Source organism: Ahaetulla prasina, chromosome 2 (genome assembly GCF_028640845.1).
Source record: "Ahaetulla prasina isolate Xishuangbanna chromosome 2, ASM2864084v1, whole genome shotgun sequence".
Taxonomy (NCBI): domain Eukaryota; kingdom Metazoa; phylum Chordata; class Lepidosauria; order Squamata; family Colubridae; genus Ahaetulla; species Ahaetulla prasina.
In genome coordinates this window covers 253093845-253165933 of record NC_080540.1, presented here as the reverse complement: position 1 = coordinate 253165933, position 72089 = coordinate 253093845, and positions in this window count along the sequence as shown.

Genomic DNA, 72089 nt, shown 5'->3' with positions numbered 1-72089 from the left:
GTGGCAGCATCTGGCTGAATCAAGGTCAAAATCTGATATCTCTACTTAATAGGTGGGGAGGGTACACATCTGGATCCATCTTTGACACCAGAGGTACAAGGGATTTCTGTGATGCTGAATGCCAACTATGCCCCCTTGGTCAAATATAGCCTTGCAACAATAACCCATGGCACAATGAACGTCTTGTTTAGATTGTTGCTATCCTTAACACATTTCACTTACTACAAAATTCTGTGGCAAAGGCACTGACTAGAACTTTTATACTATTTTCTTTTGATATTCACTGCCTCTCTTTTTATCTCTGGTGCCAATTCAAGATTTTAACTGGTAAGTTCTTCATGGCCTGGGATCATAATATCTAAAATAATGTTTCTTCCTGTATCTTCCTAGCCATATTTCCATAATATCTTTGGTGTTGTTTATGTCTATGCATCTATTGATGGCCAATTTGTCACAGTACTCGGCTTCTGGGAATTTTCTAGCATTTTTGGACCTGGCTTGGTCTCAGATGGTCACAATTTCCCAGTTGAAATGATGGTTAAATCTGCCATATTTTAACTGGGAAATTGTGACCATCATAGACCAATTTGGAGACGCTGTGCTTTTGGCATCTTATTTTGTAGAATTTTCCATCCTTCATGGAATTTTTCTCTTTTGGATTTCAAGTCACTAAAGATCTGACCTACCTTCATCAATTGTATGATTATAAGACAAAATACCACAACTGATGATTAAAAATGAATTGTCATAGATAAGCCAAGAGAGTTAGGAAATGCTGGTTAGAGGCTCCTCTCCTAGAATTATATATGGTTGGGGCAGGCAGTAATAGTACTAATACAGATGTTTGAAAAGTTATAGAATCCTAAAAGATTTGGCATTTGGTTATACTAACAACATTAAAAGCTTGGGATTTACACATTTACAAGTGAAATTGATTTTCCTCTATTACCAAATTCCTTTCTGCAGAAGCATTCATACCTGGTTTTAAAAACAAAAACAAGAAAGACTATCAGCAATTTATCCAGTGTGGGATACCACTAAAATATTAATGCAGTTTTCACTGCTTCCTTGGCTGGTATCCAGGAAACTATTCATTCTCTAGGCTAGCCAGAATACATTCAAAAAGTTTATTGATTTACCAAAGTGGCCACTTAATCAACTTTAATTTCTCAATTTATTCATTAGATTGTACACCAAACAGCTAAAACTCCAAAGGAACAATACACTCTTCTATTTTTGGTGGAATTTGCCTGGCTATCTTGTCTTTCTCTGTCCCAAAACATTACCTTAGCACTTAAAACAACTACAGAAGTGGGGTTTGCCTTGTCTCTTTAGAGGCTTTTGAATCATTTTCAACTAAGTCATATTCGCAGTTCCTGGGAAATCTGCCATTCGGAGATCATGTGCCAATTGCAAAAAAAAAAAAGTTTAAAATGAACTTGCTGCTGGAAGCAAAGTTTTGAGTCTAAGAAACTAACTGTCCCTTGAGAAACTTTGTGAAAATATGCCGTGGATGTCAGACAATATCAAAAACAATCAAAAGGAGGCATTGTAGATGCTGGAACAGCAAAGGCACATCTGGGAATTTCCTAGGAAAGATTGCTATGGCCGTCTGCCCAGTGGCACATCAGCCACAGTCACAACTGATGAATGTTCTGCATGGCCTTTATTGGAATGCTAATACCGACCACCAATGCTTTGCTGCCTGCCTGGACTGAGCTGCATGTGAGCAACAGCCCTGCAAAAAAACTTCAAAGCTTGTCCTGTTTCAAGGACAGAGTGAGCAGCATTTGGCGAATTTTATTGCCATATGTGAGCGTACATACCAACTTTGCAGGACACATGCCAAGAATGAATTGCTCAGAGATTAGAAATGCAACCTGTGTAAATGGCTTGGTACCAACTAAGTCTACAAATGCAAATTTTTATGACAGAAAAGATTTACATCAAAATTTACCTGTGTGGCAATTATTTTGGTGCTGAGCAATTTTGATGGCTCTGCTTTTGCAGAATATGTTTTAGCCTTTTTGTTATAGCAAGGGGAAATGTCATCAGAAATTGCATACCCCTGGTATTAATCAATCTTTCAGGTTAAGTATATGTTGTTATCAATTGTACTTTGCTTTTGCTAAATGGAATCATCTCCATTGCCAAGAATATCTTAAAACAAATGAGATAAGATTAATTTAGGACCAATTTATGTACAATATACCAGCAGAAATAATTTGTGCTTCTTGATCTCCGCTGATAAACTATTATGCAAAATATGAATACATATATACTTCATATGTAATTAATTCAGGGAGTCCAGAACTGTGACAAAATTAACCCACTCAAAGATAAGACAGGTGTGCTCTTATATCAAAATTATATCATTTTATTAGATGTTTCTGAGATTCTCCTATATGTAATCATGCCTTTCAGAAATGTCCAGATATGGAACTGGGTTTTTAGGACAAAAGTTGAGTTCTCAGAAATTTCTTTTATCTCTCATATTTGAATCTTACTATTTTGACAGTGCCTGAAGCAAAACAAAAGGAACTTGGAAACAGGTAAGAATAGATCACAGAACAGATAATGAAGACCTATTGCATAACAGTATCAGTGGATAATGTTTCAAATTATTCTGGTTAAAATATAGTTGCAATTTGTGAAATTCTTATAGGTTTTTTAATATCCTGCCATTTCATTTTTTTGATTTTGTTGTAAAGTATTTTCTATGACCATCACATTGATGAGTTCCTTCAGGTTGGTTGGTTGGTTGGTAGGTAGGTAGGTAGGTGTGTGTGTGTTATGCTGGTTTGTTGATTTGGTTGATTTGGTTGATTTATGTTGAGATAAAGTATATGCTATTACATCCTTCAGACTTTTCCCCTTTGCAGTTTTTTTTTTTAAATGTACCTAATGTTATAGGCCGGGATAGCTCAGGCAGTAGAGAAGCCTGTTATTAGAACACAGAGCCTGCAATTACTGCAGGTTCGAGCCCGGCCCAAGGTTGACTCAGCCTTCCACCCTTTATAAGGTAGGTAAAATGAGGACCCAGATTGTTGGGGGGGCAATAAGTTGACTTTGTAAAAAAAATATACAAATAGAATGAGACTATTGCCTTATACATTGTAAGCCGCCCTGAGTCTTTGGAGAAGGGTGGGATATAAATGGGAAAAAAAAATAAGATAAAGGTAAAGGTTCCCCTTGCACATATGTGCTAGCTGTTCCCGACTTTAGGGGGCAGTGCTCATCTCCGTTTCAAAGCTGAAGAGCCAGCACTGTCAGAAGACGTCTCCGTGGTCATATGGCCAGCATGACTAAACGTCAAAGGTGTATGGAAACAGTGGCTCAGGGGCTAAGACGCTAAGCTTGTCGATCGAAAGGTCGGCAGTCCAGCGGTTCCAATCCTTAGTGCCGCGTAACAGGGTGAGCTCCCGTTACTTCTGCCAGTTTCTGCCAACCTAGCAGTTCGAAAGCACGTAAAAAATGCAAGTAGAAAAAATAGGGACCATCTTTGGTGGGAATAGGCCACCAGCGTTATAGGCATAGAGAATCCAATATTTCCCTTTAATCTTCTGTGAGAGTCCGATAAGGTTTTCTTGCTTAAGTCATTTCAGATACAAAATTGGAGAATTATTTTATTTGCTTAAAGTTGTGCTGAAATGGACACAGCCCACCCAAAATAGCTTAATTAACTATGAGCTAAAATTCCATTTATATTTTCTTCATAGTAGCTCATCAACATTTGTAGATTTCTATAGGGATACTGATAGAAGTTCAAAGAGACATATGCAATTTTTCCTTTCTGGTTTTCTCTAACTGTAGGTCTACTAGACTAATAACTGATCTATTGAGCTGCACCCAATAGGTGCAATCATATACAATATTTAAACTTGTTTCTGAAATATTCCATCATTCCTGTTTTTTGCAGCCCTCTAATTCATGCAACACACTTAACTACAAAAAATTAGTCCAAGTTAAAACTCTGCTTAGCATCTTGTAGAAGTGCCTCTCTAGGCCATCCATCAATCTATTTCAGCATGCTTTGAAACACAATTAATGTCGGTGTAGGGATTTAAACTGACTTTTCCCATTCTGTTCTGATATTCTACAGAGAACCATGTTGCTGCTGCTGTCATTTTATTAATGTCTAATATCATGTATTACTAAAAGATAGTATGTAATGCTGCTTTTTAAAATCTGAAACAGATGATTTTTCTTTCCTTGGAAGAGGGCACTATAAAATATGATGGAGTAAATGATTTAAGGTGGTTGGAGGGCAAGAGTGACTATTTCATAAGTCGTAATTCCCATGTTTACAACTTCATAAGACAATCTTACTGTCTATATTATCTTAAAAGAAATAATTTGTATTTTACTATAGCCTCATCCCACTATTGAAAATGACTATTTCATTCTACCTAATGGCAGAACTAGCCATTAGAGTGAAGATTGATCAAGATAAAGAAACTATCAATCACTTGTGTCCAAGAAGCCAGTGACTTCTATAGACAGATCTTGCTTAAAGTTTTCTGACTGATGCCCTTGGCAATTTGTTTAATTTGAGCAAGCTAGCTACAACTTCTTTTTTTCATTCCAGAAAACAGAACCAAGATAATGGTGAAAATAAGAAGAAATGCTGTGTATTGCACTAGATATCCGAATAGGCAGTAAATTTGCAACTACAATTCTCACCAATATTTGTTCCTTAAAACATAAAAACAGTGCAAAATTTTTGCAGTCAGTATTAATAGCCATAGACTAATTCTCATAAATTAGAATACTATTTTTAAAACATGGCTTCAAAAGTAACAGAGATTCAAATCAGCCTTGTTCCTTCTTGCTAAAATATTCCATACGTGTTCATGGTACATTTGCTTATCCACCCCTCTCCTAGAAGAATGAAATATTTTGGGAAATATTAAAAAGGCAGAATATATTTCCCTGGATGAGAAATGGAGAAACATGTTTTAAAGACAAAGCAGCTCCCACCTTCCGGCCTCCCACCACCACCTTTGTCAATGGACCATCAGCTGCAACACAATAGTATCCATCTAGCAACAGAAACTTCCCACATGGCACCTGGGAAGATTACATCAGCCAGCAAGGCTAGCTATGACCTCTGACAGCAACCAATCAGGATACTCTTCCTGTGCCCCAGGAAGTTCAAAGCCAGAGGATGTATAAAACACATAATAATGGAGATAATAATAATCTCTCATACATTTCGGTCCTTTTTCTGCTTAGGAACTCAAACCATGTGATCCTGTCCACCATTAAACCATCTTTCCAAGCAGTCTCCATGTTTCCAGTGTCTTTTTCCCCACTTGGAACTGAACCCAGATAGACATTTCTTCCAACAACTGTTTAATGTATTAAACAGAAATATTGACTGCCAAATGCAGGCAAGTCATTATGTTTTATTCCTACATAGTGGGAAGACACAAAGCTGTATGATCTTGTGATCATGTGAAAAATAAATACTTAGTTTCAAAAATTATTGTCATCAACAAAAAAAATTAATTTGGAAATGATGTAATAGCTATGTTTGTACAAGGTTTAACTGGGTCCCAGACCACTTATATTATGCCTGTTGTGTAAACAACTAAGCCTAGACATCTGTACAAAGGGTTTATACTTAATTCCAATTAGCTTCTGATTTCTTCTGGATTAAATTAACCTGCACCAGTCAATTGTGTTACATAAACATGGGAAAGAAGGATTTAAAAAGTGAATCCTTTTTCAATTGTCAACCCTTTCTCAATCAAGACTCTTCTTTTAGAAAGTAAAAAAATAATAATCAGGAAATGGCCTTCTAATCATCTTTAAGTAGAATTATCCGCACCTGAACTGGATATCCTTAGTATTAGCCACCAATCACAGGGATGCGTGTTTACCTGGGTCACAGTCAAACTGGTCAGTTTGCTGTCCAAATCAATTAACTTTAAAAAAAATCAGAGGCTTAAATATACTGTGAAGTAAAATAGCATGTTATGACTACTACAAAATTTCAAAAGCTATTCAGACTTTGAGTCAACCAGTATTTTGAGAATTTTTTGTAACCTTCACAAGCCAAGTCATACTACTGTAAATTATTACTGTATATAAAAAGAAGTAGCCTTGGGATGAAACAAAACAGGGGAAAGGAATGTTGTGTTAAAATAATCTAGTATGTTTGGAGTTAAGCTCTAAAACACAATTCATCTAGTATAGAAATCCCACATTCTCAAAATATTATGTAATTGCTTTGAAAAACTTTTTCCAGAAGTTGTAAGGGTTTTTTAAAACCCTCTTTTTCCTGGGAAACAATTTATTCTAGATTGAAATGTCGCAATTCTTGCAAATAATCTATTTTGTATCAAGGAAAACAGACAATGTATGAGCTGTTGATTAAGACCAGTGCCCACAATTTTGGCTTTAATTGCAATTAAGGTTTATTGAAATTAAAGGATATGTTAGTCAAAACTAAGATCTATTTTTCTGAAACAACAGATGAAATAAAAATATATACTCGTCTGGATTTATACCACTTCAGAAAAGTATGTGCTCCTCCATACAGGAATTGTAATAGATGTTTTAAACTAGATGTCAGCCTTATCTTCTCTCTGATCTGCTAATTTACTATGTTGGAGAAATTAAATATTTAAAATAAGAATTCAGTCATGTCACTTCCTAGCTGATATCCAACAAGCCTTGGGTTCTTTTTTGCCTCTTCACTGACTGCTAATTGCCGGGGCTGTTATCAGTCACATTGTCTCTTTTACAAATTGTATTATTATAATATTATTATTGATAATGGTGGTTGCATAGGTGTTTAGGGTGGATTTGGCATTTTTGTCCACCTATTCCATCCTTTCCAAAGACTTAGGATGGGCAGATGTTGTTTAATAATGTTAAAACCAGTGTCACAGTAAGTAAGTACTGAGTAAAACTACCTTTTGCAATTGACTGATAGTGATTTTGACAATGCCGATGGTGCTCAAGTGGTGGTCTAGATTAGGAATTACATCCAAGGCACCTAATTACTATTGGTATTACTGTTGCTTTCTTTTGCCACAGGTATTCTATTTCCCTTTGTATTTTGTGATTTTCTCCAGTTTTTTTCTGATCAACAGTTGTGACATCTGGGGTGTTTGTCTGTTTGAATCCTAAAGTCCAAAAGCACTTATTCATTTTCTATTACTTTGTCTATTTTGTGGTCCCACCAGTTCTTGATTGCAGGCATTTCTTTTCTTTTCAGCAATATATATTTCAATAACTAGGTAATTACAGGTAGCCTTATAACTGTAATTGACCCTGGAACTATGATTATAAGTTGTTATGGTTGGAAGTCAAGACACCTATATGACCAAAAGTAATTTTCCAGCTTTTTATGCTGTCATCGTTAAGTGAACATTGGGGGGGGTCATTAAACAAACACAGCAATTATTAAGCAAATACTGCAGGATTTAAGCAAACCCATTCATTTGAATAGGTTTTCTTTTTTTCTTTTTTCTTTTTTTGCTGGAAACCAAAAAAAAAAAAACATTGAAAATTATGGTCACGTGACCACAGAACTCTGGGACTGGTCGTAAAGCTGACCTACTCGACATACAGTCATGTGGCCATGGGGTAGTGCCACCATTTATAACATCCAGGGGTGCTTTATGGGCCATGAAGCACCCATTCCATGGCCATCATAACTTTGAATAGTTGAAGATGCATGCCTGTATAAATCCAGATTAACCTACAAAATTAAATGGAACTATAGTGAGAAAATAATATATTTATTATAAAATACAAACTTTCAGTTGCTAGCTTTAACTCATTCAGCTAATCTGCAGAAAAACAGTTGGTTATTCAGATAATTCTTCACCTATCCTGTGGATTACACAAGATGTCTGAATAATATTTATATTCTTAAATAAAATAAGTACTTCTATATCAAGGACACAGTGTTGTCTAAAATAATACTGTATTGAAGTTTTATGTATTTTGAAGAGTCAGACCTAAATATCCTGATTTCAGAGAAGCAGAATAATATAAAATATCTGTGGGGAATCAACATTATATGTAAAATTAATACGTCTGACTGGCATAAGTATTGTTCCTCATATGTTTATAATCTTTACCCTCTGTAAAGAAAAAAATATCTGTGCATTTACAGATAACTTCTACCAATGGAAATATGTAACAAAGCTGATTATAAGGTTAAGAGTTCTTTGAGGAAAGGGATGATAAACAAAAACAAAAGAAGCTCAGTGTTCAAAATCATGATATCGGTTGCAAGTGTAACCTTCCCAGACTCCAGCAAAGACTGTGTTAAAACCCATGAGGCATGGAGATATTTAACCTTGTCCAAATTTTATCTACTGTATATCCCCTGGAGTGCTCAGAAGATTTTTGTTTATGTTTTTTGAAAGGCATTTTCTATTTAACTTAAAACTGCACGTTTTGAAGCTTTTGTACAAAGATCGAAGAAAATATGCATTTATAATGGATTTAAATTCATTTCTATTTCATGATCCTTCCATTTTCGGTCATCACACCTCCTTTAGTGTAATCTTAATGTCTGCACCTCTCTTAAAACAAACAAGTGCCAAAATAAACACAAAGAACAACGAAAACAATACAATGAAAGTATAAGAAAGATGAATTTATTGTTAACAATATAACTAAAAAGTTTTTCACACCTCTCCTGGACTCTGTTTGCACTTTCCCAAGAGAGAGATGCACCTCTCAGTTTGGACGATCCAGCTATATTTCAAAGCCAAATTTAGAGCACCATCTTATCTTTCAATATAGTACAATACATTGTAGTGAATGTCTATTTCTATGTTGGCATGTTGCTTTGTGGGCATATTTGCTATGCTTGAATAACTTTGGCAATTTAGGAACCAAAAGGGGCAGAAATGTAAAGACTGAAGAGAAGAAGACTCATATTCATTTCTTTCTCTGAACCTAAATGTAATAAAGTTACATAATATTTTTTTTTTGGTGAAAAAAAAATCGCTGAATAAGAGGGAAAAAATCTGCTTCTTCATCAACTCCTTCCTACCTATGTATATTATTCCAGTATATAGGATACAGTGCAGATTTGCATTAAATCATAACTCAATACCACCAATAATATTGGACCAACACTTAGAGAATGGGATGTGCAGATGAAGCTATATCCATCTGATCTAAGCATTTATCTTAGCTTATAGATTTCATCTTGGTTTTCCAACCATCATACAACAAGTTCAAGCTTATTTTTCATGGGACTCTCACAGTTCCGATACAGCTATTATGTTAGTTAAAATCTAATAGTAACTCAGCAGACATAATCCGGTACAGTAGCTAATATTTAATAGTTTCTTGGAATTTTCTGAGATGACTGTTAAGCCATTATAGGTTCACTGACACGATCTATTTAATCTCTAAATCACTTGAAATTATGTGCTGTGTCTTGGAAATTTAACCTTGGTTAAAGTTATCCTATGATAGCTTCTCACTTTCTTTTTAATTTTCTTTTAGAGCCACTTACTTGTGGTATTAGAAACTTTTAATAATTGTGTATTAATTGTGTAATAATTGTGGTTTCTAATGATTTTCTGACTCCTGGTAACTTTGATATAAGAATATTCAGAAGTTTTCCCAACTGGTAAATTTGAATAAATTCCTGTTTTTGTGAGAAAGGAAAGAATATTTTTTGAGGACTATTTGTTGTAAGATAAATCAAGCCAGATGAATTTAATTCCCAGATCAATTTATATTACATGAGGGGTTCCCATTTTTATTCTTATATTATTTTAAATGAATCTATATTATTGAATAGTTTTCTGATAACACACCTCTCAAAAACATCATGGTATAAAGTATACTTACCTAACTGGAAAAGATGAAATTATTTTTCCTATTTTAATGCATATCATTGGGCATTAATTCTTGTTTTAGTTATTGATTAGAATAAAAAAGTTCATAATTCAGTCCTATATACTGAAGCAGTGGTAGTCAACCTGGTCCCTACTGCCCACTAGTGGGCGTTTCAGCTTTCATGGTGGGCGGTAGGGATTTTGTTCAATACAGAAGCACTTTCCTTTTTTTAAATTTAATTGACTTTAAAAAAAAATTCATAGCATTATTTAAAAACATTTTCATTAGGTTTTCATAAAATTCCCCGTGACAATTTAAATTTCTGAAAATATACTATTTGTATTGTCCGCGCATAAGTTTAGTTCACGTTATGTAAGTGAAACTAAATGGTGCTATAGTGCGACCGCAAACAAATGAGCCTCGTCCCAGAATAGCTCGCGCATCTCCCCCCATACTACCCAGCTGTAACAGACAAGCAGAGCTGGTAGCCGGCACACCCCCCGCAACCAATCCACAATGCACTAGAGGCATGCACAGACGATGATACATGGCACATTACTGTGGAACCGGTGGGCGGTTAGAAAATTTTACTATTGACAGAGATACAAAAGTAAGCAGAAGGTATAAAAAGGTTGACTACGCCTGTACTGAAGTATTGACAAGTACTGGATCCGTGTTCATGGTCAGTATCAGTACATGTACTTAATGTTACAGTATCTATATTTGTGATTGCAGTAAACTTCAAACTTCATTTGCTGATGTTCTGGGTTTATGAACCAGCACTACTAAAAGAGATGAACTGGAAATACAGTGATCCATCTATTTCTACAATTAAACAGACCATCCCACCTCCATTAAATGCTGCGGAATGCAGTCTTCATTACCACTGTATATAATTAATTTCAGTATTTGACTGACATAAAATGAAATTGTTACAGAATAAAAAATAATCCAGAAGGACTAATAGAAAACATTTTCAAATGAGAGAAATATACTTCACATTTTAAGCCCAATAAACTTTAATTATTTATATGTGCCTTTCTAATGAAACAATAAACACCAGTTTTAAAGATTTCACCTAAGAATCCTCAGAAAATAAAATACCAAAGGCAGGGGTATCCAGAAGACATGGTCAAGAAAGTGAAGCTCTACCCATCAAAGTTCTACAACATACAGAAAACAGGCAGATCTTTGATGCACTCTTGGCTGCCATCTTGCTTTTTTTCTTTAACCAAACCTACAGAACCCCCTGATCAAGAGCAATTTGCAACACATTTTTCTTTGTCTTCTGGAATAATTCATTAGTCAGAAACTATCAACAGTTATGTTTCAACATAATTTTGAAATATAGTTTTTCAAATTTGAGTTACGGTGTTATGCTTTAAGAATGCAAGAAAGTTGACTGTATTTGCTATTTTTCACTGTCTTTAACAAAACAACAAAACTATCTCTTTAGAATTCACTGTAAATCTGTTAATGTAATGAGGGTGTCTGATAATTTTTTTAATATTCTGGAATGCCTGAGTTATTATTCTCCAATGGAATGTTTTTCAGAAGTACCAAACCATGATAAGTTTATTACTTTTTTATTATCTACATATAGGATTTGTCAAGAGGTTTATTATAACTGAATGTCCTTACTTCTTGTAAATATGCGAGATATATTCTACAAATACGATACACAAATTCATTTGTGAAGAATGTGGTACAGGGAATGAATATTCATGTCAAGGTTCCAGAAAAACCTCTTCTGCATAAAAAAAACTCAGAAGCCATTGTCTTTCAGAGTGACAATTCATACTAAACAGAATAGCTACCCTGGATCAAATTAGAAGATGCTGCAATCAATAATTGTAAAGCTGAGTTAGGTATTATTCTTTACTATTTCTAAATTTGAGGAAAAACCATCCTCAGTTGTCTTAATAATCTAGTAGCAGTCATTGAGATAACCATTTTTCCTGGACTCAGAAACTGTAAGGTATCATAAGCATGAAGGTTGCTAGAAACACTACCTTTATTCTAGGAAACCATAATTATGTAGCTAAGTAGACTAAGATAGTTGGCCGTTCTGGATAAGGGAACATTTGTACAGAATTAACGCCCAGTCAGTTCAGAAAACCTTCACACCATCTTGCAACAGAAGAGTGATTCAGATTTCTTCTTGTTTCTAGTCTTCATAGTATCCACCAATGATGGATGAATTTTTGTGCTCCTGCTCTTTTGTTCTAAAGTCTACTAAGTTAAACCGGAATCTCCCAGCCAATGGTTATTTTTGTGAACAACTTTAGTTTTCACACGAATACTAAAATATAACGTTTCCTGTTTAAAAGAGTTTCAGTCTCATTTCTAGATTCAATCTCAAGTTTCTGCAGTATTTTTCTTTCTGTTAGTTCAATGTAGCATGACTAATATTAGCTTCATTTACTGTTATTTTATCTAGGGTTCTGAAATTTGAAATATGGGTTTATAAAGTTGCTATAGTTCAGACAACATTTTCAGGTACTTTATTTTATTATAGAACTGTTAGTTGAGATTCAGTAGAAATCAGGATTTTCCAAGATATTATTCCAGAACGATACAGAACAATAATATTCTGTAAAATCACTGCATGAAGTTTAAGCAAATTTCTACAAACGTTTTAAAAATTATTTTTAATATATGTTTTGTGTGCATTCCTAAAACATTATTTTACAAATACATTATCCTGCAGTTAGAGGGCATATTTAGTAGTGTTTCAGGTTATGGTGCTTAGATTGGCAATTCTTAAATCTCCATGCAAACATGCATCAGTAATATATACATATACGGAAACCCACAGGCTTTCTAATAATAATAATACTCTTCAACATCTTCATTAATGATTTGAATGAGAGGATAGATGGGAAACTCATCAAATTTGCAGATGTTCTTCCAGTGGTGAAATCCAAATTTTTTATTACTGGTTCTGTGGGTGTGGCTTGGTGGGCGTGGTGTGGCTTGGTGGGTGTGGCTTGGTGGGCGTGGCAGCGGAAGGATACTGCAAAATCTCCATTCCCACCCCACTCTGTGGCTAGCCAGAGGTTGTATTTGCCAGTTCTCCAAACTACTCAAAATTTCCGCTACCGGTTCTCCAGAACCTGCTGGATTTCACCCCCGCCTTATATTATCTGGACAAATGGTTGTCCATCCTTTCTCGAAAACCTCCAGCAATGCTGCCTCCCAAACTCTGGGAGGCAAACTGTTTCATTGATTAACTGTTCTCATTATCAGAAAATTTCTCCTTAGTCCTAGGTTGGATCTCTCTTTAGCGAGCTTCCACCAATTGCTTCTTTTCCTACTTTCAAGGGCTGTGGAGAATAAGTCAACTCCCTCTTTTCTGTGATAGCCCTTTAAATACTAGAAGACAGCTATTATGTCATCCAAATGGCATTAAATTCTGGTTAGGGGTGCATGGCATTGCATCTAAAATTAAATTAGTCTCAGAATGTTGATACATTTTTGGGTGGAATACCAGATTCAGATTTATAAATTAACCTGAAAAGCAGTCCATAATTTGCTATTTTAAAATCCAGGATCCTCAGCAACAATTCGTAATAGTCATTATTTAACATCTAAGATTATGTCTTGCTCTAAAAACATTTCTTAAATGCTTTATGAATTTGGTATGAAAGAGCATTCATAAATTTAACATTCATACACCATTCTTCATACAAAGAGAAAAATATTTCTAACACTGTAGTTTGTGATAACTTGAACAACAGCAATTTTCTACTGCATTGTTTCACAGATTTATCTATAAAAGATGAAACTATTATATTACACAGATTACACATTCATCATCACATTTAATTACACTGAAGGACAGTGAAGGGCCAAGAGTGTTGATGATTTCATATAAAATGGCAGTTACAGATAATGTTTAATAATATTAATACATACCAACTATAATATATTAACTAGGTAATGTCCAGGCACACCAATAGTCCCTTTTGTCACATTAAAACCAAGATAATATAGTTTTGAGCGTATCCATTCCCAGTAAATTAAAATGAGGCCTAATAAGGTTACTTTAGCAGGCTTGCCCATAAGGATTTCCCCCCCACCCAATGATGTTTATTTTATTAATTTGGTTGATACGGCCATCCAATTCACATAAGCAACATTCAGCATCTTCAAATTGATTAGGAGCGTAATAATGAAGAACAGAAAAACAGAATAACCAAAACTAACTACCACATGTTCCCTTCAAGAGCTTTCATTTATCTACCCTACGATTGAAACTGGTGCCATATTTCAAATCCAGATGGATACATTTCTGAGAAGGGGACCCTTCCATCCACATCCAGGTCAGCCATCTCATCCAATTAGAGATTGTGAATATGAAGTTTATTACAAGCCAGTAGGGCCTTCAGCAGCAACAGCCAAAATCCTACGGCACTGAAGATCTGATCGTCATGAAAATGGAGCTGAACACAGAGAACTGGAATGTGGAATCAGTATTAAATACCAAGACTGCATTCCTCAAGAGGTTCCCCACTTCCTATCACCCAATTTAATACGTCCAGTCTAATGTAGCATGCACTCTAATGAATCTTGACAGCTTCTTACTGGGAAACAATGGACCTTGATGAGGATTTCTTGAAGAGCTCAAGAAATCAGATGGAGAATACTGAGAAGGAGAACCTGTTGGAATTATATTACTTCTAAGTGATGCAATGGCAAAATCAGCCTTGCAGTTGCTCAGAAGCTTTCCTCTTCCACATACAAGGTCTCTATTTTTCTAATTATTTTTCCTTGTAATGTTTCTGAGCTTGCTTTATTGTTTGAGGTGGTTGAGGTATAGTGATTGAGGGTTGGGATTATTTTTGCATTATTCCCTTTCCCATACTTTCCCGTTTGCAAAAGCTACATAGGAGAAGTTCATTAAAGATGTCCCTTCCATAGTATTTAATTAAAAGTGTGGGAAGCCAGGCATGTGGAGAAATGATTGTGTAATTTAATATAAATCAGGGGTGAAATCCAGCAGGTTCTGACAGGTTCTGGAGAACCGGTAGTGGAAATTTTGAGTAGTTTAGAGAACTGGTAAATACCACCTGTGACTGGCCCCAGAGTGGGGAGGGAATGGGGATTTTGCAGTATCCTTCCCCTGGAGTGGGGTGGGATTGGAGATTTTGCAGTATCCTTCCCCTGGAGTGGGGTGGGATTGGAGATTTTGCAGTATCCTTCCCCTGCCAGTCCACCAAGCCACGCCCACAGAACCAGTAGTAAAAAAAATTGATGTCACCACTGATATAAGTCATTCATAAACATTCCTTGGCATGCTTGTAGCCAAATAAGTACAAAACTATACCTTCTACTGTTGAAAATTTCACCAAAATTATCTTAAATTGAATTGAATTGAATTGAATTTTTATTGGCCAAGTGTGATTGGATACACAAGGAATTTATCTTGGTGCCTATGCTCTCAGTGTACATAAAAGCAAAGATACGAATAGAATAGAATAGAATAGAATGGAATGGAATGGAATGGAATGGAATGGAATGGAATGGAATGAAATAGAGAATAGAATAGAATAGAATAGAATAGAATAGAATAGAATAGAATAGAATAGAATAGAATAGAATAGAATTTTTATTGGCCAAGTGTGATTGGATACACAAGGAATTTATCTTGGTGCCTATGCTCTCAGTGTACATAAAAGAAAAGATACAAATAGAATGGAATGGAATGGAATGGAATGGAATGGAATGGAATGGAATAGAATAGAATAGAATAGAATAGAATAGAATAGAATAGAATAGAATAGAATAGAATAGAATAGAATAGAATAGAATAGAATAGAATTTTTATTGGCCAAGTGTGATTGGATACACAAGGAATTTGTCTTGGTGCCTATGCTCTCAGTGTACATAAAAGAAAAGATACAAATAGGATAGGATAGGATAGGATAGGATAGGATAGGATAGGATAGGATAGGATAGGATAGGATAGGATAGGATAGGATAGAATTTTTTATTGGCCAAGTGTGATTGGACACACAAGGAATTTGTCTTGGTGCATATACTCTCAGTGTACATAAAAGAAAAGATACGTTCATCAAGGTACAACATTTACAACACAATTGATGGTCAATATATCAATATAAATCATAAGGATTGCCAGCAACAGAGTTACAGTCATACAGTCATAAGTGGAAAGAGATTGGTGATGGGAACTATGAGAAGATTAATAGTAGTGCAGATTTAGTAAATAGTTTGACAGTGTTGATGGAATTATTTGTTTAGCAGAATGATGGCCTTCGGGAAAAAACTGTTCTTGTGTCTAGTTGTTCTGGTGTGCAGTGCTCTATAGCGTCGTTTTGAGGCTAGGAGTTGAAACAGTTTATGTCCTGGATGTGAGGGATCTGTAAATATTTTCACGGCCCTCTTCTTGATTTGTGCAGTATACAGGTCCTCAATGGAAGGCAGGTTGGTAGCAATTATTTTTTCTGCAGTTCTAATTATCCTCTGAAGTCTGTGTCTTTCTTGTTGGGTTGCAGAACCGAACCAGACAGTTATAGAGGTGCAAATGACAGACTCATCTTTTCCTGTGAGATAAATTATGAAAAGCAACGTTCTTTTATCAATAAGAACTGATAACAAAACAGCACTGGACATTTTTTTTCTGCACAGAACAAAGCACAAGTTATATTTCTGTCTTGATAGTAACTCAGTGTAGCAAAGATCAAAACATCAATCACATTTTCTGGAGAACTGTCATGATGGCATGGAGAATAAAGTATCTTGGTTGAGTCACCAGAGACTACTACTTTATGAGAGTTCAGCCACAATGTTTTACATCTTAATTTACATTTATTTCTGTCTTTTCAAGTAAAATTATGGCTAGGTAAGAGTATGTTATATCTAGGCAGAGGAATGCATGATGAATGAGATAAATGACAGAAGTAAATTTCTATTTCCAAAAGTCTAGCCATTGTATGAAAACAAGAGAATGTCAGCATTGACCCCAAAAACTATAGTTAGAAGGTGAATATTTTCTTTTCACAATTGTTACTAGAGTGAACACTTTCCTATTCAGCCTTATTCTTCAAAATACAAATTATGTAAAACTGTAAATGTGTATTATATAAAACTGAAATAACCGTCTCCATTCTGGTATTGTATTTGCCCCAGAGAAAAATGAGCCTTTTCTCCAAATTGGGTGCAGAGGGTAGATTGGGAGATGGTTGTCTTATAACCACTAAGAAAATTACCAAAAAAAAAGCCTTTGAAAACAGGTATATGGACAGGAGATAAAATGAGTTCAGACTTCTCTACTTACCATAGCCTTTGAAGGCTAGCCTGAATAGTATAAGAGTGATGAAAAAGTAATTTAATGACCGGTACTCACATTTATGTTTTTCACAGGTCTGTGAAGCAAAGAAAGCTCAAGTAAGGTCTTAAGTGCAGTTGTAGTTTCACATAATGACCGCTTCACTTAATGACCAAATTGCCACTCCCAATTGTGGTCCTTAAACAAAGATTATTGTTATCTAATAATTTTTTGTTAGAGTTTGCAGCAATCCAACCTGCACACAAGTAAGTGATTCAGCAGGATTCATTTATAGAAGAAACTTGTTTATATACAATAATATAAAATATGATGTATGTATACAACACCCATGCAGCTCTTGCAACATGGTAGCAGAAGTCAGAACCAGAAATTACAGAAGCTATAGAAACATAGAATCAATAATGCAAGGACAAACCAACTCTTACATATATACAGATCAGTCAAGCTAAGCCATGCCCAGGCTCCGAGCTGTCTGACATGGCTCTCAGTCACCAAACAGTTCCCATTGGCTGACTTGTTGTTATGGCTATTCCAGTTTATAAATTCTTCTATACTGACATTTTTTAATATCTATTTTGTGGGGGAGGGGTGAGTAAAATTCAGAATCTTCCTGGTAAATTCATGTTTTTTTCATCATGGTTCCCTCAGTGGTGGAATTTAATTTTTTTTACTACCGGTTTTGTGGGTATGGCTTAGTGGGCGTTGTGTGGTTTGGTGAGCGTGGCTTGGTGGGTGTGGCAGGGGAAAGATACTGCAAAATATCCATTCCCACCCAACTCCAGGGGAAGGATACTGTAAAATCCCCATTCCCTCCCCACTCCTGGGACCAGCCAGAGGTGGTATTTGCCAGTTCTCCGAACTACTCAAAATTTCCACTACTATTTCTCCAGAGCCTGCTGAATTTCACCCCTGGGTTCCCTTCAAAATAAAAATGTAGTTTTAGATCTTGCTACTTCAGCTACTACCTTACAATTTTGAGTGAAAAGGAAACTATTGAGAAAGGAAAAAATCCATACGATAAGTCAACCACCTATCTTCTACAAGTAATTCTTGGGTTATGATCACTTGCTTAGTCACTGTTCACAGTCATGATGGCAATGAGCCAGGGGAACTTGAAATTGCAGCTGTCACAACATCCTTACTATCACATGAATGCAACTCAGGTGTTTGCCAACTGGCTTGCAATTATGATAATTGCAGCATCCTGAAGTCACATGATTGCTATTTGCAACTTTGCCTGCAAGCTTCCCACAAGCAAAGTCAATGGGGAAGTCATCAGAAGGTTGAAGGTTGCTCCCACTCTTGCTGCTGTTTTATTTATTTTTTTATTTATTTATTTATTTTTATTTATTTATTTATTTATTTATTTATTTATTTATTTAGATTTTTATACCGCCCTTCTCTCGAAGGACTCAGGGCGGTGTACAGCCAAATTATAAAACAGTACAATATACAATTAAAACAAAAACTTAAAATAAACATATTCCATAATAGGCCGAAATTTAAAACAATTAAATTTAAAACCCTTTTACCTGTCCAACCATAGTACCTGACTGCCCAGACTCCATAGCACCCTATTGTACTTAACACAGAGACAACCTAAAAAGCTAGCTATGACCTCTGACAGCAACCAATCAGGATACTCTTCCTGTGCCCCAGGAAGTTCAAAGCCAGAGGGTATAAAACCCAGGGACTCTCAGCATCTTTTCCTTCCTTGCCCAGGACCTCAAAACCATGTGGTCCTGTACACCATTAAAAACCACCTTTCCAATCAGCCACCATGTTTCCAGTGTCTTTCTCCCCACTTGGAACTGAACCCAGATGGGCATTTCTTCCAACACTCTCATACTCCATCACCCTTGCCTGTGGCCCCCAGCTGCCTGTGATCTGTAGTGTTTGCCTGTGGTACATGCCTATTGGAGCTCCTTATCGCACCTACCTTTGGCACTCACCTACGTACCTATAGCTTTCACCCACCCACTTGTTGCTCTTGCCCGCTTGTCTGGAACTCCCGCATTCTCCAGTGTGGCAATCACATGAGGTCCTTGCTTAATGACTTGTGCAATCCTGAGTTTATGATGGTATTCGGATTCAAGCTTGGAATATGTAGATAAATTCATTCTAAGTTCACGAGTCTATTACATTACAGCCTTGTAAAATGTATATTCACAATTTTTGTTGCTGGAAATTACTGAGAATATAGACAACTTTCATTGTAATCCCCAAACCCACTATGTACAACAGAGAAAGACTTATAGACAGGTAATTGTTGACTTAGGACCACAATTGAAACTAGAATTTCTGTTGAAGTAAGACAGTTTTGAGTCATGCCCAATTTTAGGACTTTTGTTGCCAGGGTTGTTAAATGAATCACCCTAGATGTTAAGTGAGTCCAGTGAACATTAAGCAAATCCAGCTTCCCTCATTGACTTTGCTTGTCAAAAGCCAACAGGGAAGGTTGCAAATGGCAACCACAAATCTTGGGATCCTCCAACCGTCATAAATATGAGCTAGTTGCCAAGTGCCCAAATTTTGATCACATGACTGTAGAGGACTACCTGTATGGGTGGAAACTAATCAAGGAAAGAAGCAACTTAGAATTAGGAGAAATTTCCTGACAGTTAGAACAATTAATAAGTGGAACGACTTGCCTACAGAAGTTGTGAATGCTCCAACACTGGAAATTTTTAAGAAAAAGTTGGATAACCATCTGTCTGAGATGGTGTAGGCAGGGGGTTGGACTAGAAGGCCTCCAAGGTCCCTTCCAACTCTGTTGTTGTTGTTTTTGTTGTTGTTGTTGTTGTTGTTGTTATTATTATTATTATTATTATTATTATTATTATTATTATTATTATTATTATTATTATTATTATTACATCTGGGAAAATCATTACTAGTCAGATTGATAATAGTGAACTACATGCTCCAATGATTTGGTTAGCTTCCTGAGTCTGATCAACATCAAGAATATTTAAAGTTCAGTTTTTTATTGCATTAAATATTGTGTATTTGTCTATTTGTGTACAATACTGATATAACAACTTATACTTATTCAGTTTTTAAAAAAAATATTAATTAAATTAACAGAAAAATCATTTATTTAAAAGTAATAATAATGTGACAGAAAAGAAAGGAAGAAGGAAGGGAGGGAGGGAGGGAGAGAGGGAGGGAGGGAGGGAAGGAAGGAAAAGAAAGAAAGAAAGAAAGAAAGAAAGAAAGAAAGAAAGAAAGAAAGAAAGAAAGAAATTCTGTCAAATTGCTTGAAAGTCTTTGTTGGAGCCAATTCAAGTATTGATTTTGAAAAATCTCAACAATCCATTACTACACTTATGGTGTAAATTTATTCTCTGAGCATTGTATAAATTATTTGGCCAGGCCTGATGCCTGAAAAGCCCAAAATGCATGACTTCTCAGTGAAGAAGAATATACATAGCTTTAAGACAGTGATCAACATATTAAAATATTAAAAATCCTGTTGATTTCAGCTGAAAATGTGGCAATAAGAGGACAAGCCTGAGTGAATGTTTCAAGTTCCGAGGTGCATCTCAAGTAGGAAGATGATTGTAGCTAACCCTTATTAAACATTTTCTGAGTCATTCAATAATACATTGTGTTGTGTTATTAACTTCATTTTAAGATCAGAAGAAATTTATTACATATTCTTTAAAGCAAAGTTCCAATGGGTTCCCAAGATATTCAAGCTAATTATTCCAGAGATTACATAAATAATTAACAAGAATTAATTAAACTTCCTCCAATTTTCTATAAAAATACATTACTGGGTTACCATCTTCGGTTGATTCCTTCCAACCAGTATCTTCAAAAGCAGTAATGGCATTAAGTTTAACAAATGTGGGAGTAAAATAATTATCCAGAAGCACCAAGTAAAATCAAACTCAGATATCATTTTACAAGAGAGAGCCAGTACTGAAATTGAATCCCACCTGAATAAGGATCCCAAAATGAGTGAGAAATTCATGTATTTTCTCACCACATAGGAACTTGTTAGTATGGTGTATGGATGCGCAAAGTATAAATCTCATTGCTTTCAAAGCTATGGTAAAATTCACATTCTCTACGTCTTGGAAAACATGTTGTAGTTGCTCCATTATGGCACTTTATTTGTTCACATTGTCTCTATAACTGATATACATTTTTCAGCATTCAGCTGCTGAACATGAAGCTCTAAATGAGCAGACCAAAGAATCACAGGGTTAGTGCAAGAAATGCACATAGTACAAGTTACAGAATAAGAGATTTTTTCTTGCTTCATAGGAAGCCAAGTCTCCATAATCAACTGCCTAAAGATAGTACTGAACTATGAAAGTTCAGTTTCACTGAAACTTTCATATTTTTATTTTTATGTTTTTATGAAAGTTCACTGAGCGGTGGCTCAGTGGCTAAGATGCGAGCTTGTCGATAGAAAGGTCAGCAGTTCAGCGGTTTGAATCCCTAGTGCCCGTAATGGGGTGAGCTCCCATTACTTGTCCCAGCTTCTGCCAACCTAGCAATTCGAAAGCATGTAAAAAATGCAAGTAGAAAAATAGGGACTTTTGGTGGGAAGGTAACAGCGTTCCATACACCTTTGTGTTTAGTCATGCCACATGACCATGACAACCTCTTTGAACAGCGCTGGCTCTTCAGCTTTGAAAAGGAGATGAACACCGCCCCTTAGAGTTGGGAACAACTAGCACATATGTGCTTAACCTTTACCTTTTATGAAAGTAAATATACTATTCATTGATAACACTACTATATTGCCCCAAATCCAATGTTAGCAATATTCCTATTTTCCTATCTTGTTTAAATATACTCTAAGGATATTAGTTTTATGCCTATTCAGTGAATATACTCATACAGTATGTAGAATGGGCAAAAGAAAAGGACATTTTTTAAAAAAGGTCTCGTTTCAGTTAATTTTAAATTTATTATTAAGATAAATTGTAATGCTGTTTAAAACCCCAAAGGCAAACTGCTTTCGTTTGATTTCTTCTGATAGTTAAGAAAATACTGTTAGCAGTCATACTCTTCTGTGAATTGTATCCTGTGTGCTATTCAGCTTACATTTTTAATGTGCCTTTCAAACTAAAATTGATTTGCTTCTTCCCTTTAAAATAAAAAAAATACATATTTTATGAGAAAATGAACACTTTTGATTTCTTCCCCTGGTAGAGAGATGCTAGTTAACTTGAAATGCGTAAGGACAGCCTGCAGACTTATTAATCTTTTTATCAAGGCTTTACATTCTTTGCCCAGTAATTTCTTTCCTGAATGCTATTGTAAGTTACACATAGCCTTTGGTAAATTGCCAGAGATTCAGCTTGTTACCGCCAACTGCTTACAGCTTATGAATGAAGCCTGATAATCGGAGTGTCATTTTTTATATAGGACCACATGAATTTCCATGTCAGTTTCTCTGCATATGGAGATATTTTTACAGGTTTCTTGGTTGTTGTTGTTTTTGTGCAAAATGAACACTGTGTTCTTAAGTGTTATTTATATTTTAATGTTCAAGATTCAAATAAATGAACGCCAAATCAAGTGCATAGCCTGGAAGGCTTTATTTTCCCCACATAACAGTTTTATAAGGAGGCATAACAAATGGTGCATTCACAAACAAATAAATCTTATTTGAATTGATTTTAGCTTCTCACCTAAAACTGGGAAATTAATTCAGATTGTGACTAAAGTAAAGAATTTTAACTACAGCTGAAATATTTTGTATAGGCTAAGATTATTTATCTGAATGTTTGGACATGCTAGGTGAACCTTAATGTGTGAATCAAAGGTGTATTAACTGATTAATTAATTTTACTTTCCTTTAGCTTAACAGAATCAGGCAGCAATGAGAAGCTTTATCTGCTGGAGCATTTCCATTTCTTCAAACAATCTGTAAGTGCTTACAAATTAGGTCTTTTTTCTCTCTCCAAAACTAAGGACTGGGAGAAGAATTAGCCTTTTACTAACCAGTATATAATAGTCCTGTGTCCATTTAGGCCAGGTTCAGTCTGATTTAGTCTGGCTCAGATTGTAAGAAATCCAATTACATATTTTGCATGGTAAACCATTGCAAAAATATCTCAAGGGGACAACTGCTGAAAGCATTCTGCTTTCCCATGTAATCCAACCCTTAAAAATGCTTACTTGTAGTAAAAGTGTTAATTACTATATAGAAAGTCAGCACCCACCCCCCAGAAGAATGAAATATTTTGGGAAATATTAAAAAGGCAGAATATTATATTTCCCTAATGGAGAAACATGGTTTTTTTAAACACAGAAAGCAGACTCAGTCTTTATTAATAGCTCCCAGCAGATATTTTGTGCCCATTAAGAAAGATTGGGCCAGCCTATTCAGAAACCAGCCCCAAGCAGAAACTGAGACAAGCTTTTAAAATGCAGATTTGATCATCCATTCAGAAAGACTGGGTCAAGACAGAAATTCAGATAAGCAACAAACAAAAGGTTGACAAAATTAGCTCAGAAAAGCACCTAGAATTTGCATTTCCTCTTTTGCCTATAGAGCCAGCTATTACCCCTACATAACCCCTACATGACCCCATAGGAATCTGACAATACCCAATAGAATATTAAAGAACATGTTCTTGCACAGGAACAGGAAGCTCAAGTGCAAAGCCCAAAGAAGGTATAACCCCTGTCTCTCAATTCCATTTTGGTCAGCTGCCCAGAACCATGTGGTTCTACTTCGTCAATAAACCACCTTTCCAATCAGCCTCCATGTTTCTAGTGTCTTTTTCCCAGCTTGGAACTGAACCAGATGGATATTTCTTCCAATAGACCTTTGGAATTATTTAACTTTTTGGAGATTTAACTTTTTGATTCCTCAAAATAACTCCAGTCTAGATTATTTCAATGGATGGTGCCTCCCCATTCCCTGAAATCATCTCACCAAAAGTCCTTGTCTAGACTGAAAGTGAAGTGAGAAAAAAGGAATTAAAGCCTTTAACCTTCCACTCCAAGTAGGGTCTTTGTTCAGGTCTATTTCCTATCCTGAATATCTAACTAAACTGACCTTGAATACAAAATTCTGGGAACAAATGTGAGCACAGGACTATCATTTTCAGAGAGGGCATGTAAACCAGTGGTGGGTTGTCCCTGGTTTGGTCCGGTTCTTGAGAACCGGTAGTAAAACTGGGGGGGATGCTCTGCCCACCCACCTGGATGAATAGATGATCTGTCATCAGAGAAGCTTGGCGTGTGAGCAAGCGAAGTGAGCGCGTGCAATCCCGTTGCAAACTGGTAGTAAAGGTAAGTAGAATCCCTCCCTGATGTAAACTATCCAGGGACATTCAGGTTGCTAGTATTGGATGAAAAGTGCTGAACATATTGAAAGATTCTTTAATGAGATCCATCAGATTCTTCCAAAATACCACTGGATAACTCACTGATCCTGATATTTTAAGACATGGAGGACAATCCAGAAAGATATTGGAGGATATCAGAAAAAATTGGACAAATTTTGCAATGGTGGGAAAAGACCTAGATTAGTGAAGAAAATGTGGTATCAAAATCAAAAGGAAGGTGGATTAGGAATCCCCAAATTATTTAATTATTATTGTGCATATGGTATCCGGATAGTGGTAAAAATACTTAAAGGTGAAGATAATCATTGGAGAGATTTAGAGTTAAGGGATATAGAGAAATTTGGATCAAGGTGGTTTTTAGATAAAGCAAACTCAAAATGTGTAATCAGAAGTTATTGGTTAAAGGGATTAAGTAAAATGTGGAATAAATTTGTTAAAATTTTAATTCCGGATATAATCTTTTTGGGGAAGACAATTGGAAATTGGCCAATTAAAAATAATATAAGACGTAATGAAGTGATTAAAGATGAAAATATAGAAACTATTATAGATTGGTTAAAAGTTTTAGAAAATGAAAGGAGGAATAAAGAAATTATTGAAAAATTAGGGTTAAACTGGTTTGAAAAAATACAGATAGAAAAATGGACAAAAAAATTAAGGGAAAACTATTCGATAAATAGATGTGAAACTGAATTTGAATATTTAGTATCTCGGATTATGAAAGATGAAATTGGGCTAAAGGGACTCGTTAGTAGGGTTTATAAGATTATAAACTCTGATGAAAAATTACAAAGAGTGATGAGGACAAATTGGGAAAAAGATCTTAATATTGAAATACCAGAGTCAGATTGGAATGTGAATTGGAATAGTAGAATTATGAGAACTTTATCTATAAGGATTAAAGAGCATAATTATAAAGTTGTTTGGAAATGGTATTTGACTCCAGTAAGATTGTCACAAATGGATAAAAAAATTAGTAAAAAATGTTGGAGATGTGAGATGGAATTGGGGACTTATGAACATATGTGGTATAAATGTGATAAGGTTAAAAGTTTTGGCAACAATTGGAGAAAACGATATTTGAAATGATGGGGAAAGTAATAACATTGAGAGTGGAAACTATATTATTGTTGGTAATTAAGGAAATAGAATTAACAAAATATGAAAAAGAATTGATTAGAATTATGATTATAATAGGTAGAATTATAATAGCTAGATATTGGAAACTAGATGTGATTTTTAGAATAGAAGAGTGGAATTCTGAAATGTGGAAATTAGCTTTAAATGATAAAATGACATGTGATATTAAAATTAGAAGTGGTGTGTATAAAGAAGATATTTTCTGGAAGATTTGGAAACCATTCGTGGACTATGCGCTTGGAAAATTGGATGCCTCGGTACCTGTACCTCGAGAATGTGGATTTTGGCAATCATGAGGACATATCCGAAGACCCAAATCTTCCTTTTTTATGTATAGCACAAGGGTGGAATAAATGTATTTTCTTTTTTGTTTGTAACGTTAGAAAAAAGCAATTAAAAAAAAAAAGACATGGAGGACAATCTTCCTGTTTACTTTCCCATGCCATGAGCTATTTAATACACACTTCCCTGTCCCTATTTAGTTGTCTTTTTCTAAACCAGAGTATCAAACTGCTTTTCCTGATTCTAAAATAGCATTTGAATTCCAGATTCTTTTGGTTGCTGTCTTCAGCAATTTCTCCAGCCCTTTCCAGCTTATAATGCTCAATATCTCAGACATCATGATATAACGTTTAGGAGAAATTGTACAGCACATTTTGTGGGAGACGGAGAAAAACAAATGCTTGGGCAACCTTGTCCTAGCTATTAGAAACAAGAGAATGGTGATTATCAAAGAAATGCTTTGATTGTTAGAGTTTGTTCTACTCCTGTAGAATAACAATTAGTAATTTAATACAGGGAGCAAAATTCTTCAGATATTGGTATTTAATATAAGGATCTTTTTTCCCCACAACAATAACTGGGTCAATGGAAATTTAAATATATGGTGACACCACCATATAGTACTGAAACACATCTATCTAATCTGGAAGAGCTACGCCACACAGAATCCTATTGTTTGGCCTGCTATACCCCTCCCAGATTGGATAATAATAAAATTTAGCCTAAACAAATAATAAAATTTAGCCTAAACAAATCCATGAAATTAAACTAGAGTTTATCAGGTTAAAATACCACCCAGTCAATCATGTTTTAGGAATACTTAGTTCCATTTAGTTAACCCAGTATATATATATTGTATCCAGTCTTCTCTCCCCAAAAAAAAGAATCACAGAGAAAATATCTAGAAAAGCAAAGTTTACCATTACAGAAGTAAAGGTCTGGTAGCAGAATATGCCTCCTATACATTTAGTACTGCCTACACCTATCTATTTGCCAATGGAGAAGACTCTTTTCTGCTGCCAGCACCTACAGAATGCCAGGTACTTCCTGAAGAATGAAGATAGGATGGTTGTGTTCTCAAAATGGCATTTCTAGCTCAGTATGATTGTGTGCAGCTTGGGACAATTGTGACAAATTGGTGGCTGAATCAAGTGTAGTTTGGAAATAGGGCCCATGAGTCCTCATGGAAACACAGTAAGATTTTTCTTACTAAATTAAAGTTACCCTCATGAACTGTCTCAGTTAGGAGAGTAGAAGTCCTTGTCATTACTTCACATTCATTATGATTTACATGGATAAATTAGGTGCCTTCCACAAGGGCCTGCCCAAATATTGGCAGCTTCCTCTACTTGTTGGCTCAGTTTATTACTAAGAGCCATATCGTTCAATCTGGGTAGCAAGCTGTTCACTTTTGGTGGCTCTTCATGTGGATTATTTAGTGTAACCCTTCCATTTCTGATGTTTGCTGGTGTGTACTATTATCTATGTGGGCAAACCACCTTCAATAGAACATTTCTAATCTATTGTATATGGGATACATTCAACTGTGGAAGCAGCACATTCATTATAAAGCATAAAATTAATTAATTAATCAAATTGATATAGTTGCCCATCTCATCAGAAGTGTACCTATCAGAGGAGATATCATGATCATAGAAATTATTTGCATTTTATTGAAAAGCAGGGACAACATGTAACTTCGCTGAGGTTTGTCAGCTAGTAGAACCAATGCTGAGACTCCTTTATTAAGACAATTACACACTGCTGTTGTGATTTCTACTCCCCAATTCCTTCAAAGTATAAATTTAATAGAATTGTGGCAATGTTTAAACATATCAGCTTTATAGCACCATGAAAAAGGAACACTCTGATTCCAAGTTGGCACAGATCCTACAGATCTCATCACCTCCACTCCATCTATCAGGGATAAAAGTGCTTGCACACTGACACAGACACTCCACATCATTAGCAGTGGTGGGTTTCAAATTTTTTTACTACCAGTTCGGTGGGTGTGGCTTGGTGGGTGTGGCAGGGGAAGGATACTATAAAATCTCCATTCCCACCCTACTCCAGAGGAAGGTTACTGCAAAATCCCCATTTCCTCCCAATCATCTGGGACTTGGGAGGCAGAGAATAGATGGGGGTGGGGCCAGTCAGAATTTTTACCACCAGTTTTCCGAACTACTCAAAATTTCCACTACCAGTTTTCCAGAACGTGTCAGAACCTGCTGAAACCCACCTCTGATCCTTAGTTCATATTTTGTTGACTTGTTTTATCATCTATCAAAAAAAAAATCTGAATAATTGCTGTGAGGGGAAACTGATAAGAATAGCAGATAGTTTTGTACAACTGAAAAAAATACAAGGTGTGTCTGTGTGTGAAGACAGAAATGCTAAAGTTAGAAATAACTTTTTTTTAAAAAAAGGAATCTTGAGTTCTTTTTTTTAGTAATGCGTGCTTTTTATAAAAAAGAGCAAGCATTATTAGGAAATAACACTTGGATTTTAAAAAAAGTCTGAGTTACTTGATCTATCCATGGTTAAGGGTGTATAGTGTGATTTCTACCTTAGAAAAATAACAAAACAGGACTCCTTGAACTGCACAGTTAGAAGAGGACTGAATAGAGACATGAAGGAAATGATAAAACCTTGAAAGTGTCTATCTAATGAATAGGAGATATGTTACACAGCGACATCCAAAACTGATATTTTTAAATAAGGAAAGGAGATAGAATGCAGAGTCCTACAACTAACTATCTCTGCATCTATTATTTCTAGTGGCTAATAGGCTTATAGGTATTAAAAGCCAGGGCAAAGTTGATTTCCAGCTTTGGCATCATCAGGACATATTTCCCTCTTGAAAGACTTGAAGTTCAAGGTTCAGAAGATACGGTGAGACCAGAAGTTAATGGAGAAAGAGAATGTTCTTGATTTCAACAGTGTTTCAATAGTGACAAGACCAGCATTATTTAAATTAAAATACATCACAGCTCATCTAAATAGAAAATTTCTTGGGTTTTGAGACACAGTCCAAGACTGTGACATAACAGAGATCCAGAAATCCTTTTGAACCACTAGATGTAGCAGTGCTTTTAGAGCTAATAAGTACAATAGTCACGTGTGTGAGCAAATTTGTAGGCAATGTAGCACTTGGGTTGATTAAAAGAATATGATTGCAGTATAGTTTTATAATCTCTCTGTTCTGTGAGCACGTGTTGTTTTATCTTGCATTGCTCTGCTTTCTAAGGTCTTCCTTTCAATTCTCTCATTAAAACTCTTGAGCCCTCCCTTCTCGGTATAATTATTAGAAAACTGTTCTTGCTAGATCAATGGGTAAATCTAACAAGAACTGGTTGTAGGAAGGTTCAGTGATGATGCATTTTCTGTCCTTGAACATGATAGATTTTCTGTGTGATGCTGAAACGTTATTCCTTTTCTCTTTAAATTCCAGTTCAGTTCGCAATTTGCTATCCAGTTTCTGGGCCATATTTACTGTAAGTCCCAGGTGATGAACAATCTCTGGGAGACATTGCTTTGGTTACTATCTCAAATCCCCTAAGGTAACTTCATAATTATGGAAGCTTTCCTCTTCTTCGAGGTTTTGTCAAGATTTCCCATCTTCCACTTATAATATTTACTGAGTTCTGATGAAGAAATCATTTGAGCTGCCTCTCGGCACAATCCAAAGAAACTGTTTTTGGTCTCATTGTTTTCACAGCAAATTGTCATTTATTGAATTCTGCTGTACAGAGGGAGGAGGAACAAAATCAATCATACAAAGAATTATTTTCACATCAGAGAATGGTCATTGACATTATTTTCAAGATGTGAATTCTGATTAAAATGTATTTGTCTGAATGTTTCTTTGGCTCTATTCCAATGCTCCAGAGTAATTGCATGGAAAGAAAACAGCTTGTTTCAAAATAAAGGTATTTTTCAGACTGTATGTTTAGTTGAGCCAAGTCTCACTGTATTCATTTGTTGCTTTACTTGCATTGAAATGAACATAGGAAGACATCCTTAATTACCTTCCCATCTGCAGGATTTAATCCAGTTAAATTTCAATGTGTTTTTCGATTTTTTAAAAAAAAAATGATTCATTTGAAATTCTTTACAATTTTACATGAGGTTCAGGACTTTGATCAATGTCACATTAATGATTTATAGCATTTTATAACATCACCCTGCAGTTGCTGTGGTAATAGTTCAGTAATTAGAGGCAATGGCTAAATGATACAATAAGAAACTATAGGGCACTGATTCAGAAATGTAGTTGATAGTCATATCAGATCTTGCTTACTTACTCCATGGCTGGCTCGGGAATTCTGAGAGTTGACATCCACAGGTCATAAAGAGCCCATGGTTGACCAATCCTGCTATAAGGACTCTCCCAGGTTCTATCTCATTCGGGGCAAAGATAGACATAACTATCTATCTTGATGCCCAAGGCAATGGCAGATTTAATTATTACATCATTTCTCCTCTTCACCTCCATAATGTAGGTTTTTCTAGGTGAAAAAGTAACATTGCATCCTTTGTATTGTGAACCTATGTTTTAATTTGGATCATTTTTACACCATCATGGATTGTATCAGATGCCTATGCTCCCAACAAGATTCTTAGTCCAAGTCCAGCTCTTTCATAGTATCAGACTCAGCCTAAGAGAGAAAGTACCTGCAGTAGTAAAGACCAAGAAAGTAAAATATGGGCTTCAGCATATATTGCATCCTGTCACTCACTTAAAAGATAGACATAAAAACAGCAGGAAAATCATACATGATCTTTTTTTATATCCATGATAGTGCCATCTCTGTTGGCTATTATTGGCAGTTGGAATTCAACTATGTGTACCTATTAACCACTGTTCTCTTCACCTTTATCCTTTCTTGTCTAAAGGACTTTTCTTTCATGGCTTTTAAGTAGCATGCCTCATCTTGGTTAGACTGGTACTCTCAGAACTGTTACTACATCCTTCTTCTTTCAATTTAGTCTTCTTTCTCTCTTCTAACTCTAACCTGCACATTTCAGATACTTTTCTAAGTTATTCTCTCCTTCTATAATAGAGAAGAACACATGACAGAATCCTAGCCATAAATGACCCAGACTTTTCTATCACCAAGTTATCTCATAAATGAAGCCTTTCTTTATTTTTCTTCCACGCAGACAGCAGCCCCAAGGAAACCTTCTTATAAAAGTGATGCTTCTAACTTTTGATTTTCTTTCTCTACACATTATTTCTACCATTTCTGCCTGACTAGGTGGCTCAATAGCTAAGACACTGAGCTTGTCGATCAGAAAGGTCGGCAGTTCGGCAGTTCAAATCCTAGTACAGGTCTCCTGAGTGAGCAGAAGGTTGGACTAGATGACCTCCAAGGTCACTTCCAACTCTATTACTGTTGTTATTATTATTACTATATAAAGCTGCACTCTGAAGCCAGCTTCTTGCTATGAGATAGTGACACGGCTGTCCTTGTTCTAGGTTTCTCATTTACACTCAGCCAGTAGAGTAATGGTGTGTGTCCCATTGCTGTTTCAGCACATAACACTTGCAGCATGGTTTTGTAAATTTCTGGACATTTTGATGGTGATATATAAATCAGTTTTTTATTCTTTACATTGAAATCAAAACCACAGATATTGCTCTGCTGGCTGCTGAACAAACATGATTGGGAGATTTTGCTCAGTGTAAACAGTACACTTGATCAATCCTCCCTACCTTTCTATCACAGGTGATTTTTCTGAACACATCCTGAAGTTGGAGGTTCTCTTTTCTAAAACTTTATGGATTGTTGTAGCAAGCCAGGTTTCATTAAAAGGTATTACAAAATGTTCTTCAAGGTTCCAGTGATTTCCATCCAGCTTTTTCTTTATATGAACGTTTCCAAATTTGGGGTATCCAGATATGCTGTAACTGCAACTCTAAGAATTACTAGTCAGAATAAAAAATGAATTTTAAGCCTAGCATTTACATGTAGTAACAGGGAAGGGAGGCCTCTCATATACTTTCCTAACTTGCACTTCACTGTTCTTTAAAAGTTAAGAAATTGCTAGTCGGTTTTATTACAAAGATTAACAAATGGATTAATTTCATTTTCTTTCTCCTTGCCTTGTTTTGAAAAGAGAAAACTTAGCATTGGTTAGGGATCTTACACTTTCCCTGGCAACTATGTCAATCAAAACAGAAAATAAGAGAAAATATTTATATTTTTTACATATTTATACTCCTTTAAATTCAATTTTAAAGTGGCTCAGTTAAAAAAAAAACAACAGATGAAAATAGTACAAAAATGAAGAAACAAAAAAGAGAAACCAAACCAAACAAACCTAACTCAAAACAATACATACAGCATTCATATAGGAAAGGCCTGGGAAAAGAGAGGTAGGTCTAATAGATGCATAAATGGAATTAAGAATAGAAGTTATTACATGGTTAGAGATGAAACTCCACTTCATCCCACACGATCTCCAACTTCTGACATGCACATTTTGTTTATTGTTCCTCATCCTCTCCATTATTGCATCCAGCCATTGGGTTGGGATATTCATAACCTCTCCTGTTTCACATATTACGAAGCTATGTGTCATTGTTATCTTGAGGAAACTTCTGATTATTTTCCCAAAGGCTTCATTTCTTAATATCTTTTAGTAATATTTTACTGTGTGATGTGCTAATGTAAAAGAAATAGAGGAAAAAGGGAACATTAAAAAGAAAACAACAGAACTAAAATCTAACAAATTACTTTACAACCTGGGTATCAAGTACAATCATAATATAAAGTGGCTCAAAGATCGAACATTCACCACAAGGAGTCATATTGATCAGTCTTTCCATTACATCTATAAAGGACTAATTCAAAGGATGAAAGTGAGCACATTTCTTCAATCCAGGATTGTTCATGTGGGACTATAGTTTCTTTCCAGCTGTGCATTATTATTTTCTTTACAGCATCACAAGCCTCATGTGTTGGCGGTGCAAATCCAATGGCATTGACTTTTTAGCACTTCATGACCTGCTAACCAGAAAGGGGGAAGAAGAATACAAGTCAGGATTAATTCTACATCCTCTTTTTGTCTATTATTTTGTCTGTTCTTTGTCTATAAAATTGTTTATCTGAGGTCACTTCCTTCTCACCTTCTCAGGCACTCACAAAACACTTCATCCTGCAACACTATATACCCAAAGTCCTTCACAGGTTGACAAATTCCAAATTTTTGCTACTGAATATTTTATATTCACATATCTAAATTTTAATTCTTTTTAAAAATACAATATTAATAAAAGGCCAATATGGGGCAATCAACAAAAGTCTTAACCATACGTATTACAATCCCTTCAGATTTATTACATCATTTTTTTAAGGGCCAATCTTTCCTAAACATTCATGGAAGTGTCAATAAGCATCCAACCGAGAAATATTTTTTAATAAATAGTATCATTTTACAGCATCAGACAGGGCATTTGGGGCAATTACAAAACAATCTATAATATATTTCCCCACCCATAGGTCATCAAGATCACCGTCTCTAGCATCTGTAAAATGAACAGGTCTGATTCTTTACACACATATTCTAACCATGGTCATATCTTAAGCACTCTAAGAACAGTGCCCACAAGGTCTGGAAAGTATTTTGAATATATGAGCTAAAACTAAAACAAACATATTTTCTTAAAAATCAGTTAATTGGCTGGCTGGCTGGCTGGCTGGCTGGCTGGCTGGCTATCTAGCTAGTACAGATACATGAATCAGCTGTAATATGAAACAAATTAACACTGAAAATAAAGATTTCAAGCTATAATCATTGAAAATTAGCAATAACATTTTTAAATTATGTTTTTATACAGTCTCATTCTCAATAGAGAATGAGACTGTAAACAAATGTTATTGCCTCATGGCTGATCAAAGATTTTCTTTTTAATCAGCTTTAAGTTCAAAATGAATGTTTTCCTTCACATTTGCTCCCAAGTTGGCAAGATAAATCCATACACTGACGTAAACTAAGTTATATTAAGTTATGGATTATGGTGGCAGATATTATAACCTTCTTAGACCCACGTAACATGTCAAGAAGTATCATTTCATTATAAAAATAATAATTGTGATTATCTACTTACCATAGAAGTCAATAAATTTATAAAATCCATCCACCAGAGAATCTTGAAAGTCACTTAGGGTTTGAAGCCCCCCTAATCAGACTCCAATTCTAAATCCATACAAAGAAAAGTAGACAGGAATAAATTTGCATTTCATAGTGGGCAGTGGTCAACCACATACCCTGGCATACACAAACCTATAATGTATGAATTCAGCGATAGATATTTAATTCCCATCTCACACATTGTACTTCTATCTCATCCTTCATCAAAAACAGGATAGTCTTGGAAATATTCCCACCATGGGAATTCTCAATTTTCCCCTAAAAATACCCTCACACAACCCACGTTCATTTTTTCAGAAACCATAGCATGGACTCCACATTCTTGAAATGCCTAAACTGGCTTTTCCATATAGGTTACCCATTCAGGTATCATTCTTTGTCACCACTACTGACACTGGCTATTTTAAATATAGCTTGGAGAAATGTAAGTCAATGGCTACATAGCAAAAGCTTGCAAAGCAGGACCTTCAGCTGGCTCAAGATTGTCAGAAAACGAGGACATGTTGTGCATTTTAAACAGCCACCAACCACAGTGATGCTCACCAACAGTGCTACATGTATGTTCCATAATTGAAAGTCATCAATCAACAAATGGTGGATAAAAAGTAAAAGGTAAAGGTTCCCCTTGCACATATGTGCTAGTTTTTCCCAATTCTAGGGGGTGGTGCTCATCTCCATTTCAAAGCCAAAGAGATAGCCCTGTCCAAAGACGACTCCGTGGTCATGTGGCCGGCATGACTCAATGCCAAAGGCGCACGGAACGCTGTTACCCTCCCACCAAAGGTGGTCCCTGTTTTTCTACTTGCATTTTTTACATGCTTTCGAACTGCTAGGTTGGCAGAAGCTGGAACAAGCAACGGGAGCTCACCCCACTATGCATATCAAGCTACTGAACACATCAAATTATTTACACTGTTATTATTTTTATTCTTCTTTTGCATTTTGGGGGTTCATTTTATTCCATAGCTGATTTAACTCTTTAGTTGAAAGAAAAGTGAAATGTAATCAGAGGAAATAAGTAAGCATGAAAAGCATTCCATGTTCTCTCATCTGCACAGGGTGTGGCTACATTGCCAGGAAGTATCAGCAGCTAAAGTAGAAGTTGATACTTCCTGGCAATGTAGTTACACCCTGTGCAGAGGAAAGGGTATGAAATGCTTTTCATGCTTACTCATTTCTTCTGAATACATTTCATTTCCATATCTCATTTACTAATACATGCAAAATGATTTTGCAAAAAAAGTATATATCACTGAATGCACATTTAACTTATTTTACCTAAGAGGACACCCATTGAAGAGTCCTAGATACTAACCCGTTGATAGGTCAAGGCTTGAACTCAGCCAAAGCATTTTGCTCGGAGAGAAGGAGAGTCTTTTAAGCAGCAGGCCATGATCCACATATTCAGCAAAGAAAAGATCACTCCCTGGGAACATAAATCTCACATTTTTCATAAACTGAAATTCAATTTTTAGAAACTCCTGACTTGAAAAGCAGTTAACAATGGTTACCTGCAAATCATTCAGCAATTTTCCTCAGGGATATTGTGACATAAAGATAGAACAAGTACTATTTTTAGAATTCAATATCTTATTATCTTATTCAGCATCCTGGCTGCTGAAACAACACACAGATTAGAAAAGACAAAAGCGCATTTGGTCCTCTTCAGAGATGCCAGAATGTAACCATCCTGTATCTTTCAAGGTGCAAAATAATTTCCTAATAGCTTTTCTAGTGTGATCACTAAAAGAAAGGGAAATGAAGCACACAACAAAGTCATTATTTCTAGAAAATACTTCAGGACACACTTTTCTTTGGGAAAGAAATCGTATCTCAAAGAATATCTGTTGTAAATGGACAAGAAAGCTAAAATACAGTTATTTTCTGAAAACTATGTTCCATTCTGAAGATAATTTTCATAGCATTTATTTCTATTTTTAGGAAAGATTATCCTTTATTTATAGCAGCCTTTATGTGGCATCTGAGGCTGAGGTCTGAGGTAAATATTCATTATTTGATGACTCCAGCATCAAGCGATGACTCATGATCAAACATGACAAGCTGAACTTTCTTATTTATTGATTGATCAAAATTTATTTGGCTGCCCGTCTCACACAAAATGACTCTGGTGGCCTACAACACAATTAATTAAAACATGCACACATTACATACACACACACATATACATATATATTTTACACACACACACGAAGAATTATCATTAAAATATTTTTAAAAACATGCACATACACAAGGCATGAGAGAGAGTGGGGGGGGAATATTAATTCTGTATGGAAACCATTTTAGGATTGCTCCAGTTACCCCCAGGTCTGCTAACACAGTTTAGTCTGGAACATTAACAGAAAAGGTATTGTTACTTTAAAATATGTTACTTTTAATGGATGCAGTCCATAAATATGGTTATGAAAAAAATCACACACTGTTGACATGGATGCTTCGGTCAATCAAAGATTCCAGCCTCAGAAGTCATTTCAAAATGCTATTTTCCACCTTTATACTTGACCTGGTCTGACTCCCGGACAACCCTGTCCTATGCTTGTGCTGCTTTCAAATGATCCCCAGGTACATGAAGTAAGGGATGTGGAGGTCCAGTAGCAGTCTTTTCTCATAGAGATCTCCATCCCCTTTCTTTAAATGGGATGAGCAGCTTCCTCTTTAAAGAAAGATCAGCACAGTCTCTGATGTTTTTCCATAAAATTGTTAAGACAAAACATTTTGATGCTCTCAGGTGACAGTATTGCTGTTAATTAAGATGTGCATTGTTATTGCATTGCTATTGTTAATGTATTCCAATTTCTATGCTACTTTTATTGCTGATTCATGACAGCAATGGGGTTATTTTTGTTTTTTATAGTGATTTATGGTTAACTTTTTTCTTTAAACCCCTGGAAATCATTACTGATTTGATAAACAAATAAACAAACAAACAATTTCACTCAGAAGAAGCCAAAGGAGCTCAAGGCTCTGCTGTTACCCATTGACCGGTTTCATACAATAATATGATCAATTTGGTTGTAGTTTAGCCCCTTGTTTGACATCAGGTATTGCAACTTCTAAACCATGGTTTATAGTTTACTATGTTCTTTGAGTCCAGGCAGCTATCCCTGTTGAAATAACTATAGCTTGATTTGGTGTATGAAGTGAGCATTCAGTTTAAATACCAAGTATCCATGGTTGAGAATTAGGGCATGAGTGCAGATTCCAATATCTCCAAATGTCAGATTAATATTTTTAGTTTCCCTGGGTACTTCAGATTAATTTTACAATCTTTTAAAATCAAGTCTAATATTGCTCTTCAGATAAGAAATTCAGGGCAAATTCATAAAACATCATCAGTATACACTAAACCAAAATGCAGCTTTAATTGTTCATTTGTTTTTAAAGATGACAGTGCTAAATTAAATAATTAAAAGTGCAATGGAACAAATACTTCAGGCATTATCTCACTGAAGAAATGAAATGCAGAATTGACTTTCAGAAAGGAATTCCAATTTAATGTCCTTTCATTTTTTATTTGTTAGATTTTTATATCCTACTTTTCCTCCACCAAAAGCTCAAGGTAGCTAATTTAGAATCCTCTCCTCTAGCTGTTGTCACTTTCGAACATCAATTCTCTGGACTAAGTTAAGTTTTGAGAGATTTGAGAGAGCTGTTTTCTTGAGTTCGATCTGGCCCCAAGATTTCTTGTTCCTGTCCATGCTATAGCTACTTGTTTTCAATATTTTATTTTACAGCACAGAAATTATTTAGATCAGGGTTGTTTTTGAAGTTAGCAAAGAACATAAGAATTCATGTAGCACTCGGAATAACAATTTCTATTGCAATAATATGGGAAGGGGGAGGTCTAGAGCATGAGCAATGCTATGTTTCTTTCTGCTAGTTTAATCTCATCAAAATGAATCACCGGTAAGAAAATCTTTAGCTGGTAGTCTCCTTCTTTCCTAGTTAATCATGCAAATCCAATGAATAGAATAGAATAGAATAGAATAGAATAGAATAGAATAGAATAGAATAGAATTTTTTATTGGCCAAGTGTGATTGGACATACAAGGAATTTGTCTTGGTGTGTATGCTTTCAACATACATAAAAGAAAAGATATGTTCATCAAGAATCACAAGGTACAGCACTTAATGATAGTCTTAGGGTACAAATAAACAATCAGGAAACAATATCAATATAAATCGTAAGGATACAAGCAACAAAAGTTACAGTAATGCAGTCATAAGTGAGAGGAGATGGGTGATAGGAACAATGAGAAGATTAATAGTAATAGTAATGCAGCCTTAGTGAATAGTTTGACAGTGTTGAAGGAATTATTTATTTAGCAGAGTGATGGCGTTGGGAAAAAACTGTTCTTGTGTCTAGTTGTTCAGGTGTGCAGTGCTCTGTAGCGTCGTTTTGAGGATAAGAGTTGAAACAGTTTATGTCCAGGATATGAGAGGTCTGTAAATATTTTCACAGCCCTCTTTTTGACTCGTGTAGTATACATTCATAGGTATTCATACTTATTCATATCTTATAAAAATCTGCCAGTTACATTGTCTCCTTAGATATATACTTTCCCTCCAGCTTCCATCTATCCTTCTAGCTCCAGAAAGGATGAGTGTTTATCAGTTACAGTACCTTAGAAACAAACATATTTCCCAACCTTCCAAATGGAGCAGCTCCATAGATTCTCTTAATGGGGAGAGAATTCCATAGACAGGACACCTAATGCTCATTTTTCTCATTCATATACATATAAGGATTGTCAGTAACCTTTTAAGAAGATTTAAATACAAAATCACATAGGAAGATGAGTTATTTCAAATTCTTGAATCTTAGGATCTAGAAATACTTACACATCTTTAATTAACTAAAGCCCAATTAACCTCAGCAGCCAGAAAGGTGATTATCAGCTTCAAAGGGACTGGGAGCTTCAAGACTGGATTAAAATTATGAAAACATTGCAATGAATTTCTTCGTGTTTCTTTTAAAATTATTGTGCATCCACGTTCAGTTTATAGATTGCCTTATATAGAGATCTGATAAAATCTATGCATATTTATATACAAATGCCAAATGTAAATCACAGTGACACAAGCAAAAAAAGACATTAAGAATTCCAGATCATTCTTGGAAATTGCTGCTACTGATATATTTTGTTAAGGAAACCTGGGTAAACCAAGTAAGCTGTACATGAGAGAGTGGTATATTATATGTGTATTATACACACACACATGCACACATGAGTGCACATACACACACAGACACGGACACACACACATATATGTTCTCAATTCCTGTTAATTCGTATTCTCAAAAATGTATTACTATTATAAATATCTCCCCAGCAACCATTTAAAAAACCTAATCAACATTGAGTTGCTTCATCACTGACCTTATTTTTACTCATGAAATCTTTCTGCTGCTACCCTCTAGGATAGAATGTTGATTTTTTTTATAAGCAACTAGGGTAAAATATATTGCCTTCCTCCCTAATTTACATTGAGCTGTGCTTACATAAAACAAGCACCTGGAGGCCTCATTTAGCCTGCCACTTCTGCATATCTTGTTTGCTCACGGCTCGGCTTGTAGCCATCATGGACTCTTAGGACCCTGGGAAGCAACCCAATTATTCATCAGGGTTGGGTTTAAAATAGAGCTCTGTGCATATGTGAGAAGGGAGTGGGGATGGGCAGCTGCTTTGCCAAGCTATTCATTTTTCCTCCATCCTGCTAGTTAGTCAGTCCTGCAGAGACATTTACTTTTATTCTCTCCTATATTTTAAATTTGTTTCTGCATTCTCCGACCTGATATTGGCAGTCCTTTTGTGTTTTCCTCAGGTGCCTTGGAGACTTAATGGTCCAGCATGGTAGTAGAAACTTTAAAGTTTCTTCCATGCCACCAGAATATCTTCTGCAGGAAGTCTGGGGAGCTGTCATTCTAAAAGCAGAATGACTCACATGGTGTTTTGTCTCTCTAAGTGAAAGAAGAAGAAAATGGCCTTTAGAAAGATCCATACACATTTTTATTGTGCAGACTCAAAGAAATCCTTCCTATAGGGTAGAATGGTGAATAGAAGGAATGGGGGGGGCGAATTAATCAATTATCATTGATTAAAAAACTGGTGGTGCCAGCGTTGTAATTATATTGAAGGCTGGGGAGACAATAACCTCAGAGTCCACACAAAGGTAGACTACTAATATTCCCCTTCTTTGCCCCATGCTTTTAAAAACCATGTACCTTGAGGTAAGGTTACCATATCTAGATTTAAAAACTTCCAAACACCCATTCTGAGTTTTCAGTTTTTATTTGCTGCCAATAGAAGCAGTAGCAGAGGAATGATGATGAGGGAGGGAGGGAGGGAGGGAGGGACGGAGGAAGGGAGGAAGGAAGGAAGGAAGGAAGGAAATATGTAACTATAAAAGGAAGATTTATTCCTAAATAAATAGAATAGCAAAAAAGTTAAAACCTGAATTTTCTCTTACCTGCAAAAAAAAATTGCCCAAGGAAAGGCGTATACAAAAATTAACATAACTGGAAAAGTGTATATGGAAGTTCTGTTTTTTGTAATAAATGGCAAAATCAAATTACTTTGCATTTGTTTAAAGAAGAAAATGGTCAAACATTTTTTTTAAAAAAACTGTATCCAATTTTATATTTATAAATAACCCTGAAAATATTACCTCAATCCTATCTAAGCCAAAAGATTAATAGCTGAAGGTTTAGGAAACATCTGTATTCTGATTTTCATGATAATAGGAAGAAACAATGAGGATAGAATATGCTGGAAGCTCGAGAAACATTTGCATTATTCCTACATAACTCTGCTTTGAATATTTAGCAGAGCAGCATTCTTATATCCCTCTCTCTTGAAATATCTATACTGACAATATTTATATCAGGTGTTTTTAAATAAATGTTCTATGTCAGTGTTTTTCAAATTCTGGCTGAGATATTCTGGGAGTTAATGCATATACATCTTTGTCAAATTTGAAAAGGATTCCTTTATTCAGAACCTACCCAATTCAGAAATTTCAAAAAGTCACATTTTAAAACAAACCCTACTTTTTAACCAATTTTGTTGTTCCTTTTCATATTGCTTCTTATTTCCAGGAGTTTCTAATATCAGATGTAAAACAATTACAAGCTATTCTTATGGATTCTCTTAATAAGAAAAAGGTCCATCTAATGTCAAAATCTATACACGTATGGAAATAACGGTTGCAGTACTGTATATTCTCATGCCTTCAAATTAAATTCTTTATTCTGTATGCTATCTGGAGAGCCAGTATATTTATCTCAAAACTATATGTGCTAAAGAAAGACTACACCAAATCAGAGGTGGGTTTCAGCAGGTTCTGACCAGTTCTGGAGAACTGGTAGCAGAAATCTTGAGTAGTTTGGAAACCAGTAGTAAAAATTCTGACTGGCCGTGCCCCTATCTATTCTCTGCCTCCCAAGTCCCAGCTGATTGGGAGGAAATGGGGATTTTGCAGTAACCTTTCCCCAGATTGGGGATGGAATGGAGATTTTGCAGTATCCTTCCCCTGCCACGCCCACCAAACCACACCCACCAAGCCATGCCACACCCACCAAGCCACACCCACAGAACCGGTAGTAAAAAAAATTGAAACCCACCAATGCACCAAACTCTGTCTTAGAAGATCCAGGGCATCTGTCAAGAGGCAGACTTAGCATCCTAAAATCAAACCAATCTCATAGTTCACACTAAAATCGTGCATAATTGTAGTCGTCTTATTGGAGAATTCACAGTATGCTGATGATCTTATCCATTGTCTAAGATTTTGGAGCAGGCTTGGGACACATTGTGCTTGATACTCATAACATTGACAGTTATCAATATTACAAGGGAGTCCAAACAAAAAGCATGTCCAGAAGAACACGTTCTATTTTATTATAAGGTTACATTAACAAAATATTTTAAGTCAAGTCTGAAAGTACATTCCCCCCCCCTCCCGCCTTTACAGCCTAAGAAACTAGAGAGGACACTTTCTGAGAGGTTTGTCACATCTCTATTGCTTCTGCAAGCTAAGTTGCCTCTTATCTCACTGTTCCCCTAGTTGTGGCTTTTTTACACACACCCCCCAAGTCATTCCCATTACATACCATTACAGCATAAGAGGCAGAAAAAAGTTTGTTATTTGTGTTGTAAAGGAATTATGCAGACCAGTTCATCCTCATGTCTTTTCTGACTTTCTGTGCAAAGTGATATTCTACATTATGTGCCTTCTGTAGGCCATCACATATATTCAGACCTTGGATTATTAAGCGGCTTTTGCCCCTTTGAGCTTTCAAAGATATTTTGTTCTTTTACTTATATCTAGCTCTATCGAAGTCTGCTGAGATGCCTAGCTCTTGTTTCTCAGCACCATAATTTTTGCTCCATTCCTTTAAGACTCTTAACCAATTATTATAGATGGAGGGATTATCAGCAAAATTTACATCTTAAAATTGTGGAAGTAATCAGAGTTCATTCTTTTGGAATTTCCATATCCAGATATATATCATGTAATATAGTAGATGAAGGCTCATTTTATGCTAGGCATGCAAAGTCAGGATATTACGTTCGATAAGAACATAATTGTTTATTTAGTAGATAGGTAACTGAACAAGCTGAACTGTGTGAGTGCATTGTGCTCAGAATTCTACTCATGGTCCTTTAAACAATCAACTAATATTTAATATATCAACATCCTAAACATCTAATAATTCTAATGGATACAAGCAAGCTTTTTATGAAAAGTTACCTTGTTTGTGAGATATACAAAACAGATTAGAAAGCCTTAATCTAGATCACATTCAAGAGATGAATTCATCTTTACTCCTATTTAAAAATACTACAGACATAACCTACCTGAATCATGCCTTGCTGTTTTCAATGGATCTTATAGATAATTAGTCTTTTGATTTCATCTTAAATTAAATGTTGAGATAGCTATATGGGTTTTTCAGGACATATCACTATTTCATATAGCAGAGAGAAGGGCAAGCTTTCAAAAAACAATGAAGTAAAGATGCATTATCAGAATGGCATCTTTAGGTGCAAGGGTTACCACTTAATATGTCTGGGCAGTTGTCTCACACAATTCATCAGATATGCCCCAAGGCATGGCTGATTATCACGGCTCATTGAAGCATAGTCTTTCAAGGTCATATCCTAGCAAGTAATCGCATCTAGAGACCTGCCAAGAAATAAAGCTCCTAAACACAGAGTGTCATTTGAGAATCCAGGCACCCTTCCTGAACAATGAAGTTATGAGTTTTATCTCAGTTAAACCAATTTAAAGAGTTACACTCATATGTAGAACCTAGTTGTGCTATTTTGACACACCCTACTACAGCTATCATCTATCATAAATACAGCCATCTATCAGAAATAGATCTCCTGTGAGAGTAGGGGTCTGACTAGATGATCTCCAAAGTCCCTTTCAACTCTGTTATTGTTACCTATTATTGTTAACTTTCTTTAACCCAACCATTGTTCAGATGTATGGATTCAATTTCTTAAATTCTCAATTTTATGTATTTTATGGCATAATATCTGCAAAATTCTGGAAGGGAATCCTCACATCTGGAGGGTACCCATGCTGGTGAATTGCTCTGTAGAATGTCTAAAATGAATTCTAGAAAAGTGCTAAACTAGTGAAGATCTGCCTTCTCCTACATGGGTACCTTAAGAAATGAAGACTTCAACTCCCAGAATTCTCCAACCAGCATAATTATTCTTGAAGATTCTGGGAGTTGTATTCTAAACTCTTGAAGAGCAACCAGTTTAGAGAAGAATAACAGAAATAACTCTGATCAGTATTTTTAATAAGTCCTTTCTATTTCCACTACTGAACAAATAAATGGACTATCTACTTAAATAGTATGTTTATCAAGTATATCTCAATCCATGTCTGGAGCAAAATGTATATACAGATCTACATATTTTGCCATTTCTTCACAGACCCCAAAATCCTATTGTGCAGATGCTAGTGTCTGGGAATTTATACACCAAAATGATTTTGCAAAGAGGGCCTTGATTATCTAAGTTTTGAGAATTTTTTGCCATCCATGCATTCTGACTTCAATGCATGAAAAGCTAAATAAGTATTAATATACTTATTAACAGTGGTGGGATTCAGCCAGTTCGCACCACTTCGGGAGAACCGGCTGTTAACTTTCTGAGCAGTTTGGCAAAATGGTTGTTGGAAGAAATCATTAGGGCAGAGAACCGGTTGTTAAATTACTTGAATCCCATCACTTAGTACTTAGTATCTTGGAAATCAGCTGCTGGCTCTTCACAGTCCTTCTGTTTATGATCTCTGCTGATTCCCAGCTTGCAGACTGAGCTCAAACATGTTTTAATAGTGTAGATTCTCCTATAAAGTTCCTAATAGTAGGAAGCTAAAAGGAAGAGGGAAAAGATTTCCAGATCTTTTCTTCTTGTACTTGCCCTCCTCAAGGGAATTCAGAAGATAAGTTGCTATTTGTCTGGCACAGTTATACTCTGCTAGCAAACTTGGATTTAAAGTAGCTAAGCTGCAGCTGCTCAATAATTGTGGGCTACCTGTCTTACAGTAAGAAAGCAAGCCTTACAGTACCCTATTTGTGAGTGGGTGGTTTTTAAGCCAAGATCCAATCTGGATCATTCCACCTATATTTAGTATGCACATTACCACCGATGCAATGCAGTAAACAGATCTGCAGTCTGAATCCAGATAATCATCTACACAAATTCCATCCTGCATGAGTTGTTCAATTTCACAAAAGTATCCACATTTACATACCACATTGCATAGTACATGACATAACAAATGCTTCAGAAAACGAATGTCCCTCAGTTATAACTTAGCAGTTCTGAACTCAAATGTATTCGATGATGGTGATAATGTTTTGTAGAGGGTTTAATATCTAAGTCCATGCACATTGATTTGTCTGACTTCCTCCTGCTCAGTGTCTTTCAATATAGGAGATTCCAGTTGTTATATTTTTCTAGACACTAAAAGAGCAAGAATATTCACACATGATTTCTGAGGGTCTGCAACTGTGAATATCACGTAATGGTGGTGTAATTAGTGGAAATGTATGACTCAAATGCTGTCTTTGACAAAGAGCAACTCTGGAAAGGGAAAATGACAGTACAGTTATTACCACAAAGGGGCTGCAACAAATTTATTGAGGCAGATAACATTCATGGTCCACTTGGTCAGATGTAAATCTATGGCTTAAAGCAGGGGTCTCCAACCTTGGCAACTTTAAGACTTGTGGACTTCAACTCCCAGAGTTCCTCAGCCAGCAAAGCTGGTTGAGGAACTCTGGGTGTTGAAGTCCACAAGTCTTAAAGTTGCTAAGATTGGAGACCCCTGACTTAAAGGTGTGTCTGTGTGTGTATGTTTATGTCTGTGTAAGCAAATACAGAAACACACCTTTAAGTTACAGATTTGCATCTGATTAAATGGACCACTAATGTTATTTGCCCTAATAAATTTGCTGTAGCCCCTTTATGGTAATAGCTATACTGTAATACACACACACACACATTTCGTTCTGAAATGCTGTTGAAATTTCAAAATGATTGCCACAAGGTGAGAATAAGATGAAAGCTACCAGAGTTTGTTCAGAAAATTCTAGGTTACGGTTAAAAGTCAGGAAATGACTTTCTTTTTCTTTGTCTCCTTACTGCCATTAGCAGCTTTCTGGATTTTACCTGTGGGTATTGTAGCCCGAGTAAAATTAACACTGACATCTTTTTTAGATTTTCTTATCCCGCCTTTTCCCTCATATGCAACTCAAGGCAGTGAACACACCAGTACTCCTTCCTCCTCCTATTTTCCCCACAGCAACCACTCTCTGGAATTGGATTGAGTGAGAGTGAATGACTCGCCCAAGGTCACCCAGCCAGTTATGCAGTTCTTGTAAAAGCTAAATTCTACTGCACTTGGCAGAATGTAAAGCCAAGTACATATGCTGATGAATTTAATAAAGCAAACCCCAAAGGTCTGATGGATAATTTAAAGAGGATAATTCTTTTTGAATTATTTTTTATGTATTTTGGTCAGATTGGGTTGTTGTTGTTTTAGCTGTAGCCCTATTTTCAATCAATGTGCGGATGACTCATTCCTAATGCACAATTGTTTGTGATAAAAAGACAAAGCCAAAATACTATTTGTAGCAGATGATAGCAGATAGCAGATTAAACAATACACAGATTAAACCATAACTGACATTGTTTGTTCCTACGGTAACATTAGGTTGCCTAAGTAAATATAGGACAAATAAATCATCACTTGGCTTTTCTCAAAGGATTTACCAGTAGGTTTTCTTTACTTAGCATGATGTGGCAGCAAAAGTCTCTGAGACTGAACAAGGGAAAAACAAGATTAAGTTTCTGGGTTTACTACCCTTTTATAAATCCTGGGATTGGTCAGTATCATGGGCCTATGACCTAGAAAACATGAGATTCATTCCAGGTCATGTTGAGAAATAGGGCTACCTTTTGAATGAAGCAAGCTTTAAAATGCTCACATGCTTTCCATTTTAAAAGTGTCACTTGAAGAAAGAACAGAAAGAAATAGTTTAGAAATGGATACTGTCAGGGATGGGTTCCACTTATCTTTACTACCGGTTCTCAATGGGAGCGTGTGCGTAGATTGTCAATGATGATAGACCATAACCTACTACTAGATAAAGTAGAAAAATGTGGGTTAGACAGCACCACCACCAGATGGATTCGTAACTGGCTGACCAACCGCACTCAACGTGTAGTCCTCAACGGAACTACATCCACATGGAGGGAAGTATGCAGTGGAGTACCCCAAGGCTCTGTTTTAGGCCCAGTACTCTTCAACATCTTCATCAATGACTTGGACGAGGGGATAGATGGGGAACTCATCAAATTTGCAGATGACACCAAGCTGGCAGGAATAGCCAACACTCCAGAAGATAGGCTCAAGTTACAGAAAGATCTTGACAGACTTGAACATTGGGCGCTATCTAACAAAATGAAATTCAACAGTGAAAAAAGTAAGGTTCTACATTTAGGCCAAAAAAACAAAATGCACCAGTACCGTATATGTGGTACCTTGCTCAATAGTAGTACCTGTGAGAGGGATCTTGGAGTCCTAGTGGATAACCATTTAGATATGAGCCAGCAGTGTGCAGCAGCTGTTAAAAAGCCAACACAGTTCTGGGCTGCATAAACAGAGGATAGAATCAAGATCACGTGAAGTGCTAGTACCACTTTATAATGCCTTGGTAAGGCCACACTTGGAATATTGATCCAGTTTTGGTCACCACGATGTAAAAAAGATGTTGAGACTCTAGAAAGAGTGCAGAGAAGAGCAACAAAGATGATTAGGGGACTGGAGGATAAAACATATGAAGAACGGTTGCAGGAACTGGGTATGTCTAGTTTAACAAAAAGAAGGACTAGGGAGACATGATAGCTGTGTTCCAATATCTCAGGGCTGCCACAAAGAAGAGGGAGTCGGGCTGTTCTCCAAAGCACCTGAGGGTAGAACAAGAAGCAATGGGTGGAAACTGATCAAAGAAAGAAGCAACTTAGAACTAAGGAGAAATTTCCTGACAGTTAGAACAATTAATAAGTGGAACGACTTGCCTTCAGAAGTTGTGAATGCTCCAACACTGGAAATTTTTAAGAAAATGTTGGATAACCATCTGACTGAGATGGTGTAGGGTTTCCTGCCTGGGCAGGGGGTTGGACTAGAAGGCCTCCAAGGTCCCTTCCAACTCTGATGTTATGTTATGTTATGTTATGTTATGTTATGTTATGTTATGTTATGTTATGTTATGTTATGTTATGTTATGTTATGTTATGTTATGTTATGTTATGTTATGTTATGTTATGTTATGTTATGTTATGTTATGTTATGATGTCAGGGTGGGTGGGCGGAGCTTCCTGCCGCCATTACTACCGGTTCGCAAGAACCAGACGGAACCAGGAGCAACCCACCACTGGATACTGCATCAAGAATAATCAAGCAAGGCTAATCCTGCAATTTGAGAATTAGAGAGGACATACTGTAGATCAAAACCATTCCTGGGAAGAATTTAAGCAATATTAAAAAGGCATGTGGGGCTAAAAAGCTACTTATATTGTTTGGTGTGAGTGTATCTGCTGAACCTATCACATCTGTAAAGTTCAGATAGAAAATCCAGCTGCCATTCTACTCAAAAACTCCATATACAGTGTGCACAGATAGTCCTTGACTTACAACCACAATTGAGTCCATAGGTCGTAAGTGGTTGCATTCATTGAGTGAGGTGCCCATCTGACTGTCTCACTCAACAAACACAATTCCAGCTGTTGTGGTCATGCCTCAGGGGGGTCATACAGTTACCTGCTGCAGGCCAGGAGGTCTTGGCTGTCTAGTCCCTCTGGTACTTGGGCTTTCCCTCCATCCCATCACTCCAGGAAGAGTCCACTTAATTTCTCTTTCCGTGCAGCTTCTGACAAGCACACTCAGCCAATGTGAGGTGCAGCTACTATAGAAAGCTAGCCAACCCAATGTTTCTCAAAGACAAGACAGAGCCTCAGAACATTAGAAGAGCTGGCATTCATGTCACAATATTTCTGAGGTTCTTTCTATCTTTGTATGTGGGAAGAAGAGATCCTTTGTTGCACTGAAGGGGGAAGTAATATTTTTACATATTTCTTTCGTGCCTTTTTTCTTTCTATTTTTTATTTTTTGACCCTTTTTAGTTTGCATCAGTTTATACTGTTGCAATTGTAATCTTAAATAAAATTACATTTAAAAAAAAAAGTAGATGATTGTTTTTATTAAAGAGAAAAAAATGCCTAAAATATTCTCTCTCTTTTTTTGCCCTTTTTTTTCTAATTGACATCCTATCATTTTGCCTGCCATACACACTTCTAACTATCTTCACTCTCAGGCAGATTAATGCATAAGCTTCCATGTTCCCTCTTTTGACCTTGGAAATGTCTTTGCTTTATGCTGAATGCAAATTGCTTGTGTCTTTGAGTACCCATTGCTAGTCTTGATTCTAGCAGGTAATCTACAAAGCCTCCTGGTGGGTGCTTATGGCTAAGTGAGAAGCATCTATTTTTGTAAATGTCAAGGAATTTAGATAATAAATTGAGAACTGTTTATCATGACAGAAGATAACAAAACATTGGGAACTCAGTCAGAGAAACCATTGGAATTGGGTTTTTTCCCCCTGAAGCTTTTTTAAATATAGTTACATTTCTGTGACATCTAGGATAGGTTATAATTTGGTCATGCTTTGTCTTCCTTTCCACTGAAATTAAAAAAAAAATGTTTTGTGGACACTCTTAACTGCATATGATTTTTATATTTTTAAATAATTTTAAACAGATTTTTTTTTAAAAAAATAAATATTAACACTGTCTTCTTTTTAACAGTTTCGTGTTGGTGATCAATACTTATACATTTTCTCTCTCTTATCCTAATGTATCTTTTATACATATATTTCTAATATTTATTTATTTATTTATTTATTTATTTTTCAAATTTATATACCGCCCTATCTCCCTAAGGACTCAGGGCGGTTCACAGGCAGTTAAAATACATATAAATACAAATTAAAAAACAACAATTAAAAAACTTATTCTATTGCCTAATTTAAAAACAATATAAATAATAAAACCCTTAAAACCAATAACTTTAAAATCTAATCCAGTCCCGCAGATGAATAAGTGCGTTTAAGCTCGCGACGAAAGGTTCGGAGGTCCGGAAGTTGACGAAGTCCTGGGGAGTTCGTTCCAGAGGTGGGAGCCCCACAGAGAAGGCCCTTCCCTGGGTGTCGCCAGACGGCACTGCCTAGCTGACGGCACCCTGAGGAGTCCCTCTGTGGGAGCGCACGGTCGGTGAGAGGTATTTGGAAGCAGTAGGCGGTCCCGTAAATAGCCCGGCCCTATGCCATGGAGCGCTTTAAAGATTGTCACCAACACCTTGAAGCGCACCCGGAAGGCCACAGGTAGCCAGTGCAGTCTGCGCAGGATAGGTGTAACACGGGAGCCCCGAGGGGCTCCCTCTATCACCCGCGCAGCCGCGTTCTGGACCAACTGAAGCCTCCGGATGCCCCTCAAGGGGAGCCCCATGTAGAGAGCATTGCAGTAATCCAGGCGAGACGTCACGAGGGCGTGAGTGACCGTGCATAAGGCATCCCGGTCTAGAAAGGGGCGCAACTGGCGCACCAGGCGAACCTGGTGAAAAGCTCTCCTGGAGACGGCCGTCAAATGGTCTTCAAAAGACAGCCGTTCATCCAGGAGAACGCCCAGATTGCGCACCCCCTCCATCGGGGCCAATGACCCGCCCCCAACAGTCAGCCGAGGACTCAGCTGACTGTACCGGGATGCCGGCATCCACAGCCACTCAGTCTTGGAGGGATTGAGCTTGAGCCTGTTTCTCCCCATCCAGACCCGTACGGCCTCCAAACACCGGGACAGCACTTCGATAGCTTCATTGGGGTGGCCCGGTGTGGAAAAGTACAGCTGGGTGTCATCAGCGTACAGCTGGTACCTCACACGAAGCCACTGATGATCTCACCCAGCGGCTTCATATAGATGTTGAACAGAAGGGTGAGAGAATCGACCCCGCGGCACCCCACAAGTGAGGCGCCCGGGCCGACCTCTGCCCCTGTCAACACCGTCTGCATCGGTCGGAGAGATAGGAGGAGAACCACCGATAAACGGTGCCTCCCACTCCCAATCCCCCAACCGCGCAGCAAGATACCATGGTCGATGGTATCGAAAGCCGCTGAGAGGTCTAATAGGACCAGGGCAGAGGAACAACCCCTATCCCTGGCCCTCCAGAGATCATCCACCAACGCGACCAAAGCCGTCTCCGTGCTGTAACCGGGCCGGAAACCGGACTGAACCGGGCCTAGATAGACAGTTTCATCCAGGTGCAGAGGAAACTGATATGCCACCATACTCTCTACAATCTTCGCCGCGAAGCGAAGGTTGGAGACCGGACGATAATTACCTAAGACAGCCGGGTCCAGGGAAGGCTTCTTGAGGAGGGGCCTCACCACCGCCTCTTTCAAGGCGGCCGGAAAGACTCCCTCCAACAAGGAGGCACTCGTAATCGCCTGGAGCCAGCCTCGTGTCACCTCCTGAGTGGCCAGCACCAGCCAGGAGGGGCATGGGTCCAGTAAACACGTGGTGGCATTCAGCCTACCCAACAACCTGTCCATGTCCTCGGGAGCCACAGGGTCAAACTCATCCCAACAAATGTCACCAAGACCACCCTCAGACGCCTCATCTGAATCGCCGCAATTTTGGTCTAGACCGTCTCGGAGCTGAACGATTTTATCGTATAGATAACCGTTAAACTCCTCAGCACGTCCCTGCAACGGGTCATCCCGCTCCCCCTGGTGAAGGAGGGAACGGGTCACCCGAAAAAGGGCGGCTGGGCGGTTATCTGCCGACGCAATGAGGGAGGAGGCGAGCAACGCCCGCTTCCCTCAGTGCCACTAGGTAGGTCCTAGTATAGCACCTAACTAGTGTCCGATCAGCTTCTAAACGGCTAGACCTCCAGGCGCTCTCTAGGCGTCTTCTCCGCGTTTCATCCCCCTCAGCTCCTCGGAGAACCAAGGAGCCGGTTGGGATCTGCGCCGGGTCAGAGGCCGCAGAGGCACGACACGGTCTAAAGCCCCAGCCGCAGCCCGTTGCCAGGCTGCGGCTAGTTCCTCTGCCGTGCCGTGAGCCAGACCTTCAGGAAGTGGCCCAAGCTGCGTCCGAACCTCTCCGGGTCCATCAGGCACCTGGGACGGAACCAACGTTGTGGTTCCGCCTCCCTGCGGTGTTGAGTGGCGGTCAGAAAGTCCAGGCGAAGGAGAGAGTGATCTGACCATGACAAAGGTTCTATGACTACATCTCTCAAATCCAGATCCTTCAACCACTGACCAGAGATAAAAATAAGATCCAGAGTGCCACCCCCGATGTGAGTGGGGCCATCAACTACTTGAGTCAGGTCCAAGGCCGTCATGGAAGCCATGAACTCCCGAGCCACTGTCGATGACGAGCCGGCAGATGGCAAGTTAAAGTCCCCCATGACTAAAAGTTTGGGGGTCTCCACTGCCACCCCGGCAAGCACCTCCAGGAGCTCAGGCAGGGCAGCTGTCACGCAGCAAGGAGCCAGGTACGTGACCAGCAAGCCCATCTGACACCTATGACCCCATCTCACAAAGAGGGATTCACACCCGGCAATCTGAGGTACAGTGGTCTCCTCGGCTCTAGACTCTCTTTAATAGCAACCGCCACCCCCCCACCCCTACCCTGGGCCCTCGGCTGATGGAATGCACGGAAACCCGGTGGGCACATTTCGACCAGGGGCACGCCCCCTTCAGTGCCCAACCAGGTCTCCGTAACGCCTATAAGATCCGCGGCGCCCCCCTGGATAAGATCGTGAATTAGGGGGGCCTTATTGGCCACGGACCGTGCGTTGCATAACATAAGACGAAGGCCCAGGCTCTGAGGGTCTTGACCATCCGGGAACGGGAAAGTCAGAGGATCGGGCACGCGATCGCTTGCAGACATCGAACGCGTGACCCCTAGACCGATACGATCCCCTTCCGCCATATCTGCCCCTCCCACTTACCGTGCAAATGGAACCACCTCACAAAAGGAACACATTCCCCCATAACCTCCGAACCCACTAAATAATCGCCACCGCGCGAGGACTGGTTTCTCCCGACGGGCTACCCCAACACCCGCCCTAACCCTCCCACCCCTTAAAATGCCCTATCTAAAACCCCAAAGGCTCTTCCTCTTCGCATGCCACCTCAGGGGGTCATACAGTTACCTGCTGCAGGCCAGGAGGTCTTGGCTGTCTAGTCCCTCTGGTACTTGGGCTTTCCCTCCATCCCATCACTCCAGGAAGAGTCCACTTAATTTCTCTTTCCGTGCAGCTTCTGACAAGCACACTCAGCCAATGTGAGGTGCAGCTACTATAGAAAGCTAGCCAACCCAATGTTTCTCAAAGACAAGACAGAGCCTCAGAACATTAGAAGAGCTGGCATTCATGTCACAATATTTCTGAGGTTCTTTCTATCTTTGTATGTGGGAAGAAGAGATCCTTTGTTGCATTGAAGGGGGAAGTAATATTTTTACATATTTCTTTCGTGCCTTTTTTCTTTCTATTTTTTATTCTTTGACCCTTTTTAGTTTGCATCAATTTATACTGTTGCAATTGTAATCTTAAATAAAATTACATTTAAAAAAAAAAGTAGATGATTGTTTTTATTAAAGAGAAAAAAATGCCTAAAATATTCTCTCTCTTTTTTTTGCCCTTTTTTTTCTAATTGACATCCTATCATTTTGCCTGCCATACACACTTCTAACTATCTTCACTCTCAGGCAGATTAATGCATAAGCTTCCATGTTCCCTCTTTTGACCTTGGAAATGTCTTTGCTTTATGCTGAATGCAAATTGCTTGTGTCTTTGAGTACCCATTGCTAGTCTTGATTCTAGCAGGTAATCTACAAAGCCTCCTGGTGGGTGCTTATGGCTAAGTGAGAAGCATCTATTTTTGTAAATGTCAAGGAATTTAGATAATAAATTGAGAACTATTTATCATGACAGAAGATAACAAAACATTGGGAACTCAGTCAGAGAAACCATTGGAATTGGGTTTTTTCCCCCTGAAGCTTCTTTAAATATAGTTACATTTCTGTGACATCTAGGATAGGTTATAATTTGGTCATGCTTTGTCTTCCTTTCCACTGAAATTTAAAAAAAAATGTTTTGTGGACACTCTTAACTGCATATGATTTTTATATTTTTAAATAATTTTAAACAGATTTTTTTTAAAAAAAATAAATATTAACACTGCCTTCTTTTTAACAGTTTCGTGTTGGTGATCAATACTTATACATTTTCTCTCTCTTATCCTAATGTATCTTTTATACATATATTTCTAATATATCATATATATATCACTATAATATATTATATCATTCTAATTATTTTATTTACATATATACTTTGATATACACGTGTACCGAATTTCCTTTCCACAATTTTTGTTTCTTCCTATTTGTTCTTCTATTTTTACTCCTAATTTATCCGTTGTTTAATCTTTCCTTGTCCTTTTATTTTTTTCCCCCTTTTCCTCCAACCATTTATACCAGTGATAGTCAACCTGGTCCCTACCGCCCACTAGTGGGCGTTTCAGCTTTCATAGTGGGCAGTAGGGATTTTGTTCGATACTGAAGCACTTTCCTTTTTTTTAAATTTAATTGACTTTTTAAAAAAATTTCAGCATTATTTAAAAACATTTTCATTAGGTTTTCATAAAATTCCCTGTGACAATTTAAATTTCTGAAAATATACTATTTGTATCGTCCGCGCATAAGTTTAGTTCACGTTACATAAGTGAAACTAAATGGCACTCTAATGTGACTGCAAACAAAACAGCCTCATCCCAGAATAGCTCGCGCATCTCCCCCCACATCACCCAGCTGTAACAGACAAGCAGAGCTGGTAGCCCCCCCCCAACCCAACCCACAACGCGTGAGAGGCATGATACATGGCGCATTACTGTGGAACCGGTGGGTGGTTAGAAAATTTTACTACTAACAGAGATACAAAAGTGGGCGGTAGGTATAAAAAAGTTGACTACCCCTGATTTACACCATCTCTCCCAAACTAGATAATATTCTGTTTCCTCTTTTTCTTGTATCTCCTTTGTAATTAGAAAAAGCATGGAATGTGCAGAAATGTATAAGCTTACGAAGGAGATGCATATGATTTTTAAATATAAAATGGAGAAATTGAACAAAGCCATTAAATAGAATTGTTAGCTCTTAGCACATACAGTATAATGAAAGGATATATTCCCATGGTCTGCCATGAAGCATAAATTACTGATAAGTCAAAGACCAGGAATGGGTGGCAGCTGTATTTAATATTCTGATGCTTTTATACATTTTCTTGCTCAGAGTTGGATTAATAATTATACTGACTGTCCTATCTGAAACAGAAATGGCCCAAGGTTCTGAAAAACACCCTGAGTACAAAATACTATCTTAACCTGTCATGAGATGGTTTCCTTCCTTCCACATTGCAACCTAAATTCTAAGTTCACAAAGAAAAGGATTGAGAAGTATATACCAAGACTCTAACATTCACTCTGGTGAACCTGACACAATGTCCTGCAAAATCACAACTATCTCTATATAACACACATAGTATCTCTCAGTGAGCTGTAAGTAAATGGTAAATAGCAATAGCACTTAGTCTTATATACTGCTTCACAGTGCTTTACAGCCTCTCTAAGCAGTTTGCAGTGTCAGCACATTGTCCCCAATAATTCCCCAATAAAATAGGGGAAACTAATGGATACTCACTGCACATAAATTTACAGAAGGATGAAATCATGTAAAAGGAGCAATTTCATTTTTGTATGTCAAAAGAAGAAGGATATTAAATAGAAACTTTAAAACCATGGGCTTCTCCATAGAAGCACTGTAGGTCACAATCCTACGCACCAATGAAATTTGGTGTTAGATTAGAAGCATACTATCCTTCCTTTAAATCAAATATTCAAGGTAATCTTGGAATGAAAAAAATGAAACTAGGGAGACCTCCAAATAGAAAGTGTTACAAGCATGGTATGACCTCGGTTATTTTCACACAGTCCGAATAATTGTGGTTCAGTTTCCACAACGAGTGGAAGTACAGTTCTAGATATTTTATTCTTGCTTCCATTAATTTAGTTATAGAATTTAACTAACATTCCGAGCTTTTACAGTGTGTTGAAATATAAGTATCTTAACAGGCTGGCTTCATATAACATACGTAAGCTATACACACTGACTGCAGTAAAAATTAAGCAAATTTTATATGTTTATAAAACCAGCCAAGCTAAACAAGAACACAGTAGAGTATCTAGAATTTTAACTGTCTTCTTTAAGCATATTGTGTGAACTCAGAATAGATGACTAATACTAATACCATAATTAGTCATGCAACCATCCAAAAAAGACTAATCAAGGGACCTAATGCTAAATAGTAATGCAAAATGTTAAATGGACAAGATACTTTCCACAGGGCTATTAAACGTTATATATCTATAAGTAGAAAACTGCTAATGCAATCATATTTGATTCAAATGAGGAGATATTTCTAAATTGAGAGGGATGACGATAATGATGGTGATGATGAGTAGAAAGTGAAGGAGCTCAATTTTTCCCATATAGTTTGCAAAAGGTCATACCCACCATAAAAGGAATGCAGACTAACAAAATCAAGTAATAAAATTAAGAATAATAATGTTTAAAGATGGTAATTTCTTATCAGACGGGGGAATGACCTGCCAACAAATCCTTCTCTAAAGAATCATAAATTCACCCTGATTGGGAAGTGTCTCTCCAGATTAGTCTCTCTGGTCTCTTCTTTCAGTGTTAATCTCCTGTCATCCTCATCCCACCCCAACAACTACTATCATTACTTTAAATGCAGATGAGGAGGGAGCAGGGTTGGTTGATGCCTATTTTTGAACATTTTTCCCTGTTTAATTTTAAAATCTCTCCTTCCTCCAGTTCAATTAATGATGTAGTTCCTGGGGAGTCCTCTTTGTTTTCACAATAGTTGGTTCTGGGAAGAACAACCCCTCAGGTGTGTTATCTACCCCATAAGAGTGGGAAGAGTATTATAACTCTTCACTTCCTCTTAATTAACAAATATGAAACTCTTCATCCCATAATCTATCTCTTACTAATAAGCAAATCAAATAAGTACCACCTTCTCCTTACCCAACTATCAGCAAAAAGTTCAAACAGCTATAAAATATTAACATTAATTAACATATATAAAACTCAGTATTCCATGACTCAAGTCTTAGCTGTAAGCAAAACCCCATTTAAAAGGCATAAAAAGATACTGATATCCTAGCGTAAGTGAATGAAACCTAAAATTTAACATCATAAAAAGAGACTATTCTTTTTTTAAAAAAAGACAAGCTCTAATACACATTTTCCCCTTCCAAATACCAACAGCTGCAAAGTAAACCACTCCAAATAAAAACATATCTCATTCAAGAAAAAAATTCCATATCACAACCTGAAACGATAAACCAATCTACATTTTGTAAATATAAAGAATCTCAGCATCCTAAAATAAACAAAAGGCAAAAGTTTAAGATAACAAAGATAGGTTTCTCCTTAAAAAAACAAATTAATCAAACTTCCTTGAATTAAACAGAACAATTATATACAAAGCATTTACATGCTAAAAAATTAGGATACATAAAAATGGCTACAGAGTAAAAAGCTTAAATGCCATTTCAGCATATTTAGTATACCTTATCCTGTAAAGGTATCAGCAAATCCAAAAAGAATCACCCAGGACAACAATGTATCCAATTTTATCTGGTCAAGTCATCCAACAAAATGAATTTTTATTCGTTTTTTTTTTCCATAATCCAAAACCAGAAAAATCTTTTTCCATAATCCATTCCAATAGTTGCTAATCCTTGTTACAGATGTTTTCAGTACTTCAAGCACTCTTTTTTGTGAATCTAGCAAAAAAAATGCTCTCTGGGATTTTCATTTTTATTTTCTTCTTAATTTTTAAAGCCTCATCCAATTTTCTGTTTACATCTGATGGTGAATTCTTATTCAGAGTCTTGTTCATATTGTTCTCAAGTGGTTGTTTTTGTTTTTGTTTTTTTTGCAAATCGTATTCTATAACTTCTTCAGATAGTCTGTTCCAAAGAAGATACAATGTAGCTGACATAATTATTTCAAAATTTCAGCATTGGTCCTGATGGAGCTCCTCAAAGTTATCTCTACACACCATTACAAGTTATTTATTTCCAACATCAAAAACAATTTTATTTTCCTACAAGCATGCATTTATTCTTTAAAAATAATATAAAAATCTTAATACAGGTAGCCTTCGATTTACAACAGTTTGTTTAGTGAACGTTCAAAATTGCAACAGCACTGAAAAATGTGACTTATAACCATATTTCACAGTTATGACCGTTGCAGCAGCCCCATGATCATGTGATCAAAATTCAGATGCTAGCTATCTGGTTCATATTTATGACCATTGCTGTGTCCCAGGGTCATGTGATCACCTTTTGCAATCTTCTGATAAGCAAAGTCAATGCAGAAGCCAGTTTCACTTAGCAGCTGGGTTACTAACTTATCAACTGCACTGATTCACTTAACAACTGTGGCAAGAAAGGTAGCAAAACTCACTTAACAAATGTCTCACTTAACAACACAAATTTTGGGCGCAGTTGTGGTCGTAAATTAAGGACCACCTATATTCAAAAATTGGATATTTTCTGAGCCCTTAATCCATTCAAAACTTTCTGTGGTCAAATCCTTGCCTTACTTTTTGCTGTTTATTTTAAATTCTTAAAAATTATAAAATGCATTTTACTACATTAAGGAATTAAGGAGCTCACCCAGCATTTGCAATCTTGACACTCTGAAGGTGTCTAACTTCTTTGATATAGTTAATAGGCAATTTCCAGAGATAGTTAGCAAGGGAAATGTGCAAACTTAGTTTGCTTTGAAAAAGCTTTATTTGTGGCCCAAGCAATTACTGCGAAATTATCCCATCTCCTGATTTCTACCCCCTCCCTCCACAGAATTAGCTGTCTTTCAGGCTCTGTGAGGAGCAATCAAAAGGAGCAGCTTGGGTGATCTTGAATCTTCTCTTTCATCAAGAGAAGGTCATAGGAGCTGATCTACTAATCGGATCATTATTAATGTCCGCAAATGTCAACTCTGCTTTTTTGCAGAACTGCCTTCAGTCTACTGCCTTCCCCAGGAAGGGTGCTTTCCTTCAGTGTCCTCTCTAATTACTTCAGACAACTTGGTTGTTGACTCCTCTGCCACCAAGAATTGTAATGGGCAGGTTTTCCCCTTCTTCCAGATCCATTAAGAAGCACAAAAGTCTCTTGTTATAAAAGACAAGAGCAGTTTAACTTTGCTCTTTTCCTTCAGAACTAACAACCTTATGCATATACTGACAATACTGTACGAGTGGTTTCAGTTTCTCTTTTCCTCTATCTTCTCTCCATTGCACCAGCTCCCTTGCCCCCAAGCTCCTTAACAGGGCAGTACAACTCAAATTCACAGTTCATATTTAAACAATTCAACTCTTATCTTTCTCTCGGTAAGCCACATTTACAAGGCTTCATCTGAAACCTGCCTGCTCCTCTTCTTGGACAGCCATGATCTACTCCAGGGGTGCTATTCAGCAGGTTCTGACAGGTTCTGGAGAACTGGCAAATACCACTTCTTGCTGGCCCCAGAGTGGGGTGGGAATGGAGATTTTGCAATATCTTTCCCCCAGGAATGGGGAGGAAATGGGGATTTTGCAGTATCATTCCCCTGGAGTGGGAATGGAGATTTTGCAGTATCCTTCCCCTGCCATGCCCACCAAGCCCTGCCCACCAAGCCACACCACGCACACCAAGCCACGCCCACAGAACCGGTAGTAAAAAAAATTTGAATTCCACCACTGATCGAGTCCCACTACAATACAGTTCTTTCCATTTTTCCAACCCATTGGCTTCAAGCTCACTTCTGCTTCTCTTCTTTTTCCAATTGTGTATCTCTTGGTGTTTAGTTGAGGTACTTCATCACTTTTATCATATTTTCCCTTAAATCACTTTCATTTCTCTTTAACTCTTTGAAGTCCATCTCCTCCCTTCCACGGACCTTTGGGAGGGTCCCAGTTCTGATTTCCTTGTAGGTAACCTGTCTACTAAGAAGCACATTATCTCTTTCTGATTATCTCTTTACCTTTATTTCCTCCTATTTACTTTTAACATCTAAGGATTCTGTTTCTTCTTTTAACTCATTCCAGTTACTGACAAGTTGATTTCCTTGCTTCTTGTGACAATTCCCTACAGTTTGCACAAGATTTATCCATTTATCAAGAAACCTAACATCTTGTTTCGATTTTCCCCCCACTTTTTTTTTGTATTCACTGTCTTCATGAGTCTTATTCATCTCTGCCTTTTTTTGGTATTTATTGCTAGAGCATAAAAATTATACTTGCCTTTCTCACGGTGGTTACACATGGAGATAACATTTTCATTACTACCATAGAGTCCCTTTACAAACACTTCTCAGCAAATTTAGCAGTCATGGGATTAGATTTTCTTGGATAAAACTAACCTATCAAAGAACAAGAAGCACATAAGTAAGAATAAATGAATAGCTTGCACGATGATGGGATGCATACAATACTCTCCTGAAGTTTTCATATTAATGGTGCTTTTTTAATTTGCTCATAACTGAACCAAAATTGGGGTCTCTTGGAAATGGCCAGAGAATGCATTTTAGAATTGTTATTAAAAGAAATGACTTTGCTGCAAACCAGGGGAATGAACACTAGAATAGAATAGAATAGAATAGAATAGAATAGAATAGAATAGAATAGAATAGAATAGAATAGAATAGAATAGAATAGAATGTTTTATTGGCCAAGTGTGATTGGACTAACAGTACAAGGAATTTGTCTTGGTGCATATGCTCTCAGTGTACATAAAAGAAAAGATACATTCAACAAGAATCATAAGGTACAACACTTAACGATAGTCATAGGGTACAAATACGCAGTCAGGAACCAATCAATATAAATCATAAGGATACAAGCAACAAAGATACAGTCATACAGTCATAAGTGGAAAGAGATAGGTGATGGGAACAATGAGAAGATTAATTGTAGTGCAGACTTAGTAACTAGTTTGACAGTGTTGAGGGAATTATTTGTTTAGTAGAGTGATTGCATTCAGGAAAAAACTGTTCTTGTGTCTAGTTTTTCTGGTGTGTAGTGCTGTATAGCGTCGTTTTGAGGGTAGGAGTTGAAACAGTTTATATCCAGGATGTGAGGGATCTGTAAATATTTTCACAGCCCTCTTTTTGACTTGTGCAGTATACAGGTCCTCAGTGGAAAGCAGATTGGTAGCAATTGTTTTTTTCTGCCATTCTAATTATCCTCTGAAGTCTGTGTCTGTCTTGTTGGGTTGCAAACCAAACCAGATAGTTAAAGAGGTACAGATGACAGACTCAATAATTCCTCTGTAGAACTGTATCAGCAGCTCCTTGGGCAGTTTGAGCTTTCTGAGTTGGCTCAGAAAGAACTTTCTTTGTTGTGCTTTTTTGATGAAGTTTTTGATGTTGGCTATCCATTTTAGATTTTGCGATATGGTAGAACCTAGAAATTTGAATCAAAAAGAGGGCTGTGAAAATATTTACAGACCCCTCACATCCTGGACACAAACTATTTCAACTCCTACCCTCAAAATGGCTATAGAGCACTGCACACCAGAACAACTAGACACAAGGACAGTTTTTCCCCAAACAACATCACTCTGCTAAACAAATAATTTCCTCAACATTGTCAAACTATTTACTAACTCTGCACTACTATTAATCTTCTCATCGTTCCCATCACCCATCTCCTTCCACTTATAACTGTATGACTGTAACTTTGTGGCTTGTATCCTTACGATTTATAATGATATTGATTGTTTCCTGATTGCTTATTTGTACCCTATCATTAAGTGTTGTACCTTATGATTCTTGATGAATGTATCTTTTCTTTTATATACACTGAGAGCATATGCACCAAGACAAATTCCATCCATATATATATATATATATATATATATATATATATATATATATATATATATATATATATATATATATATATATATATATATATATACATATATATATATATATATATATATATATATATATATATATATATATATATATATATATATATATATATATATATATTATATATATATATATATATATTATATATATATATGAACTACTAAGCAGGAACCAGACAAGAGATCTTGACAGTTTGATGAAAACAGTGGCCCCATGTGGCCACTCTGAAGAAACACAAATTCTCTTCTGTGGATCATTAGTAAAGAAATACAAGTAAAACAGATGGTTTAATGATACCTTGATGTGAGCTTATTTGGAGATTGCTTAGAGTTCACATTACCTTACCTCAGAAATATTATCCTAAACTTGAAGAATTCACAGAAAGAGACTATCAAAATTGGTAGCGTCAAGCCAAACTTTCCCCTGCGCTGGTTTCTCTGCATTCCCCCTTTTTTTATTTATTTATTTTTATTTATTTATTTTGTCACAACATCATACAAAAAGATTATATAGTATATACACATATAAACATATATAGGAAGAAGAAAAGAAAAACAATAGGACAGGAACGGTAGGCACGTTTGTGCGCTTATGCACGCCCCTTATGGTCCTCTTAGGAATGGGGTGAGGTCAATAGTAGAAAGTTTTTGGTTAAAGCTTTTAGGATTATGGGAAGAGACCACAGAGTCAGGTAAAGTATTCCAAGCACTGATGATTCTGTTGCAGAAGTCATATTTTCTGCAATCTAGATTAAAGCGGTTTACATTAAGTTTAAATCTATTGGTTGCCCTTGTATTATTGCAATTAAAGCTGAAGTAGTCTTTGACAGGAAGGACATTACAATAGATGATTCTGTGAGTTAAACTTAGGTCTTGTCGAAGGCGACGGAGTTCCAAGTTTTCTAAGCCTAGGATTTCAAGTCTGGTGGGATAAGGTATTTTGTTGTTTTCAGAGGAATGGAGAACTCTTCTTGTAAAATATTTCTGGACACGTTCAATTGTATTGATGTCAGAGATGTGGTGAGGGTTCCAAACAGGTGAGCTGTATTCTAGAATTGGTCTAGCAAATGTTTTATATGCTCTGGTTAGTAGTGTGGTGTTTTTGGAAAAGAAGCTACGCAAAATTAGGTTTACAACTCTTAGAGCTTTTTTTGCTATGTAGTTGCAGTGGGCTTTGGCACTTAGATCATTTGACATGAAAACTCCAAGGTCTTTAACGGGATGGGGGTCGTCTGTAAGGTAATGTCCATCTAGTATGTACTTAGTTTTAGAGTTCTTTTTTCCTATATGTAAGACTGAGCATTTGCTGGTTGAAATTTGGAGCTGCCAATTTTTAGACCAAGCGGTTAGATGGTCAAGGTCGTTTTGAATGATAGAAGTGTTGTCTGTGGTGTTAAATAGTTTGACATCGTCAGCAAAGAGAACACAATTACTTGAGATATGGTCACAAAGATCATTAATGTATAGAATAAAGAGTGTTGGTCCAAGGACGCTGCCTTGAGGAACGCCACTCTTGACAGGAACAGGATTTGATAACAGGAACAGGATTTGATTTCTTTTTAAAAAAGAAGCATTTCATAGGAATGGATAGAAAAATATTCTTGCACTTATTTAGTTACAAAGTTTCTAACAGTGTACCTGTGAGTGTTCTAACTTTCACTGTGCAATTATACCTTGAGTGTTCTGCAGCTTCCATAGTTTCACATGCTTCAGTTGATTCCTTAGAGGAACATTTCTGCCACTGGGATTTCTCAGCAGTGATGCTGCTGACATCCGCACAGATAAATTCTCTTTAACTGGAGAAACTTGGAGAAAGTGACCATCTTATTTCTCTATCCACAAACTCAGGGCATAATTTTGAAAGACTCTTTTCACCTTACTCTAAATTCAAGACTGGCTGCGTGTCCATAAAACAAAAGTTTTGATGTTTAGGGCTTTTGATTTACAGTAGTGAAAATATCAGGTAGATACAGTAGGCGTGTTTATATTACATGATGCAGACACATTAGATATTTTCCCCCCTACCTTTTGATAAGACTAGTATTCAGTATCATTTGAGGAATGGGAGATTTACAATGGAAGAACTAAAATATTTATGCACAGTACATGGCCAAGTGCAAATTTACTACCAGTTTCCACAGCTTTAGAGGATTAAAAAAAAAATCAAAGGCTATGAATGGCTACATGACTATATATTTTCTTATTTACTGGAGGACTATGCCTATGAATGATATATTCATGATGTATGAGTATAGACACATACACGGGCGCACATATATACGTACATCCCCCTTTATATGCTGTCAACTTCATTAATGGCTCTGGGAGCCTTACCAAGGTACAATAAAAGCCTCACCCGTCCACCCTCTTCATAAATAAAAGCAAAGAAGAGAAGTCTTTGAGCTTCAATAGCACTTTATTTCTTAAGGAGAAAACTAGGAAAAATATGAGGTATCAGATCCTATTGGACCCAATCCCTATTTGTGACTTTCTCTTGGTATTGGCCTTTGCGGAACAGAACCTCAACAAATCCTAGGAGAAATCCAGCAAGACTTTTGGGATAGTTTTATATTCTTCTGACTAGTTTGCCTTATGATGGGTGGTAGAGAGATGAATGAACTAAACAGGATACTGAAGCTAAGTATATTTCCCTTGTAGAATTAAGGTTCCCCCTTTGCACATTCATCTCCACTGTTTTTATATTATACTTGTTATAGGAAACTTATAAATGACTGTATTCTGCATTAAATTTTCAAACTTCATCAGCCTCTAGGATGCCCTGCAATGCCATCCTAGAGGCTCTAGTTGAAGAGTAATTAGAAACTACAGTTGGTGCAAAATGCAGTGGACTGCCTATTGGTAGATGAGAGATGCTATCCTTAAAGGTAAAAGTAAAGGTTCCACTCGCACATATGTGCTTGTCGTTCCTGACTCTAGGGGGCAGTGCTCATCTCCATTTCAAAGCCGAAGAGCCAGTGCTGTCCAAAGACGTCTCCGTGGTCTTGTGGCCGGCATGACTAAATGCCAAAAGCATACAGAGTGCTGTTAACTTCCCACCAAAGGTGATCCTTATTTTTCTACTTGCATTTTTTACGTGGTTTGGAACTGCTCGGTTGGCAGAAGCTGCGACAAGTAACAGGAGCTCACCCCATTATGCGGCACTAGGGATTCGAACCGCTGAACTGCCAACCTTTCAATCAACAAGCTCAGTGTCTTAGTCACTGAGCCACTGAGTCCCTTACATAACGTCAATCTTCACATAACGTCCCTTACATAAGGTCAATCTTCAGATCAGTGCAGTTTGAACCTTTAAAACCTTTTATACCCTAATATCAAGATACCTTTATTCCTTGAGCTAGAACAAACCCCCTATATTCACTTGATTCACTTGTAATTCTTGAGTTGGAACATTGAGGGTATCCCCATCCCCATCTGATACACACCTTGTCCATTTGTGAGATTCACAAGAAGTAATCAGGAGGCAATATTTTTGATTTTTTTTACTCTATTCATCTGGAATAAATTCCTCCTGGAAATTCAAATGGTGCCTTCACTGATGGCCTTCAGAATGCTACTTAACTCAGGACTAAGATTATAACTGGAGTGAATGGTTTCTTTTTTAACTGTTTTTGGTTATCCATGGGACATTGAAACTATCAGTACAAAGTTAATGGTATATACATATTGCTAATAAATACTAATTTATAAATGTAAACAATAAATATGGTATTTTTAGCTTGTGAGGAACAAATCTTGTGGGACTAATGTTAACTAATGTTTTGCTCAGATTTCCTTAATAGGCTGTGGAAATGCTATGGATATATCTTATTAATGTTTGTATTTATTTCAAGTTAAGAACAGAGAAGAATAAAACGCAAACATAATAGAGATGGTGATACATAATTGTCAATGAGAAGGGAAAAAACATTAAAAATGCTATAGAAAAAAATGAGTAATGACCAAAAAAAACCCATAATATGTGTCATTATAATAGTTATAATTGTATATATGCTTGTCTAATGCAATTATTATTCAAATACACGTTTCTAACACATTTATATTAAATGGATATATCTTAATTTTAAAAATGCATTTGATAAAATACCCCAGGATAATTAAGTGGGTCCAATAAAATGACAATTACATGATGCACTCCCACTGACATTATACTTTAAAAGTGCTCATCAATACTCCCCCATCAAACAATAGAAATCTATTACATGGGATCCCACAAAAATCTGTTCTAGTTTTTCACTCTTCAATATTCTGATTAATTACTTAGAAGAGGAAGTGCAAAGAATACTTGTCAAATATGTAGATCACACCAAATTGTATGGAACAATCAATATGCTAGAAGAAATAAATGAAATTCATAAATAGCTTGATAGATTAGAACAAAAATCTGAACATAAAAGCAAAATTCTTCACTTAAAAATAAAATGGAAATGATTTGGTAGTTTCAAGATTATCAAATAGTAATTGATCGCAAACTGAATAAGAGCAGCAGTGTATTATAGTTGTAAAAGAGTAAATATATCTTAGGCTATGTCAACAAAGGTATAATTTCTGAATCACAGGAAATAATTATTTCACTTTATTCTGCTTTGCTCAGATCCACGTGCAAAAATGTAGTATTTTATTTTTTTTATCATCACTTAAGTGCAATAGAATTCTAAAAGAATGGAACACCAAACTCTATGCAGGTTAGGTTGATGTCTGCTTTCCTGTGGTGGAACAATAGACAAAACATATAAAAAGAGCTGGCTGTTTGCTGCATGCACACCCACCTAAAGCAAATGCTACCATATTAAAGGAAAGTTGAAAGGCGGACCTAGCTGACCAAGCCTTTATTGCAAAAGACAACCTGAATCAATGCTGGGTATAAACTGGAATAAGGAAGGAGAAAGATTTCTGTTGGACTAAGGCAGGGGTGAAATCCAGCAGGTTCTGACAGGTTCTGGAGAGCCAGTAGCGGAAATTTTGAACAGTTCGGATAACCAGCAAATGCCACCTCTGGCTGGCCCCAGAGTGGGTTAGGAATGGGGATTTTGCAGTATCTTTCCCCTGCCATGCCAAGCCATGCCCATCAAGCCACACCACACCAAGCCACGCCCACAGGGCCAGTAAAAAATTTGGATTTTACCACTGAACTAAGGATTTACTGAGAAGTTCTGGCAGGCTAGCAGGAAGGCAGAGGGGATCATCCAGAGGGGTATTCTAAATTACTGTATTTTTCAGAGTATAAGATTCACTGGAGTATAAGATGCACTGGAGTATAAGACACACCTTAGTTTTTGGGGAGGAAAATAGGGGAAAAAAATCTGCCTACTAGGTATTCATCTGGCTAGTGTTCTTAGCCTGGTCAGCTTCAGCTTTATAGTTCGCTGGTTAGGGCTTTAAAAAAAGCTTCTAAATAGCAGCTGATCATCGGAGGGAGAAGCAATGAGAAAAGCAGGCAAAGCGCAAAAGATCGCTTCACTCACAAATGCCTCATTGGGGCTGAAAAACAGCTTTAAAAACACAGCTGATCATCGGAGGAAGCACCAGGGACTAAAGCAGGCAAAGTGAGGAAGGGGTAAGAGAAGGCAGGAGTTGTACCGGGTAGCCATTTTGGGCACTGCACATCACGTTTTCAGCCTCCAAACTTTGGATGTGTTTTGACAATCCCCACAGCCTTGAACGGAGCATTTGGAGACAAAAGATGCGACACGCGGAGCCCAAAAACACAAGTCATTGTCAGTGGCAATCTCTGCAGCAAGAAAGAGGGTGCACGGAGGCCAAAGGTTGGGGGCCAGCGGGTGGGCAGGGCTGCATTCGGACTATAAGATGCACCCAAATTTTCAGCCACTTTTGGGGGGCGGGAGTGTGTCTTACACTCCGAAAAATACGGTAACACACCAGCAGTATTTCCAGAGATTTTCACTAGGAATGAATAGATGCCTTGCAATTGTTTGTCGTATACCTAGCAGCTGCAAAGGAAAGGCTGTTGAGCCCTCCCACAAACCAAACTGGAAAATAGGAGAAACTCTTTTAATTTAACTTTTTCCCCTTGCTGCAGTCTTAATGAAACCCTCTCTATAAAATCAGAAATATTATCTTATTAGCATTCCTATCAATTACATTTTGTTCATAAACGTAGAGGAAAGTCATTTAATTTTAAAGGCAGCAAAATTTTATAAACTAATACTTAACCATATTGAATTGTTGCTAATTTCCAGCCCCGGAAGTCCTCTCCACTGAAGAAGGATTTTCAATTTTTTCAAAATCCTGTGTTAAACATTTTGGCTCAGTACTACATTTAATCCAAGATCTAGCTGGCTCTAATATTGACCAGTGATAAATACTTTTACTTCATTAGCTATGTGATAAAGTGTGTGATTAAGAGGCCAACATTTGTCATTATCGCTGGCGGTTTTTCTACTGTTTGTATTCTCAGATTTAAGCAGGATAAGAAGAAATTTACTAGAGCAAGATGGCAAGTCAAGTCAAGTCACCATTGAGTTAATCTGGCGGTTTACAGGCCACATTAGTTCAATTTTCTTTGCATGAAGTGGTTTGCTAATGCCTTCTTCTAGTAAATTTTATTATCATTGTAATTTCACAGGATGAAAAATACAAATATAGTCTTTTCCAATATAGGGACTAGAGATATTGACCATAGTTCAAGAATTTACCTTCAAAGGAATAACTTTCAATCTATATTGGATCATATTGCTAGAAAGATTGTTGATGGGTGGGATAATTTTCCCTTTTTAGTTTTTGTTTTACCTCCAAATCATAAAATATATTTATTGATATTTACATTTCTCTGTTTTCCAGCACTGACAGAACTTTTATGATAGAGTGAAAATTCTTATCGTTTTCTTATCATTCTTGCTAATGTTCCAACTTTTCCCATCTGATTTAATGGCTTTGTGAAACAGAGATATCTGCACAGAGCACAAATAGCAACAGGAGTCCTTGTGAAAAACAATCTGACACAGAAATTCTCTATAAACAAACATTAATGGGGCACAGCTAGGAAGAGAAGCTATTGTAGCCCACAAAGGTATTGCAAATCTGAAGTTACTTAAGGATTGACCTTTAATAAGATCACTTATTATTAAATGGTGCAGATTTATATATGTATTGTGCCACAAAATGTTCTGATTTAAAAAACTTATTTTATTTTTATATTAATTTTGATAAGCACATGCTTTACATAGTATTGCAGTAACATCATGGCTTTGGCTAATATTACAATTCTAATAGGGAGGAAGTGTCGTATCTATGAAGATACCAAAAATTGCATTAGAACTCGCTTCACATAATGAACGGAGCTGAATTATTCGGGAAGACAGACAAATGTGGAGCAGGCTAATAAAATAAGATGTCAGTAAATGAAACATTGGCTATGTTTCACTAGAAATTATGGATGATATAGGTTGGAATATTTATGCATATTCTATGTGCTTCATTAAAAGGTAATGTGGAAAAAACATGGTTATTATTGTTGCTATTGCTCTTTTTTCTTTTTCTTTTTCAGTTTTGAACTATTCTGCTGAAAAATATTAAGTGAAGTTGAGTGTGGAAGCTTCCTAGAAATTACAAGAGTAGGTTGCAACAGCCAATTCAATATAGTGTATTATTGTTTATATTCTGTACATTATATGTAAAGTATAGCCATTGGTGTAGCCCAAAGCAGCAGCTTTTGTTCATTCCCTAATATCGCAATAAAGTAGAGAAATTGGTGCACCATTTGCTACCCTATCACTGATTCATCATTCTTAATGTATGATGATGCCATTGGCACCATGCTAGCCAGTAATGGCACCAATAGCTGCTGGTATCTCTGGCAGCTTTTCCTCTTCAGAGTCTCTCTCAAAGGAAAAAGGGGAAAAAAAAGAAAAAGAACCTAAACACCAAGTACAAGCTTGATGGACATTACCTTACAGATGACCCCCCCCACACCCTGTTAAAGACCTTGGAGTTTTCATATCAAATGATCTAAGTGCCAAAGCCCACTGCAACTACATAGCAAAAAAGGCTCTAAGAGTTGTAAACCTAATCTTGAGTAGTTTCTTCTCCAAAAACACTACACTACTAACCAGAGCATATAAAACATTTGCTAGACCAATTCTTGAATACAGCTCAACTGTCTGGAACCCATACCACATTTCTTACATCAATACAATTGAATGTGTCCAGCAATATTTTACAAGAAGAGTTCTCCGCTCCTCTGAATACAAATAAATACCTTATGTCACCAGACTTGAAATCCTGGGCTTAGAAAATTTAGAACTACACCGCCTTCGAAATGATCTGAGTTTAACTCATAAAATCATCTATTACAATGTCCTTCCTGTCAAAGACTACTTCAGTTTCAATAGCAACAATACACGAGCACACAATAGATTTAAGCTTAATGTTAACCGCTCCAATCTTGATTGCAGAAAATATGACTTCAGTAACAGAGTTGTTAATGCTTGGAATAAACTACCTGGTCTCTTCCCAAAATCCCCAAAGCTTCAACCAAAAACTGTCTACTATTGACCTCACCCCATTTCTAAGAGGTCTGTAAGGGGCGTGCATAAGAGCACAAGCGTGCCTACAGTTCCTGGCCTATTGTTTCCTTTCGTTATATCCAATTAATATAGTTATTACATACTCATACTCATATATATGCTTATATATTGTATAGTTATTTCATGCTTATGCTTATATATACTGTGTGACAAAATAAATAAATAAATAAAGGAAGACAGGAGGAAAGGAAATCAGATGTCAGTTATCTAAAAATGAATTCAGATAATGGTGGCTGATCTTATAAGGGGTTAAGTGTTATTGGTCAGCTCATCTGAGTCCTTGTAGGCTGAACAACTGTACAACTATTATCTCGGATTAAGTTCCGATGGTTCAGGTAACTTTCCTTTCTGTTTGAATAGATGACCAAGCTACTAGATTACAAGCAAATGTCCAACTGAATTTACAGTGTTGAAAGCTGTTCTATAGAGGCACATGCAGAATTATCATTTCAGCTTATGTTTATTTGTGTGTATGTTTGTTATTTACATCACCAGAATGGCCTGATAACCCCAATTTTCTCTTCCGTCCTCTGATGTTGAACTTATTTCATTTCCAGTCTTAATTTATATCTGTCAGCTACAAAATATGTAGGACAATGAAAGAGAGTCAGAATAATGTTTTATTATGCCAGCAGTTCTTTTTACAGCAGGATAGCTCTGGCTAAGGATGGTTAATGAGAAAAGATTTCATTGAAGTCAAACTCCTAGATAGACTATATCACACATCTTCCAGAAATGCATTGCTTTTGAAGCACTTTGTGGTATATAATTTAAATTAAAAAATAGAAACAATAATCAAGGTAGAAGATGTTTCCAACACGCTATAAAATAACATTGGCAATTCTGCAAGTAAAAAATTGATCTACAGCCACCTTCTTCAGTCTGGTCCTATAGTTTTGGATTATCATTACATATCCCATCATCCCATCTCAACTAACATCACAATGATCATAGGTGTTGGGAGAATGTAGGTATACTACTCTAAAAGGTTCCAGATTGGGAAAAACTGATTTTTTTATAGAAAAGAATTGAATAGAATTTTTTATTGGCCAAATGTGATTGGACACACAAGGAATTTGTCTTGGTGCATATGCTCTCAGTGTACATAAAAGAAAAGATACGTTCATCAAGAATCATAAGGTAAAACACTTAACGATAGTCATAGGATACAAATAAGCAATCAGGAAACAATCAATATCAATATAAATCAGTGCTCATCTCCGTTTCAAAGCCAAAGAGCCAGCGCTGTCCGAAGATGTCTCTGTGATCATGTGGCCAGCATGACTCAACTCCAAAGGCGCATGGAACGCTGTTACCTTCCCACCAAAGGTGGTCCCTATTTTTCTACCTGCATTTATATGTGCTTTTGAACAATCATTAAATAAAGGATGTCAAAGGAAGGACAAAATGAAATGTGAACAACAAAAAATTAAAAAATTATTTTAAATAATTAAATTAAATTGTTGAATTATCCCACAGTGAGTTGTCCCATGGCAAGTTGGCTTTGGTGCAGGGGTGAAATCCAGCAGGTTCTGACAGGTTCTGGAGAACCGGTAGCAGAAATTTTGAGTAGTTTGGAGAACTGGCAAATCCCACCTCTGGCTGGCCCCAGAGTGGCGGGGGGAATGGAGATTTTGCAATATCTTTCCCACAGGAGTTTGGAGAGAATGGTGATTTTGCAGTATCCTTCCCCTGCTATGCCCACCAAGCCACACCATGCCAACCAAGCCACACCCACAGAACCAGTAGTAAAAAAAATGATTTCACCATTGCCCTGGTTAGTTGGATGTGGTGAGTTGTCCCATTCT